The 54,876-nt window shown below is 33.6% G+C and overlaps 5 protein-coding genes, 1 long non-coding RNA gene and 1 other non-coding gene across 8 annotated transcripts in view; 3 read left to right on the top strand and 4 right to left on the bottom strand.

Moving 5' to 3' along the window:
* Nucleotides 1-3,533, bottom strand: part of LOC111373452 (mitogen-activated protein kinase kinase kinase 5-like) — a 5,255-nt gene extending 1,722 nt beyond the window's left edge. Inside the window, exons 1-7 of one of the 2 annotated variants that reach the window (XM_022995982.1) lie at nucleotides 2,920-3,533; nucleotides 1,506-1,672; nucleotides 1,090-1,402; nucleotides 922-1,009; nucleotides 590-652; nucleotides 337-500; nucleotides 33-108 (exon numbers count right to left, since the gene is read on the bottom strand). In XM_022995982.1, the coding sequence (XP_022851750.1) occupies nucleotides 33-108; nucleotides 337-500; nucleotides 590-652; nucleotides 922-1,009; nucleotides 1,090-1,402; nucleotides 1,506-1,672; nucleotides 2,920-3,377 (1,329 nt within the window). In that variant the 5' untranslated portion in view covers nucleotides 3,378-3,533. The remainder of the gene's footprint in view (nucleotides 1-32; nucleotides 109-336; nucleotides 501-589; nucleotides 653-921; nucleotides 1,010-1,089; nucleotides 1,403-1,505; nucleotides 1,673-2,919) is intronic. The other variant, XM_022995983.1, reaches the window with a different exon arrangement.
* A 588-nt stretch (nucleotides 3,534-4,121) lies between these two features.
* Nucleotides 4,122-4,643, bottom strand: LOC111373446 (uncharacterized mitochondrial protein AtMg00810-like). Its single transcript, XM_022995976.1, has one exon. It carries the CDS (start codon nucleotides 4,641-4,643, stop codon nucleotides 4,122-4,124), a length of 522 nt encoding a protein of 173 aa, XP_022851744.1.
* Nucleotides 4,644-18,373: 13,730 nt separating this feature from the next.
* Nucleotides 18,374-18,445, bottom strand: TRNAW-CCA. Its single transcript has one exon. It is a non-coding gene; the product is annotated as a tRNA-Trp (tRNA).
* Nucleotides 18,446-23,827: 5,382 nt separating this feature from the next.
* LOC111373451 lies at nucleotides 23,828-26,950 on the bottom strand. Its single transcript, XR_002698947.1, has 2 exons — nucleotides 26,689-26,950; nucleotides 23,828-24,297 (listed from the first exon to the last, which is right to left on the bottom strand). It is a non-coding gene; the product is annotated as an uncharacterized LOC111373451 (long non-coding RNA).
* A 10,549-nt stretch (nucleotides 26,951-37,499) lies between these two features.
* LOC111373450 (L-ascorbate oxidase homolog) lies at nucleotides 37,500-41,405 on the top strand. The gene is made up of 9 exons (XM_022995981.1): nucleotides 37,500-37,621; nucleotides 37,748-37,935; nucleotides 38,131-38,240; nucleotides 38,416-38,686; nucleotides 39,248-39,344; nucleotides 39,531-39,876; nucleotides 40,120-40,485; nucleotides 40,572-40,650; nucleotides 41,042-41,405. Exons 2-9 carry the CDS (start codon nucleotides 37,789-37,791, stop codon nucleotides 41,243-41,245), a joined length of 1,620 nt encoding a protein of 539 aa, XP_022851749.1. The 5' UTR covers nucleotides 37,500-37,621; nucleotides 37,748-37,788; the 3' UTR covers nucleotides 41,246-41,405.
* Nucleotides 41,406-46,906: 5,501 nt separating this feature from the next.
* On the top strand, nucleotides 46,907-48,833 carry LOC111373449 (COX assembly mitochondrial protein 2 homolog). The gene is made up of 4 exons (XM_022995980.1): nucleotides 46,907-47,084; nucleotides 47,521-47,602; nucleotides 48,151-48,255; nucleotides 48,370-48,833. Exons 2-4 carry the CDS (start codon nucleotides 47,558-47,560, stop codon nucleotides 48,484-48,486), a joined length of 267 nt encoding a protein of 88 aa, XP_022851748.1. The 5' UTR covers nucleotides 46,907-47,084; nucleotides 47,521-47,557; the 3' UTR covers nucleotides 48,487-48,833.
* Nucleotides 48,834-51,725: 2,892 nt separating this feature from the next.
* LOC111373457 lies at nucleotides 51,726-54,871 on the top strand (the record flags this gene model as incomplete). Its single annotated transcript, XM_022995994.1, has 2 exons — nucleotides 51,726-52,050; nucleotides 52,669-54,871. A coding segment is annotated over exon 2 (2,166 nt), but the record flags the coding sequence as incomplete, so codon positions are not given.
* Between the last annotated feature and the right edge of the window lie 5 nt (nucleotides 54,872-54,876).

The following is a 54,876-nucleotide window of genomic DNA, read 5'->3' as shown; positions in this document are numbered from 1 at the left end:
ATACAGATATATTTTGGAAGATGAAAACTCACATGTTTAGCCATCCCAAAATCTGCAAGCTTGACAACTCCGCATGCATCGACAAGCAAATTAGCACATTTGATATCCCTAAATAATTGATGTCATCAATCTTGGTCAGCTCAGAAATAATATATTATTAACTCTAGAATTATAAGAGAACTTAAACTCAGAATCTTAATTCTAAAGTTGACAAGTTTATATCCATCGACAGTCCACCTAAAAAAAAAAAAAAAAAAAAGGAAGAAGAAAAAGCTTCTTGGTTATCTTCTAGCTCGCCACGTACTACTATCAGCATATCAAGTCTTTCAACATTACCTGTGTACGGTTTTCATTTTGTGCAAATAAGCCAAACCACAGAGAATATGCCGAGTAAAATTGCGTACAACAGCTTCTGTAATTGGTCCACCATGGTCACGGATATATCTATTGATCGAACCAGGATGGACATATTCAAGATATATGTGAAATCTGTTACCAGCCTGGATAAACGTAAACCAAGACTCTTGTGAGAGCGTATAATGCAGAGATGCCAAGCAGTTACCAGAGTACCATTAAAGAAATTACTCACTATTTCACTGCCATAGTACCGCACAATATTTGGGTGCTTTAGTTGGCATAGTAATTTAATTTCCTGCAAATAGAAATAAGATATGAATGCAAATCCTTCTATTGAAAATTAACTGAAACAAATTTGAGGAGAACTAGAGTTCTGTCCATTTTCCAGGTTAGAGAACTGCATAATATCATAAAAATATGTTAATTAACCATAATCACAGCGACAATGATGCAAGGAACTTGGCAGAAAGTTCAACGTGCATTTCATAAATTTAATTTCAGAATACTGGAGTCTAGAAAAATATTAAAAAAATAAAAAGGGAAACAGGTGAACTGGATGAAAACCTGCTCCAACTGCCTTAAACTCTCTACAGATTTTGGGTCATCTTGTAAAACATCAACTTCTTTCATGGCACATAAAGCCCCTGTCTCTCTGTTGACAATAACAAGTAAATAGTCTCTACTACCAGATGAAATCTTGGGAAAAAGTAATTATATATCGAATTTGTGTACCTGTTGGAAGCTACATAAACACATCCAAATGTCCCATGCCCAAGAATCTTCCCTTTTTGCCATAGACTGTTAATGGGGATGAATTCATTTTTAGCTGCAACTGTTGAAATTGCAGGCTGGGAAGGCATGTTGGATCCTGGAGGAGGAGGTAAAGGATGTAAGGCGGCCTGAGCATTGGAGCCATTGTTGGGAAACGATGATTCACGTCTAAGAGGACTTGTTGCAGGACGGTGAGAACGTACAATTGGACTGTTGGCGGGAGAATTATCAACAGTAGATGAAGTCTTCTCGAGTAGCATTTGATAAGAGAAGCCTAGGCCAAATTTTGCATCAGATAGAGGCTCCTCTATTGCAGACCAAACTCAGAAAACACTTGAAGTAAGACAGGTAATGGATTACCAAAAAAACACTATTACCTCTTTCAGAGCTGAGTTTTTCAGGGCTTGAATAAGGACTAGATGGAGCACTAATGGAGCGATTAGTATTGTAGTTGTCAGAGAATCTTCCTGTTCTATTTTCCTTTCTAGATGACCGAGTTTCAGAGTGTTCTGCATTCCTTCCATCATTTTGGCTTGTTAATCTGCTGCAATCGGAGAATAAATGAACTCACAATAGACAGTTAATACTATGCCATGCTTAAGAAGAATCACTGAAGGCAAGAACAATTGCAGAGTTGAAGACAAGATTTAAATAAATAAATGTATCCTCTCTACAGTTTAAGATTTCAGACGAGTTGGTTGACACTTCCAAGTACTGCTGCCTCTAAACACAATAGAAGTCAAAAATCAGATATATGAACTACAAAAATAGAACGCGCCTTGAATATTTAAAACTAAAGAAAAGCAAAAGAGGATTGCAATCCAATTAAATTTGAAATAACTCCAGTCAAAACCAAAAAACAAAAATTGTTGACAGAAAATGGAACAAGATGGGCTAATATTCCTCAATTCTCTTCATTGATAAGATCTTGGGAAACCCCTTCCAAATGGATCAGATTGCCTAATTACCAGATGGATAACATTTCAGTCACCAATTCTTGAACCACTTTGTAACAAGTATAATGTACAAAAAAAGTGAGGGAAATCTGATGCTTGTGAAGTAGAAAGAGTGCAAATCTATGGAAGACTATATAAGATTGTTAATTAGAGAGGGCCTTAGATGTGCTACATCTAGAATGGTTGGGACTTGGTCAGGAGATATCGAGGATAGAAGGAGCTCAGGCTTCATCAATATGTCACTTTTCAGAGATGGATAAGAAGGGCTTACATTATCTGCACACTCATCATCATGAAGCTCTAAAGACATTCTTTTCTACATTACTTTTAGAAGGATGAAGATTAAGCATAGAAAACAGGAGGGTCAATACACTTTTGATGGATAAATGGTGCAGCTAGAAGTTGGTAATCAACATGATCGTGTCATTGAGAACAGAGCCATGCACGATGATGATCATAGTGACTTTTTTGTTGGTCAAGGCCCTTCAGCTCACAATTTTTTATTTGGGCATCTAGCCTTAAATCAGTTTCAATCAATGACATTGATGCTGCACTTGAAGATGAAATTTCTGACAAAAGCTCTAATTAGGGAAGTGGTTGAGTCAAATTAATTCTCTCAGATAAGGACTATTTTCCCACTAAATCTTAGGTTAGGTTGAGACCCTTAAAATTTTTCCCTCTAGGCATTCTAAATGCAACATTATTAAATCAATTAACAGATACATGGACAGTGACTTAACTGAAACTAATGTTTAAGTTCAGCTACCGGCTACTATCTATATAAAAAATGTTCGTGATGCTTGGTAAAATGAACATGGAAAATTATTTTGGGTACCTGTTAAATCCGTTGAGTCTGTCAATGGGATCAGCTGCGCTCAACCCATCAGCTTGCTTCCTTTCTACTCCTTTCTCTTTTTCTCTCGCCCTCTCTTCACCGCTACGGTGTTTTATTTTATGGTTCAAACGCTGGATCACGTTCCCCGGCTGTAAATTGGGTAATGGCAGCGGCTGAGGGAACGGCGCACCTGAAACTGTCGAGAAGGCTGAGGATGACAGCCTGGTGGGAGAATTCTCGAAGTGGGAGGGAGAATACAAGAGCTCAGCGTCATAATTATCCGACAGATGCTGCAACTTCCCGGCGGCTTTGGTGGGGTGGCGGCTCCAGACGAAGGGAAAAAGAAGCGATTTCAAAGTGTACTTGGATGATCCTGCAGCTCCACTGCCTCCTCCGTTGTCGATGAGGCTATTATCATCACAAGGAGATTTGGATGAGGATGACTGCCACCAACGCATAATTACACTACTTTTGTAATAATTGTGACATGAATGACTGCCTGGAGGCCAGAAAATTACAACTTTTTTTTATGGTTATTCAAGAAGGAGAAGAAACTTCGGGAGCAGGAAGGATGGGTTTGGGGGTATTGACTTCTTTCTTATCTATTGAGCTCAGAGTGTCCTTTTTAAAGTACGAGGAATTTTTAAGAATTTCAAATGTCTATGTGAAACCAGGTCGTCTTCTCAGCTTTAGTCAGAAATAGTCTCTTTCTAAAACATACTCTAATGAGTGAAATTAATCAATGGTCACTGAATTTTCTTATAGGTCATTATTTGCTCATTAAAATTTAAAAAGTTACTCTTTATTCACTGAACTTTGCTGTACTACTTGTAAATGTTTGAAAACCACCACACTTTTGAGTGGTGGATTGATTTCATATACATATATGCATATTACATATTTGTATGTGGTATTATTACAATGGAATGGAATGGAAAGAAGCAAGCAAATAAAAATGGAAGCTACAATTATGGGTCTTATTGGAATACAAATGCAAATCCTTGAATTAGGACCGAGGATTCTTAGCATGATCATTGAAACCCCGTCAAGTTGAGCGTCGGATTGGAGCGTACGTGAAGCTTGGGAAGAGCTCAAATAGTGGTTTTGACAGCTTGCAAATGAGAAGGCACATACTGAGTGCAAAACTTGCCAGCAAGAACAAGTTCACGAAAAAAGTGGTTGCCAAGCTCGACATGCTTGGCTTATTTGTGAGAAACCAGACTAGAGCTCAAGAAGATAGCACTCTTGTTGTTACATGGGAAGAGTGGTTGCTGTGGAATTGAAACTTTGAGGTCATTAAATAGATGCATGAAACAAAGGAGTACAGGGACAGTGAGAGCCAAAGCACGATATTCAGATTCACAACTACAATGAGAAATAGTAAGATACTTCTTGGCACTCCAAGAAATCAAATTGCCACCGAGATTAATAGAGTAACTAGAGGTAGAGCAATTGAAGTATTTGGGCAACTTGCCCAAAAGAGCAGCAGATGGATGAAAAGTAAGGCCAAATTGCAACGTGCCTTTAACATAGCGAAGAATGCGTTTGACAACAAGAAAGTGTTCTTCAGTTGGGGAGTGAAGAAACTGACTAACAGAGTTAATAGCATGAGTAATATCTAGATGGGTGATGATCAGATACTGGAGAGCACCAACAGGAGATCTGTAAAGTGTAGGATCCGATAACAAAGGACCATCAGCAAGCACGTGCTGAGAGACAACCATGGGAGTGCGAACATGTTTGTTGTCAAGTAGCTAGGCACGCCAAGTGTTTGCTCTTTGGTGTCTGAGAGTTGGGTGGGTCAAATCGTGGAGGTTGCTTAAGAGTTTTGTCGACATAGCCGAGCAGTTCTTGACTCTCAAGAAGAGTTAACAATTGGCTTTTCCATAGAAGGTAGTTTGATGATGAGAGCTTTACAATGGGATGGAAAGAATCAAGCAAATAAAAATGGAAGCTACAATTATGGGTCTAATTGGAATACAAATGGAAAGCCTTGAATTAAGGCTAAGGATCCGTAGCATGATCCTTAATACTCTTTGCTCATCGAAATTTAAAATGTTACTTGTTGCTCATCCAAATTTGAACAAATTAGCCATTAATTACCCATATCATTTCCATCAGTATTACCTATGGCAAATTTCAATGAGCAAAAGTAATTGTGTTAAAATTTAAGTGAGAAACAAGCAACCTTTTAAAATTTGGTGAGCAGTAATAATTTATAGCAAAGTTCAGCGAGCATCGAATTACTTTTTAAAAATCTACGAGCACGTAGTAGCCTATAGCAAAATGTAGTGACCATTGATTAAATCATCTCATACTCTAACCAAATAATTATGACAGAATTCATATTTTTCAAACTTATTTTTAATCATTTCAATAAAGTAATTTTATAAGTAAATCCATAACCTTTTTTATTTATTTATTTATTTTTTAACAACATATTTTCTAAAAAAATATTTTTAATAAAATTCATTCTCATATTATCTACATCAAACGTGCCCTTAGTTTTCTCCTTTTTTTCTTCTTTAACAGAATGGGAAATTTGAATTACAAAAAATCACTAAAGAAATAAAGTTTCTTAAGGTTACTTATCAAAATTTTCACTAGTTAGTCTAAAGGAATTTCCTCTATAATTCTTTTGTGTTCTATGAAGATTAAAATGAAAATATATATTGTTTTTAAAATGTAATTATAAAGTCCATTTCCTTAACAATGAAACAAAATATGGCAACTATATATTTACTAAAGATGCTTACTTTGACCCCAACTCAACTCTTTTGTCTCTTCTGTGTTCGTTCATTAGCAAAACCCTAAATTTTTTTTTTTTTTTTTTAAAGCCCATTTTCATTCAAAATTGCTCCAATTATTGCAGCGTGTGAACAAAGTTGACACTGAAAAATGGAGGAAGATAAAATTTTATGTCTTCTAACTCAAAAGTATAATAGATGAATTGCTGTTTAATGAAAGAAATTCTTAAAAAAAAAAAAAAAGATTACACTCAACTTTCATGGCTCTCACTAAGTTGATCTTTCTCCAAATAACACATTACATGGAAAATTTCAAATTTCCAACTTTTACATGCTAGAGCATTCAAATCTTCAACCTTTGAAACGAAGCACTTTTGTCATCAACTTTATACTTCGAAGCATTTTGGGTTCCAAAGAGATGGTTGTGTTAGTTAAATAATTTTTTGTTAAAATGATCAAATACCCTCATTTTTAATTAATAAAAATAAGATAAAGATATAAGGGTAAATTAGGTCCTTCAACCTTTTATATAGTATAGTTATGGTCTCCAACCTTTAAAAGTGAAATTTAGAATCCTTAATCTAATTGAATATGTGAAACTCGACAAAAGTAATCAATTTAGACGATAAAATATTACGTAACTTTTAGTTGAATTAGAGATAAATATTAAATAGTTTTACGATTTTGTCCTCCAACTGTGAGTTGTAAAAGTTGTGTGCGACTTTCAAGTCTACATTGTTGATTTTGATCACATGAGGACCTAGATTCAACATTTAAATATGTTAAGGACACAAAATTTCACTTTTGAAGGTTGAAGACCTATTCTCACGACATGTGAAAGATTTGGGAGTGCAACTCTAATTTATCAAAGATAAAAAGAAACATTTGCCTTGAAAAAACATAACGGTAATTGCAGCACAATTTTTGTTACAGTGCACCACAATTTAATTGCATGACGGGCTTATGTCCCCAATTTTTGCAACCTATCCTTCAATTTATTAATAGTTTAGTACATCTTATTTCTGATAACGATTTCTGTTCATATATTTTGTTAGTGTGCTTTGAATGAATAGCAACTATTTTGTCAAAATTTTTAATTTGTTTTTATTTTACACATCTAAAAATACGATAAATAAATATATCTTTTATGCGTTACTACCTAATGAACTTTTGGACAGAAGTTGTCATCAGAGACAAGATGCACTAATAAATATACGCATGAGAGAAAAATACAACAAAATAAAGTTGGGTATATGAATTCTCAAAAACAAATGTTGGGAACCTTCATATGCCACCGTTAACGACCTCCAATCTGGTTAGACGCCTTTCTGCTAAGAATAATGTTATTTAACACACGTGGTGCTGGAACACCAATTTAGGTGGTCGCTCTTAATATGTCTACTTAATAAAATCATGTGAATTCGTATTTCAATTAATCTATTAATTAATGTCATCTAACTATCACCTAAATTGATACCTAGTCCCTCTTTGACAACAAATTATAAAGAGTTTTTTTTTCTTTTTCTATATATATATATTTTGGGAAATGAGTTCTAAAGAAGTGATTTTTTGGAAAAAAAAAATGTGTAGTTAGAATAGAAACAGGGTGCTTAATACCCAGAGGTGGCACTGGAACAAAGCCACCGAGGCATTGCCTAGGGCCTTCAAAACTGGGGCCCCAAAAAAAAAAAAATTCCTACCTATTTACCCTATTTACTTTTATATTTAAAATCTTTCCATAATACCTTTCATTCAAATTCTTCATTTAAATATAAGTATATTATTTACTTAATTATTAATGTTGCTGTGCTTGTAAAATGTTATGTATAACAGCCTTCTAATAAATAGTCATCTAGAGAACTTCAAAATTCTCATAACCAAATTCATTGATACTCGAACCTAAATATTATTACTCTATTTCTAAACCTTGCATGTAATATTCCTCTACCTTCAAAATTGGTGTAATCTAATTGGTCTATGATCCCACGTGAACCGCGAATACTTATAATGGAAAGTCAAGGCTCAATCCACACAAATTTAAAATAATATTTATTTAAATCGAATTTTATTTCAGATGTGCTTGGTGCCAGGTGCCCCTCCAATAGGACTGCGCCATGTGTACATAATGGACATCAAGAATTTTCCATTTTATAATCAATTTTATTTCGTATGACTTTATGCTAACGGTGGGTACCTTGGATCTCCAGTTCATTAAATTATAGAAAGTCAATGCTTGAGAGAAACGTATAACATTAAAGTCTAAGCTACTATTTTGGTTAAATAACAGCCGCCCCCCTAATTTTTACCTCCTTTTGCATTTCTACCCAACTTTTATTTCTTCACATTCTTATACCCAAATTTTAACGAATTAGCTATCATTATTCCGACATGTCAAGAAAATATATGTTGAAGATAAAATTACAAATTTAGGTCAAGATTGAGGATGACACCAATCCTTCTTGCTTGTTTTTATATTCTTTATTTGCTTCTCGATGAATAATATTGACACGATAGGATTAAATGATTGTTATATCAGCAAAACGTTTGTGTCAACTATAAAAATGATATTTCATGCTTTCATATAATCAATACGATTACAGATTCTATCGATAGAATTGAATAATACATTTAAACAGATAACAATGAAATTTCTTGAGCTATTCAAGGCTTTAAATTATGTTGATGGTTCAAAATAATTTTTTTAAATTCTATTTTGCTAAGAAATTTTATCCACTAGGTTTTAACAGAGGAGAAGAAATGATTTGAGGAGACAATTGGATCATTACAAGTTTGTTGTACTTTCACCACATTTAGTTTTAGAATCTTGATCATTCTCTTTCTTCACATGTCAATGTTGGTTGAAACAAAGTGATTGCGTCATTATTTCTAAATTGATAGGTTGTTTTATTTAGTATCGACTCTTCCAATTTCTGAAACAATGAACTTTTCAAGGATGAAAATCGTCAATATATCGATTCACAATAAAATTGAGAATGAATGTCTAACAAACTCCATAGTTCTCTATATTGAGGAGGAGATTTCTCTTAGTATTGATACAAAGTTAATCATTGACAATTTTGATCTTCGATTTAAGTAATGTTTTTAAGTATTTTTACTGCACATTTTTTGAACTTTTTGTTGTGTTTTCATTTGTCTTTTAAGTTTTTCTCGTCCTATAGTAATCTTTTAATTTTAATTTAGTTTTATTTTTTGCAAATAACTAAAACCAAACTCATAGAATGACAAAATCAAACTAATTCCTATTTAGCCCTTATTTGGTAGGGATTAAAATCAAATTTTTTCGTTAAATTTTGATAAAAGTTAATGAAATATATTGTTGAAATGTTATGGGTCATATGAAACATGTGGTTAAAATTAACCCGTTTGGTCCTCATTAATTTCTATTCCATTACATTTCATTTTTTTCTCTCATATTTTCAATCACAGAGTTTTCTATAAAATAATATTACATGTAAATAAAAAAATTTCTTTCTTTTTCAATCACTCATTAAAAAAAAAAAAGTACTAGTCGACCCGTTTTCATTTCCAGAAAATAGGATCAAACGAGAGTTTAATTGTTTAATTTGATTTAGATTAAAATTTAAATTTTAATTCTACTAAATAGGGCTTGAAGGTCAACTATGTACTGACCGAGAATAATGTTGCCTGGAGAAGGAAAAAAAGAGTGCAGTGTTTGGTTGATTTGGCAGCTGCTGATTTTTTAAATGAGAAACCGTTGTTTTAAAAAAAAAAATGAATAAATAAATAATCCTATCATTAACTCTAATTAGCACAACCGACCAACCAAATAGTTGTAAGGGATTTGCAATACGTACATCGGCGTTGACTCCCCTCACAATAGGGGGTGCCCACGTCCAATAAAAAAATGCGTGGATCTCTCTTTCTTATGAGGAGCGTGTACATCGTTGGTGTACAAATAATATAATTCTTGTTGTAATAATACATTTGTACTTGAGGTTGTACCGACCTATGACCTAAGGCGTGTCCCTAGGATACAATACCAGATTTTTCTAACATTCGTACTATAAAATTCTTAACTTATTGTAATGAAACGGACAATTCAACTAATTTAGAATTCATTTGATGGAGGCTTCTTTCAAGATCAATTATATAATTAGATAATTAACTAAGGTCATTAATTTTATTAGCCTAATTCGATAAGCTACAGAAGTAGAAAAAGAATATATATAAGAAAAAGTAACAAAGGGTTGACTTTGAAATTTGAATTATATAAGTAGTTATATTGTCACTGTAGTTTTCTTTAATTATTTCAATTTTTGTTGCAAAAACAATAATAAATTTTGGCATTTTGCACATTATCGCACTTGTGTTTCTCTCTTTTTTCTCCACACTCTTATACCAATCTTTCGTTAAAATACAAATGAAAGGTATTGACGACAATTTGTAGATAAAATTATTGCATTCTAACGTCAGCAATTTGTAAACAAATGAAAGGTATTGACGACAATTTGTAGATAAAATTATTGCATTCTAATGTCAGCAATTTTTCAATAAATTATTAGAAACATACGCCAAATTGTATCAAAATCTAATAAATTTGCTCAAGAAAGTAGCACCAGACGGGGGCATAATACCTATTCTCAATTTGTAGGTCCAATGTCAAGTCAAAGTTACACAGTGATATCAAATGTTATGCGGTGTTCGAATGTTGACACAAAATCAACCATATTAAATTGTTTGTTAAAATTTGTTCCAAAATCATCTTGGTAAAAATCGAATTAAAATCAAATTAACACAATAAAAAAAAATTTGGCAAACTTTGACAAAGTGTAAATCTCAATTATTCGAGACCAAATGTGCCATCCCATTTGTTAGTTTCATTTTAGAATATATTTTGTGTATCGAATTATATTGTAGAAGAAATTAAATATAAATTATAATAGGGATTAATAGATAGAGGGTATTATGGACAATTTTTTAGTCAAAAGAATGTCATTTCCTACATCTTTTTCTTATTCAGACTAGAGTATTATGTTATATGATTAAAATTAAATAAGAATATCCACCTTAATTCAACATAATAATATCTGTCCACTGCTATCTATCATAATTTTATACTAAATTCCTTAAATAACCTTTCCCATGTACCAAATATAGCCTTAGTGTTTGAAAAGATTAAACATTCTAAGTAAATTGTAAAATAAATATAGTTTATTGATAAAATTTCAAAATAAGTAAGTTACTTATTTTAGAAGTAATTTTTATAACTACCTTAAAAATTAAAATAAAACAGAAAACAAGTAATCCAAAGACGTAGGTAAATATATTACCCACAATTTTACTTTTTATACTACCAGGACATTTTCTTTCTTTTTTTCATTTTTTTTAAAGTTAAAAGTTAATATTCAGATTGCGTTGGCTTTTCAAAATGGTTTATCAGTTAAGTAACTGATTAATCAATGGGCTTGGCTTTCAAGTTTGTGTACATCAGTCAAGGATAACTAATAGGATTAAGACAAAATTATATCCTCAACAACTTGCAACTTTAATGCAAATTGCAACAACTTCGGTAGGTTCCCTTAATCAAGACACGGTGTTTGAAGTATGAACAACTCATTCTTCAATAGGCATGCTCGCGGACCTACCAAGGGACGAATGGGGTCGGCCGTCCTCACTGAATTTTCAAAAATCTTCTATTTGATCTTGTTAAATTTAAATTTTTAGAATTTTTTTTTTGATTTTTTTCACAATTTATTTTAGCTAATTTTCCGTCTCGCCCCCATTTAAGAATAATTATGGGTCCATCCCCGCATGCAGTCCAAGCCCTTATCTTCTCACTCTAAAGGTTCAATTAAATCAAAAGTACTCCTACTAATTACCTTATGTTTAAAAAATAAAATAAAAATAAAAAACCTTATGTTTGGCAGGGTGAATTCGATTGTAATGGAGGAAGAAGACGAAAAAAAAGTAAGTTTGATGTTTTATTGTGCAGAGAAAAATTGGGGTGGAGCATCTCATCTGGCACAACCCATCATCATTCATTGAGACATTCTTATTCAAGATATCTTCTAAGCTTTGATTTTTTATTGGGCAGAGAAAATTGTTATATAACTTACAAAATTATTTTTAGTTTAAGGAAATTATTAAAATTAAATAATTATATTAATAATAGCTCAAGAGTGAGAAATAATAACCAGAAATCTTCGCATATAAAATTTGTGTTCAACGTATTTTTTAAGGTCGTATTGAACTTGTCACAACGATTCATTTCAAATACCCCCTCTCCCAAATGTATCAGGCACGGAATTAAATTGTAGAAATTAATAGAATCAACACAAGATATGTTCGCCCCTTGAAAGAGACAAGGAGTTAAACTTAAACAGACTTCTCCTTTCGAGGCTCTACAGACGTAGAAGGCCTCTTTGCACTAATCACCGCCAACAATGAATCAACAACAGAATTTACAACGATAATCCCACTCAGGAACCTTAGTATTCTCTCAAACTTCTCAAGAATAGGCGTAAACACTTTAGGAAACCCTAACTATTAGATATTTTTCATCATTTTGCATGTGTTTAATTTTTTGTTTTGCGAATGATTTGCCGCCCGGATTAGTGTTTGCCGTTGCGCAACGGAGTTCGACCTATTCAATAGAATTTTATTTTCTAAAGTTTTTGAATAGGTGCATCTGTTCATTTTTAACAGTCACTTCCAATAGATGTACGCAAGGATTTCAAGGGATATACCTATTCAAACAGTTGCCTCAATTTCTATAAATTCTGGGCGAATTCTCATTTGCAAACACATTAAACAATTTATTCTTCCTTCTTTCTTTTGGCGTCAATCAGTTATTTTCGAGTGTCTTCTTTGTTTAATCAAATAGTCATAATTTGAATCAAACGCCTTCATTGTATCCTGAGAGAGATTTTCTATCATACCCCAGTTGTGACTTTGTTGAATAGGAGAGAAACATCTCTTAAAAGATAACGTTTTTTCGTGCCTTGGAGTTCATTAACGTATTCAGATTTCCCTACAGTTTTATCAACACTAACTACATAGAATAGAATGGTGTAGAAGAAGAGAGTTGTGTGTGTTAACTGAATCGTAGAAGGATAAACCGGCACCCTTTTATACTGCACTTCTAATGGTCGTGTTCAACCGAGCTGATCCAATGACTCACTAAGGTGGACTTGATTAATGGGCTTCAACTAGTGTAAAAGAAGCTCCTCTTAGGTTTGTGTCCTGCGAGAAGCAAAAGAACAAAGTCAGTATCAAGCAAAAAGCAAAACCTTAAGCCAAATTGCTTAAAACTATCCTCTTAACTTGTATGATGCTAAGCAAACTTAAACAAGACTTAAATCTCCATTGTAGCTTCAGTTATAACTACTTAGCTACATATTATTCTTCAGTAATAGATAAAGTTATAATATGTTTTATTTGTGACTTGCAACGAAAGCATGAATCACAAAAAGTAAAAGAATACGATGTTGTAGATTCTCTATTATCCCTATCACTAGCATATATAATTCGCATCTACATCTCCTTTCAATTCAATTCTCTCACTGTAATGTATAAAATTAAACCAATGTTTGCCATTAAAAATGATGATGATCGTCGAACTATGTGGCAATACGGTGGAATAGGTACAAAAAAAGTAGAGATATAATATCCATTTTATTAGACTTATCATTTATTGCTAACTAAACATGATGATGCTATTACTCAAACTGCAAAGATCACAAAATCTAATGCCTTCAAAAGATAGAACTATATGTTATACCATCCATCGTTCCGGCCGTTACACTCTAAATTATACATATAATTCTTCCAATTTAAATACCTAATTACTCATTTGGAAATTAAGCCAAAGAATATATCTTTTCTAACCTACTTTCTAAATATAGCATACATATATTTATGCTATAATAAGGCACAAAACCATTTCAACGCTTCCCAAGTTTGTACTCCTAGATTTAGGGTTGTAAGCAAAAATCGCAAAATCGGAAAATCAAATCGAAATCGTATTTTAGAAACCGTCGGTTTGGTGCCACGTGGACTCGATCAACGAAATGGTTTTGACCCAAACCAAATCGGTCAAAATAGTTTGGTTTAGGTTTGAGAATTTTAATTGCGGTTTAAAACCAAATTGGACCGGCGAAAAAATATATAAAAATAAAAAAATGAAAAAATGAAATTTTTTGAAAATTCATCAAAATATGTAAAATTTAATAGTTTTGTCATTTGTGAATATTTTTGTCAATTCCTAATTTTATAATACAGATATTATTATTATTATTATTATTATTATTATTATTATTATTATTATTATCATCATCATCATCATCATCATCATCATCATCATCATCCAATAATCCTAATATATATTTAATAATTTCAAGACTAACATAATCTATTAAAAGCCTTTTTCCTTATCAAAATTTAGATGAACTCCAGTCGACACCCAACACAGTTTTGAGCCACCGGCACCACACACTTCTTTTTCAGATTTTTCACGCCCTTCAAAGTTGAATTGAAGTCCATTATACCAAATCGGAGACAAAGAGATCCTAAACTTTCGGTGATAATATTTGCTACAAATAAAGTTTCAGATCAATAACTTTTTAGAGTAAACTAAGGTAAGAATCTGAAATTAAATGTATTTCGTAACATCATACAAACGTAAACTTGTGTAATTGTTATATTTAGATATTATAAATAATTGCTTTATTATTGTGATTTGTTATTTTCTTTGTTTAATCAGTATCTTTTTTTTCAGATATGATGATCACGAGATCTTGTTGGACATTATTATATTTCTTGGACCTTATATCTAGTTTAGTAAATTTGTATTGTAACGTTATTGTATCGTCGTTAGCCTAAAAATGGTGAACAAAAATGAAAAAAAAAAAAAACTATGTTTTAGTTTATTGTGATTTCACTTTGATTTAGTTAATATTTAAATTTATAGTAGATATATTTAGCCCCTATTTGAGTCATATTTTTTGTATCATCATAATGAGAAAATTGACTATTGGAGAGGAGGTTGGGTCCCACACATGAAATAGCAGGTTAACAAAGACGGCTGGACTTGTGGAATAACGGTCCAAAATTTCATTTTTTTGTCCCAAAAATTTGGTTCAAACAAGGGCTTAGTTTGTTTTAGATTTATTACTAGTGAGATATAAATATATATTAAATTCAATGAATTAATGACATACAAGTAGACGGGTAAAAAATTATATGGCGAAATCGACGATTTAAAACCGGATCAAATCGTTAGGTTTAGGTTTGAGTTTTTTTCAAACTATTCAAAATGGTTTGGTTTAGGTTTGAGTTTTTCTCAAACCGTTTTAAACAGTTTTGTTTGAAAATCTATCAAAAATCGGTAAAATCGGACCGCTTACACCCCTACCAAGATTAGACATACATTCAGGGACAGAGCCAAGGGCACAATTTTTTATTTATTTTTTATTGACTTGTATAGAGAAAAAATAAATAAATAATTGATACTCTAGAAATTTTAATTGGGCTTGGGCAGGCCTAGCTAAAGCCCCGACCGACCCCTACACCTACATACATCCACTCTGAATATGCAATATCAGAACTTGTACACATTATTGTGTAAATCATTGAGCCTATGACATTTGAACGGGGAACTCCATATATCTAACATCATCTTTACTTTAGGACACTACTCTTAGTACAAAATGTTTTGCGAAATGGTTAACTTTAGCATCTAGCATTGAAAACATCTTAAGTTTTATAAGATGATGTTTCTAAGACCAACAAAGAGTTAGTACCATCTCTTACTATATCCATCCCTAAGATTCTTTTGGCATTATCAGATTTAATGTCACTGGTGGTATTAATACATGAGCTTACAAGTAACATGTCATCAACATACAATAATAGATATATAAAAATTTGTTTAGGGAATTTTGGTTTTGAAGTATAAACAGTGGTCAAACTTACGTATTTTGAAACCTAAAGATAACATAAAAGAATCAAATCTTTTATTACATTGCCTAGGTAATTGCTTTAGACATTACATGGATTTTTAAGCAAACATGATCGAACTTTCTTTTTTCCTTTTCCTTTTCCCTTTTTTTTTTTGTCAGACTCGTGTAAACTCTCTTCAGATTCACACCGTAAAATGTTGTTAAATAAGTTGTTCCAATTTCACAGTTAAAGTGAGCTACTAAAGTAAACATCACTCTAATGGTGGTATCTGCATTTAATAAATCTGATCTTAAACAAAATTAATATGGTGATTTAATTCAAATTCATTTATCTGAAAATTCTTACTGCCTAAATAACAATTGGTAAGATATGAAGTTGTTTGTTTATTAAAGAAACACTGACTTTTAGTCAAATTTCATTGAAACTATCATTTATGATAATATAACTAATTTATTTTTAACTTAACTTTTTTATTTCCTTGAAATAGTAATTATAATACCGCACTAGTTATAAATGTATCATCTTTTAATTGTATTAAGAGTCTTCAACTTTATTTATTTTACACTCATATCATCAATTTCTTTTATCGTATTTTCATTATCCCTGTTCCATTAGTTAGTGTATATTTTTTCTAATGATGATTTTCGCCCAAAAGTTTTATTATCATGCCGTAAAACAAGTGACAAATATTTAGTCTCATTTTTGTATACAATTATTATTATTATTATTATTATTATTATTATTATTATTATTATTATTATTATTGAAAAATAAGATGATGCAAATAAGTCTTTTTGCATCCTTTTAAACATAATTTTTAAACGAAAATTTTCATTAAAAACAAAATGTGCTAATTAATGAAATATTGTTAGTACAGTTGCGATATTAAAAGGTCGAGAATATAAATATAACAATTAATAAATGTTAGAAAATCTAATATAATTAAAATGTGATGCACTTATAAAAAAATTTTTAATGTCCATAGAGTCAACTTTTTTAAAATCGTCACCAAAATTTTAGTGTAGTTCAGTAGACACAAACATAAATTAGAAAGCAATTCTACAAGATTATCACAGAAATATTTCGATCTTTATTTCTCACAGCATGATTTTAGCGTCCTCATCATCCTGGCCATTATTTGAGACACTATTGAGTGTTGAGTTTTGCCTCATGTACAGACCCTGTGTTCACAGGGCGGTACAAGGCACTCTCAAGCCCTTGCATTGGGTTGGGGGTGGGTGATTATTTAAAAAAAAAAAAAATTCTTCCACCCCCATGGTTTGTGAGTATGGGCTTGTACAGCAAGCAAAACTCTTGAGTGTTAGTTACGTAGGTTAAAGTCATCTATTGCAACTTACATATAAAAGAGTCGAGATCACTAAATTCTTGACATTTAGGCACATCAATTCTTGTTAGTTAATAAAAAGAGGTCATTTCAAATACGATGTTTCTTGTAGTATAATGCATTGACATCTTCTTATTTCTTAACAGAAATTAATAAAACGATATGTTAAAAATTTAACAATATGACAACATATATTGTCTATGTTATCGTGTGATAGTTCACCTTCAAGCGTCTCCATAATGGCAAGTAGAATATCAATAGTGTGCAACTAACCATTTAGTGCACCACAAAGTGCTCACTAAGCTTAAATCGTTGCAAGCCCACACAGCATAAATTCCTACAAAACATCTCTTGGTTTAGATAGGTGAACTTTTGTTTGAGAGGTTGTTACATTCATTTACACAAGCGAGAACTTAGTCATGTACTACGTCATCAATAGCTTACTTCAACGTACTGTATTTACTTAAACATGCACGACAAAATTAGATAATTATAATAATCATACCAAGATCGTCTTTGTGTTTAGGAAGAATATGTGATGACAATTATAGTTTTGATGATTACAAATATGTCCTACCACTATCTTAGTGTTCAGGAGTTGTCCAGATATCTAACATTCAATGATAATTCACACAATAAGAATGAACTTGAAATTTCATCACAGGAGGATAGTCGAATTTTAGTAGAATAATGTTTAGAATTTTGTTCTTTTCTTGTGCAAGCAAGTAATAAAGATAAAGTTGTCTTGAAACCCTAATCCTAGACTATGAGAATTTTGCTATTTGTACACTGATTTTTGATATTTTAGTTGACACTTACATTGTTGTCAAGTATCAATTGGATGAAAAACTATTTGAAATTTAAATTGTCCAATAGAATAATGAGACGTGATAAAGTGTAAACTCAAGTGTACACCATAGTGTACATGTAGCAAGGTTCTTAAACTTAACCCAATACAAAAAGTCTAGTAATAGTTATTAAGTCCACGCAGTAACGGGTCTTTGACATCATACTTACAAATTTCCACTTGAATTATATCTGATTCCAAATTTTCAATTCTCAGATCCAAAACACTATTTTTAATTTATTATAAATATATCTAGATTAATTAATTTACATGATCCTCCATGACTAACATTTAGCAATATGTCTAGATAACGGATATTATGAAAAATATTATGTGGTATGCAAAATCATTTTGTTAGGTTATTTTACAAATTGAATTCCTTCATCAAGTTTGGTTATGAGATATGTTTAATGTCAATCTCTATGTAACCAATCATATTATTCATTGATAAATCTTCAGATGATTTTTGACAAAATTTCCAACTTGGATTTTACACCTGGGAAAACTTGCACAAGTTCAGCATCCAACTCAAAAAGTGAAAGGGGGTGTAAATAGCATAAGAAAAACGGGAATTGAACCCGACGTGAATCGAACACGCAACCTTCTGATCTGGAGTCAGACGCGCTACCATTGCGCCACGGATCCACTTGTATGCTTGTTTAGTTCAATTTATATATATACAATAAAAGAGTCCCACGTTCGACCTCTATGAAGAATACTATCAGAGAAGGAAACAATTAGTCAAGTTTGATATGCAGGACAACTTGTCAAATATCTTTTTTTATTTCCTTTTCTCAATTTGCTATCGTCCACAGTCATGTTGAACTTGTTCCATTTATGAACAGTTCTGTTTGAGCAACTTACAAAGCTTGGTATTGTGACTTTGAAATCAAGTGCATAGGATTAACTTGGTCATTTTCACTTGCTAGTTTTCTCATGTTCTTGAATTTTTCTCCACATATCTTCCAAATTAACGAAATTGGGTTAAGCAAGTAGTCCAAGTTTCTAAAAGTGCTGGTGTAAAAACGAATCCATGTTAAAGGCATGAATTGGCAGCAGACGTCAGTGGCGAATCCAAGGCTGAAGGTCAGCTAGGGCAGGTATCAACCGTTAACCATTGATCGTTAACTCAACGATCGTAATAGCGATGTCGTTTATTAAAACTAATAAATTCCTAAGCCTAAATTCCCGTTGACTCAATGATCGTAATAGCATTTCTTTCACTTTTCCTCTATTCCGTTGTGTACAAACTACAAACATACACACACACAAACAAGATAAATGCAGTGAATCACAACCATTGACTAAACCATCTTCTCCATTAATTTTTTCACTTATCCCTAATTTCCTAAATCTAAATTCCCAAATCATTAATCATAAATTATAACTCATACAAAAACTAATTATAACTCACAGAACAAAAAAAAAAAAAAAAAAAAAAAAAAAAAAAAAAAAAAGGACAAACAGAGAAATATAGCCGAGTAGCCGACAGGGAAAAAGGCGCTCACTAGTTACCAAGAAGTCGGTCGACCACTAGTCTAATGTCCACCACAGAAGAATAGTCCACACCACTTGCTCCTCGCCGATCATTGTCACTCATCATAGACCACAATGTGCGTATTGCTTCTGCTCATCTCCGCCAACGCCAGTCCACCTATACCTTCACTTCATTTCAATTGTGGATTGGTCATTTGGTTTTGGAGGAAATATATCCATGGTCTAGAGATTCCAGTCCAGTCGTCCAAGGATTGGGGCCATTCATTAGGCCTTATTATTTTTTTAAAAAAGGTCCATCCCTCTTTGACCCAAAAATGGAAAAACAAAAAATAAAAAAATAAAAAAGTTAGACCCAATCCAAACCAGCAGGCAGTGTAACAGTCATCTTCTTCACTCCTTCCAATCCTCTCCTTTCTTCCATAGCAATTGGCGCCCGGCGACTGAAAGTTCGGCGGAGTCCAGCACGCGCAGCTGCGCCCCCTCGTCGGGTGCTAGCTCCGCCACTGGCAGACGTAAACATATGTTTGTGCTCTAATTCATAATTTAGGGATCCAAGAACAACCCATTAGAGTCAAGAAATAAATTTTCCACTTGTACAGAGGAATTGCTGCCATAGTGCCTCGTCTTTTTTTTTTTTTTTTTTGCCATTAGCCTTCGGATTGTTGCCAAGTATCATCTGTATCAATTCTGATAGCCATTTTCTGTACATATCGCAGGTATGAGTAAGAAAATAAAGACAAGTAGTCTCACAGCATTAAAAAGGGTTATTTCACATTGAGGCACGTAATCAGTTGGTATCATCGACTATGGATTTGATTTTCATAATCCCTAGCAAATTAGCGACAGAAAGCCTTTAGGTTATGTATTCGTGTCATTAGGGTTGGACACAATTTTCGAACCGAACACGACCCAAATTAAATCAAATCGAGTGATTCTTCTTAAATTAAATACCTAAACCTGTATCTGAATCGAGAACCGACATGTTTTATTCGGTTCTCGGTTCTAGATCAAGAATCAAATAATTAAATAAGAATTATATCTTACTAATTTTTGAATTTATTTATTTTAAATAAACCAAATTATTATTATTATTATTATTATTATTATTATTATTATTATTATTATTATTATTATTTACATAAATTTGCTAATTAGTTAATTTAGCTAAAACCCAAAAATATGCTCTCTTTTTTTCCTAATTTTCAGTCTAAGTCCAACTTTAATCAAATTGGCTTAAGTTTTACCCAAATATGTTATTCTACTGTAATGTTGTTTTTACGATTTTGGAGAAATCAAATTGAAACTCAACAACACCTCTCTTAATTATTGTGAGCTCACTATCTTCTTCTTCCTGTAATTTTAACAATCAAATTTATGAAAACTCTGCAAAGAGACACGTAAAATACATATAAGATTGGACTACGTTATTTTGTAAAAGCTAACATTGAGCATGTCATTAGTTGAATTAATATAGCTTTGTAAATATTTCAAAAATTAATTATTGTATGGAATCCGAGAATCGAATGAAATCGAACCGAACCGAAAGGAATTGAACCCAAACAATTCTATAATTAAATTTAAACCTGACGTTTCCACTTACTAAATACCCAAAAATTTTGAATCCGATTCAATTCTTAACCGAACCATGTCCAACCTTATGTATCACGATGTTGGTGAAATGAGTCAATTTCAAAATAAAATTAAAAATATAGAATGAATTGTTGTGGCTGAAATGAGAAAGATTTGGACACAAATTTGGATTCCTTTAGGTTTGAGGGACGGGCTTAGCCCCCGTTTGGTATAAATTAAAATTTGGATTTTTAATTTAGGTCAAATCAACAATTAATTTTAACAATATATTTTATGGAATTCATAACTTTTTAATCACATATTTCATCCTTTTGTTTGTTTTTTTTTTTTAATTTTATAAAAAGACATTTAATTTTAATCCCCACCAAATAAGAGTTTAATCTATATCCAATGGGAGAAATATCTTGTTTGGAAGAAGTATATTGTGAAACATTTAAACAATGTTTTCCACACAAAGGGAATGGAAAAGAAAGAAAATAACAAAAAACAAGAACAACGGATCTAAAGATAAGGGCTTAAACACGAATTACGTTGTCCTCAAACAATATTTAACCCATCTCGGATTGAATTTGATGCTTAAAAGAATATTGACAAATGGTTTGAAAGATTAATCAAGTCTTGCAATAGAAAAAACACTTGAGCACTTAGCCCCTGTTTGGGCCACATTTTTTAGGAAATTAGTAGACAAATTCTGCCCGTTGAGATGCTAGGTAGGACCCACAATAGAGAGAAACGGTGAAAAAGTGCAGCTGGAATTTGGAATCAACTGTCAAAATTCTCATTCTTTTCCCTTGAAAATGGGAAACAAACATGGGCTTAGTGTTTTCTACTAAAACTTTAAGAACACTTTGAAAGAAATTTGGATATGAAGGAAAGAATATAAATTCTATCTTTGTAATGAAGATTTGATCTCAAGTTGTTGAATTACATCTTTGATGTGATAATCTATCATGTATTTGTAAATTTCAATCAACACCCACGAAATTATGCCAAAAAATCATGAAAAGTTGCAAATTTTTCACCAAATGTCATCAAGAATTCAAACAATGGCTATTTTTCAGTTTAATCATTTGCGGGGAATATAAGCCCAGCATATCTTTATGCAACCGCAGACCAGAAAGGTCTATGCTACCACTTAGGCAAAAGTTTTGGCCATCAAATCATTTTTCCATTCCAAAGTCTATTTTATTGATTTTGAACAATAATTTCAACATGATATGCGTCCAATCTTGAACCTCTAATATACAGATTTCATGAAGCCAAAGATGCCCCTCAATTTGATCAGAGAGCTACAACTGCCGGAAAATGACTAGCCTATCATCTTTTAACCTAGACCAAAATTTAGGTACTCCCCGAAGTTTTCAAGATATTTCTTCCTTTTCTTTTTTATTTTGCTTCCTTTTTAATTATGTAATATTCAATTCTTACGGAGTACATTTGTAATGTTGTAATTAAGTAATATTTATATACAAAATATGTTATTATTGCCTTTTAAAATGTTCAAGCAATGGATTCTCATCTTCTCAAGCCAAATTCATCTTCATTTTCCAACATTGATCAAGCATTTGAAGAAGAGACAATATAATTGATCGAATGATGAGTACTTAATCTAAGTTAAAGTCAAATAATCAATATTAATCACATCTTTTATGCATCCCACAATTTTTTAACAACATATTTCAAAAGTTTTTATCAAAATTTACTGAAAATCTAATTTTAATCTCCATCAAACATCGTGTAATCTAATGGTGGAGTTCCCATTGAATTTGATAACAATTGATTCACTTTTCACAGACCGAGGGTCTTTATATTCTCATGGCGGAGTTCCAATTAATAGCAGCTAATTCATTTTTCTCTTAATATGTACGAACTATATATGAAGATCATGAACAAAGATATCACCTACCGGTTTTGACAAGTGATGTCCTGTGATATTCCATAAGTGACGCCCATCTAATTTCACATATGGAGCTTCTGTAGCATATAATTTGCGACATCATCGACTGATTATCCATCATTTAAGGTCAATTGATATGCAATTTTCTATATTTTACTTTCGCCTATTATGAAAATATCGAATTGCCGATTGAAAACTTTTCATCAATGGTGATTTTTATTCACAGGTTTCATAGTATCTACCTCAAATTTCAATCATCGTGCCACGATATTTTGTAATGTAGATTCCATTACAGTAGAGATCAATAAAATTGAACAAATCATGATTTATTGACATAATTCATTTTGCTTTAGGTCTATATTTTAGCTACAGGCTAGTTATTAGTTTGTAATCTCAATTTCACATTAGAAGAAATTAAATTTCGGATTTATAAATAGTCAAAATAGTATCTTAGAATTTTAATATCTTGAAAATTAAGTATACAGTTACATCAATTATGTGATTATTTCTCGACTAGTTAATGTAACCTATCCGACTCTTATCTAATTTGTGTTACCCTAAGTTTATACAACCGTGCTACCTGCACAGACTCTTTTGCACAGGGTCTGTACAGGTGCACACATATGGGAGTGGACCCCACGTGTGGGGTCCACATGTGAGGTCCACCCTCATGTGAGAGCTCCTATACAGACCCTGTGCAGGAGCGTAATTCAAGTTTATATTGTTTGTGTTGTATACACACATTGTACTGCAAGAATTAATCACATAAAAACACATGCAAATGATATGCGTAACTATCAAACCACATTATATTTATATACCAAAATGAAATCAAACTTGCAGTTTATTCAAAGAAATAAACAGAAAATAATTCGAACTGACTAAATTCTTGATTTCTCCTTAAGATAGTTTTGCTTCTCCCTTAGCTCGAGATAATGAATAATTGAGTCACATAGAATGGATTTTTGTTTCGGATGACTTAGAATCGTGGTCATAAAAGAACCGACAGACAAAAATACTGTCTTTTTCTTCAAATCACAATATGAGCGTAAACGGGGAATTTTTATACGAAATGAAAGTGTTTATTATCAAATAAAGATGAATTATGCTACTTTAACATTGGGTTTGACCGGCTTGCTAACAAAGTGACGTGGATAAAGCATTATTCTAATTAAAAAAACCAATGAACAGCAAATGAAATTTTGGTAACAGTGGCCCACTCCAATTTAACCGTTTTCCCCATTCATCTCAGGTCATTTGGGCGTCATTTCCCTCCTTTTGTTTTCTCCATTTTCCACTTTTTCACTCACACTCCGCATCTACACTTCAACCTCCGGCCACCTCTGAAGACTTCGACCGTTTGGCTAGCTCTGACATCTCCAAGCACCTCCGAAGTCTCCGTTCATTTGGCTAGCTCCGATATCGCTTTTGTCACACCATCGATATTTCGAACCATTTGTCCATCTTTGCTTCCATCGACAGCTACGACCTCCAACCACCGTCGCTTGTTTGGCTGAAGATGACAGGGAAATGTAAAATTTGAAATTATTTTTTTAAGGTGGATCTAAAATTTATTTTTATTTAAGTATAAGCATGATACTGGGTAGTATGATTTAGGCAGGACTTTGTTAATTTTTGGAAGAATTTGCAAAAGAATGAAGCCTATTAATGTCATGATTTATCTAGTAGTACAGAATAAATGCATAAGCAAACTGAAAATTTCATTATTGCATGGAACCTGCTATTCTAGAAAATGAACTCATAAGAAGCCAAATTTGTAAATGTTATAAATGACCATAACTAATATGTTGCATCAATTGTAAAGTAGTTCACTGGAAGAGGACTATAAATAACAATTCAATCGGCTTTTTGTCGTAGGGAAAGAAATTTCAAATGACGTCGAAGCCGTTATGTTGGCGGAGTTCGATGACGAGAATGTTATTGACAATACAAAATTACTGGGTGATGGTGCAACATGACGAGATAGTGTGATTGTGCCTGAAGTGGGCATGATGTTTAAGGATGAAAATGAAATATTAGAGTTTTATAAAAGATATGCATACAACTTGGACGTTCCAATGAGAAAAGAAAATTCAAAAAATGATGATGATGGAGTTCTACGATATGCTACATTTGTTCGTAACTGTGAAGGGAAAAACATTAATAATACAAGCAATTCTCTGAAACCACAAGCTACCATGCAGAGTGGATGTAAAGCCAGATTAATCATATATTCTGGTATTTGTGGAATATGGAGAATTAACACAGTACACCTCGATCAAAATCATAAAAAAAGTCCTTCAAAATCTAGATTGTATCGATACAACACAAAATTAAGTGCTTAGGTGAAAAATCGGCTTGAAGTAAATGACATTGAAGGAATACCGCTGCACAAAATTATAACCCTGCAGTTGTCGAAGCAGGTGGATATGAGAATATGACCTGCCTGGAAAAGAATTGTCGAAATTGTGTTGAACAAGTTTGTAGGTTAAGAATTGGAAAAGATGACGTTGCAGCAAAACAGCCATTTGTTATACATGTTTGTTATGAGATGTTTTATAATTCAGTTATTGTTGCAAGCACAAAGCCAAAATGCATGTTTTAAATTCAATCTTATTTCGTTCGACACTACACATTCCTTGGTTGACAAGTCCAAGCCATCCACATCGCATAAACATAGAGACAGTACCATATAGACAATGAAAATTGAGTTTTGATACAACAACTACAATTACAAAAGAAAATTACTTAACTAGTATATCCCAATGAAACTACTAATTCAAAAAATACATAAGTGAAATGAGGTCATTAAACTAACCACCACAACTCATTCATGTTCCTTTCCTCTATCATCTCCATCCACATTTACTCTTTGTGTATTGTCAAATAAAAAGAAATCTCCATATCCTGTTGATCAAATAATCGACATCCAGATTCAAACGTGGCAGTTAGTTCTTTAGCTCCTTCATTTGTAACATGATTCTTCGAAGTAGCGCTAACTGCACTTGATTTACCGCTTGTCTCACCATCTTCGACCCACCCCAAATATCCACAATTTGCTCTACAGAAATTTAATGATCTACCTTTGTTCTTACTTTCTTTCTCCACCTCAAAACAATTGACGAGTGCATGTTTACATCATGGGCAATGGCATTTCTCTAGATAGAACTCAAAAAATGTCCATTTTCTCTACAACTTTGACATACTTCTTGATTCGTTCCCCCCAACTTATGGCATTTCTCTAGATAGAACTCAAAAAATGTCCATTTTCTCTACAACTTTGACATACTTCTTGATTCGTTCCCGTCATTATAAGTTGGGAATAAACCACAATATATCGTAAACTAAGATTAAATTTAAGGAAAATTTCATAATTCTGTAATAAGATCAAGTGCATTACAATTTTTTTCTTCCTCCTTAATAAGTGAAATTAGGAACCTTATAAATCCACTCAACCACATTCAGTGGATATTCGCACTCCCATTTCAATTTTCAGAATCCCACAGCCATTCATCGAAAAGCACATCGGATGGCTTCAACCCGATGATTAAACCAGTGATCCAAATGTTTGTAACTATGTTATGTTCTCCTATCTTTTTTATAGACAAAGTCATGTGAAGAAGGCTTTTATATTAGTATGCTATAAAAAAACAACAAAAAAATCTTGTAGTTCATGTTTCCTATTCTAACCCTTTAAGCAAAAACAAACTATGCAGCAATAGCTTCAGGCAAGAATAATAAACAATATAGCTTCAATAAATAAAATATCACAGATTAATTTTGGAAAATGATTAAACATCATATTCAATCTGTTAAAATCCCTACAGATTTGAACTTACTTTCGCTTGCTATAAATCAAATCAACACCTGATGAAAACCTAACAACAAACTTACTTTCACTTACTATAAATTTAGTTGGAGAAGATGGGACCCATCGTCGAACATCTCACGAACACCTCCAACGATTTCTATCGTGCAGCTGGATAAATGCGATAGACAAAGATGGGTTGGGTGCTTCTGGTATAGCAAGCGAAGTAGCATAGAAATGTCTTCTTTTGGTGCTGTGTTGGAGGTTTTGAGAAAATTGGTGCTGGCATTGGAGGGTTTGGGAGATTTGGGGGAAACAAAAGTTGTGGGATTATGGAGGTTGGGTATGGGGTTATAGGGGTTGAAACATTGGGCCTAGTTTTGGGTTCTTTTGAACATTGAGCCTTTTTTATTTTCTTAATTCTTTCTCTTTCTTTAATTTTTGCTTTTTCCACATCAGCAAGTTACCCTTTGTGTCATCCATTTTGGTTACCATAGCGTGATTGAATAAAAATAGAGGGAGTAGAAAGATTTTTTCATTAATTTTATGCAATCATATATATATAGTGTTTGGGTGTCCAATCCAAGGGCAACAACCATTTATAAAGGTTGTAAATTCAAGAAAAATAGTATAACTGTTCTCTAACAAATATAGGAGCCCAAGATCTATTCTTTCTTATGCTTACAAATTAAGGGAATGTACTTGAATAGAGTAATAGTATAATTAATAGGATCAATATTTCAATTTGAGTGCATTGAATTCACGATGTGTCTTTAAAACGAATTTGATTCCTTCTGTGGTGTTTAAAGGCGTTTAGCAATCGTCTCGTAGGATAGAACGTATTGGGTTTTGATATTCAATAAATTTCAAGTGATGATGTTAAACCGATGTTCTATAAGTTATATCGATACCTTAGTGATGGCTCGACTTGGAAACAACTTGGGGCGACTAGAAACAAGTTAATTAAGTTAAATTGCTCATGGCTTAACACTCGCGAATGGCCAAAGTTGTGATTTTTGGGTTGTTGGTGATATATCTATGGCCCATTAATGAGACTTGGCCCAGCTTGTTTCCATTAGCCCAATTTAAAGGAAAATTAAATTAATGCTATATATCCATTATTCATGCTTGTTCTTTGGCCTTCGGTGTGCAATTTAAAAAGAAAAAACCTTGTGTGTTTTGTGCCTTTTGGAAGAAAAAAGGTGGCTGTCTTTATTCCTACGTTCTTCCATTGTTTTCTTCTTACCTCTATGGTTGTAAATCATCACCACCATTATCCTTTGAGGGTGTAGATCTTGTGGCAACCAAGTGTAGAAGTTGTGGGTCGGAGCCTCCTCAGTTAGTGTTCATTTGGTTGATTAAACTAAGTCCAGATTGAGATTTCTCGAATATTTTTGCGATAAATGGTATTAGAGCTTGGGTTGTTGAGAGAGTATGATTTTTTGGGTGAAAAACTAGCTGGAAGTGGCCTGAAATAAAGCTGGAAACACAAGAAGAAAATAAGGACAAAAAATATGGATTTCCTTCAAATTGGCCGAATCTGATTTGAGGTATTATGGTGAAACTAGAATATAGTTGATGAAACCAATACCATAGCCATGATCCGCAAACCAAGCTAGTGCTGAAGGTGTAGGGCGTGGTAGCTGACGACGACTCATGCCGTAAAAGGGGAAGCCACAGCCATGCTCAAAATTGATAGCAGCGCATAAGGGCGCGTGGGATCTTTTTCGGCCATAGCATCTTCAGACAGAATGTTCTAGAAGGTATACAGACCTTACTGTGGTGTCCATTTTTCAGTTTCGGGTGTTATGATGAAATCTGGACAATTTTGCCCTTTGACGTTCCGGTGTCAAGTGTCGTTTTATGTTGGTTGAGTTGAGTTGCTAAAAGCTTTAGAACGAATGGTGATGACCCTAAATTCGTGAATTCATATCTCTTTTTTATTTACGTACCCGTAGATATAGTTTGATCAGTATCGTGTTCTTTCCCTTTAATAGGTCACCGTGTGGAGTGACATTAGGATTGGTGTTACCGTGAAGGAGTACACATTGCTTGTTGCTAAATCTATAAATTATTTGTTAATCATTTGTCTTGAATTTTTTGTGAATTTGTTACCAATCTTTTCTACACTATTAAAATTGTATGTGACCTTATGAAAGTTTGTTTGATTATTCTGTGTGAATTGTGTCTGTACTTCACTTGTGGTCATGATTTGGTATTGATGGTATATGTAAGTCTAAGGCAAGTGCGACAAGTAAGATATGTTTTAACTTTGATAAATTTTGAACATGATGAAATAGATTGTCTTAAGAATGGTAATAAAAGAAAAGATAAAGAAAGAGGGAAGGTGAATGTTGCCTTAGGGTCGAGCGATGACTATGGTGAGGTTTATTGAGAGTAAACCTGATTACTCCATGTGCATCTGTGTGTAATCCTGTTTTCATGTATGTGATCAATTAATTATATTGCAATGTTGATATGTTACATTTTCAATATATTTTGATGTGTGTAATTGCATGAATTGAGAATAATCTTATTACTTTATGTAATGTGTTTGCATATAAAGTGGGTTGAGATCTATAGCGTACTGGTTTGTGAGATTATGTGGAGCATCCATATGTGGGTTAATTTCTTCCTCTTTGTGAGTCTCTCTTGTAAGTGTAGTGATGTAACCAACTCTTTCTTCTATTCTCTTTGTAAGTGCCACCTTCATCCTTTCTTTGTGAAATTTTTTATCATTGGTGTTAGAGTAACCTTGTGGCGTATTGATCAATTTAAATTAAGCCATTATCTTTGTGGTAATCAAAGGTGTTGATTTTTCCATAGTGGGGTTTGAGATACACTAGCAGTAAGTGTGAGGATGTTTTTTGGTAATGTGGAGTATAGATACCTAGGAGTACATTGATGGTTTGTACCAGAGATATGGAGTGTGACATTTGGATAACGAGTGGAGATATGATATAATGTTGGAATCATTTATCTTTGAAGACCCTATACAGGTAGAGTGAGAGAGAGAGACACTTATATCACTTTTAGTAAGTGGAGACCCGTAATCTGTTAAGTTGAGAGTATTGAGGTGATAATATAGGATTATCCTCTGGAATTAGGATCTATTGTGATTTGTTAGTTAGAGATGAGTTGAGTGATCAGTCTAGTAAGCATAGTGGGTGATGAGAGGAGGTGTGTTCTCGAAATGTGTGCAACACGGAATAGGATATGATAAGTGTGATGAGATCTTTTTATGGAGTCATTTATGCATTTGTTACATGTGTTGACCGTTTATTGATTAACTTGGTGTTAATATGTTGTTTTGTGTGAACATGTTTTTCGAAAATATCTATGTATTATCCTATGTTATATCTTCATTGCCTTTTCATTTGTTCTTAATTCTTTACTGTGATTATCTACTTCTACTTGGATATTTTTTACCTTAGCCCTGGCGAGTATATGAATCAAGTATGGTTGGTATGTGTATGGAGTCCAAAACACGAGGTAAGATCTATAATCCCAATTTTTATTGGTTACCTTGGTTATGCAAGTATTAACTTTGTATTTTGATTGGTTGCAAGTTGATTGGGTATTAAGGTGGAGATTTGTCAGGTTTTTTATATCTAATAAATCTCAGATGATGATACTAAATCGATTTTGAATAAGTTATATCGATACTTTAGTGATGGCTGGACCTGAAAATAACTTGGGTCACTAGATACAACTTCATTAAGTTAATGTTGCTCGTAGGCCCAACACTTGTTGATGGCCCAAGTTGTGATTTTTGGATTGATGGTGATATGTCTTTGGCCCATTTAATAAGACTTTGCCCAGCTTGTTTTCTTTAGCCCAATTTGAAGGTAACCTAAATTGATACTATATATACATTATTCATGCTTGTTTTCTAGCCGTGGGGTGTGTGAATTGAAAAGGAGAAAACTTGTGTGTTTTGTGCCTTTTGGAAAAAAAAAGTGGTTGCCTTTGTCCGTACATTCTTCCATTGTTTTCTTCTTGCTTTTGCGACTGTAAATCACCACCACCACCATTCGTTTTGGGTGTAAATCCCGTGGCAACCAAGTGTAGAAGTTGTGGGTCGGAGTCTCCTCAGTTAGTATTTGTTTGGTTGATTAAATTGAGTCTGAATCTAGATTTCTCGAAGATTTTCGGGACAGAACAAATTTGGTCTTCTAAGGAAGCAGCACTGCAATCAACAGGAGTTTTGACGGACTCAATAAAATATTTTCATACTCAAAAACAATATCAAAATTTAGAGAGTGAAATGAGATTCAAAGCAGAGAATATCTGTAATGAAAATTGTGTAAATGTTCTGATAACATGGCAGACTATTTATAGACTTAATCTTGGTCATTCAAACAAGCATTTTTAGAAAAAGTGATGATTTTTAAGATTGTCCTAAAAAATGGACAAACAACTCTGTTAAGGTTGTTAACAAACGTCAATCATGAACGTACCTTGATGATCACACAAGAAAAAATTGTAGAAACAAGCAATAGTAAGAATTTAAAATGTTGTTAAAATAATCACCACGTACACAAAAATTTGAATATTTATACCCACACACTACCCCGACCAATGCTTATGCTGATCGGAAGGTAGCACAAGTGCTTGTGAGCTTAGGATCCAACCGAATAGGATCTAGGTCTCCACATTTGAGAGACTATTGTTACCCCTTGTAACCTAAATTCAATTATCAAACTTTCATAGTATAAACCACATAGAAGCTTCTAAGGTTTTCAATGTGAGATAAATGTTCAACAATTTCCACTCAAATCAAATTGTCACTTATTTAATGTTTCAAATAGGAAACTTTGAAATCAAATATTTCATTCAAATGACTTTCAATAAATAAATAAATCTTGTTAAAGGCCATCACGGAGTAGAACAAAATGCTTGAACCCATTAATTTTAGAGTACAAGTTCTGCTAAAATTTGAGCTTAAAGTTGACCCACTTTACTTTATTTTATAAAATATTTACAACAAGCCCATTTTTATTTAAAAATTCAACATGACTAAGCAATCTACTTGCACTTTCAATCTAAGTGGAAAACGTAGTAAGATATGCATGTCTAATTTATTTTTTTCTTTTTCTTTTTCTTTTTTTCATAAACAATCAACATGCACTAGAATATGTAGTTCCTACGTCTCAGCATCTCATTCTGTCCAGAAGTATTTTACAGAGTTTGAGGTTTATATTCAATCAGTAGACTTTGGACAAATTTTGAGGTTTAAAATTTGACCAATGATATATAATTAAAAACAGGAAGATGATATTTGGTGAGATAATATATATGTCACGTCCTAAGTTTGTATTCTGCTTTATTTTCTTCCACTTTGATTAAATGCTCCACCCTTGAAGAGGTGACAGTTAAAAAAAATTTTAAACAAAAAAAATAATCAAACTTTAAAATTATATAATGATGAAAGTAACAAACTTTAATTGTCAATAAATTTCACTAAACCATATGAAATTGTTATTCATCTTCCCCTCGACTAATTGCTAAATGTATTTGAAGATCTAAAGCAATTAAATCTTTAATCAACTATAATATAGTTAAATGCATGCAATAATATTAAATCAGCTAATGCTACTTTTATTAACTGCATATATTTCATTTAATTGTAAAATAATTACAGTATTTGGTCAAATTAAATTCAAGACATTATTTATGTACATTCGATTTTCATTTTTACCCTTACATTTTTTGCTTTTAACATAAATGTCCTTACTTATAAATGGTATTAATAATTAAAAATTAGATTATAATTCCAAAAAAATATATAATAATAGTATTATGTCTTAATATTAATGTAGATAAGAATAATGATATATTATATGTGTCATTAATTTAATAGTAGATTAATTATATCAAGGATCAGATTGTTCTTGGAACCAATAAGCCATTGGTAGGTAGAGGTTTTAAATTCATACTGTTCCACATTTTTTGTGAGGTTTTTTATTTTACTTTTATTTATTTATTTATTTATTTATTTATTGGGGTTCTAATCTTCATTTGTTTTGGTCTTGTAATTTTAATCTTTATTTAAATTTATTATTATTATTATTCATGAAAATAATAAATATGTTATGAATTAATTGAAGGATAAGGATAATAATGAAACAAACAAGAACGCAATGAGAATACCAAAATTTATATGAAAACCCAAGATGAGAAATAAATCACATGCAGGGGATGAGAATTTCAAAATAATCGATAGAAATTATGTTTACAACAATTTCCCAATATTTTCAATTAAGATCCGAAACTCTCAAAATGTTGTATGAAGTTATGAGAATAATACAAGTCGTGACTTATATATATAAGCCCTAAAATCCAAGTTGTAGATAAATATGAGTCTAGAAAACGTGTCAAAATGAGAAATGAGCCTAGGCCAGGTAACCCTATCGCTTGAGCGATAGGCTAGCAATGTCATTCACATCTCGAATTGCAGGCTAGCGCCAGGTTTTGTGAGAAAATTCAAAGGCATCACTTGAGCAGCCAACTAGCCACAAGCTAGCGAAAATGCGATGACATTTTTCTCAATTTATAATTTTGATCTATTCAAGATCATTTCAACCAAAATTTCAGTACCCACTAGAATTTAAGTCAAACCACAACAAATTTTCACCTTGAACCAAATATCAATACAAGGAATTTTAAAACATATCTCCAAAGTATACACTACTTCTCCTCTTCGAAACAAGTCCTAATAAGTTAAATCAATGTCAAACGTCAATTAAGTTCAAGCAATGCTCAAACTTAACAATGTGTTTGTTAACATATCACCAAGATTATCCTTGATATCAACCTTGTTCACTAAAATATTACCACGGGCAATCACTTCACACACAAAATAGTACCTCACATCAATGTGCTTAGTCCTCTCATGAAACATCTTATCCTTAGTCAGAAAATAGCACTCTAACTATCACAATAAATTGTAGAAGTTCGTACAGCTTCATTAATTTAACCAATCAATCCTCTCAACCACATAGCCTTCTTACATGCCTCTGTAATGGCCATGTACTTTGCCTCTTTCGTAGACAACGCTACTGTATTCTACAAATTAGCTTTCTAACTAATAGCACAACCTCTAGAACCTTGTTACATATACACTATGGTATAAACTTTAGTTTATACATTGCCACGTGGCATAATTCTATTGAATGGTTTAAATTTCAAATAGCTTTCCCATCCAATTGACACTTGACAATAATGCAAGTGTCAATCAAAGTGTCAAAAATCAATGTACAAATAGCAAATATCCAGCCTCCAAGGGTAAACACATACATGTAAGTAATCTCTTTTTATCAAGATTATTTGTATAATCTGAATCCACATACCCAATGGCTCTATCTATATTTTTATCAAAATGCAAGCAAGCATTAATAGAGCCCATCAAGTATCTGAATATCTACTACACTGCTTTCCAATGTTCCTTACCAGGATTTGCCATGTACCTACTAACTGCATGTGTCAAATCTAGTCTTGTACAAATCATAGCATACATAAGTGAATCAACTGTATTGGAATAAGGAACCCGAGACATTTAATCAATGTCTTCATCTAACAGAGAACACAAGTTAGATGATAATTTAAAGTGGCAGTTAAGGGAATACTAACAACCTTCGCATTTAGCTTATTAAACTTGTGAAATACCTTCTCAATGTACACTTTCTGATTCAAATACAATCTGTCAGGTTTCTTATCCGTCAAGATCTTCATACCAAAAATCTTCTTTGCTGCACCCAAGTCTTTCATCTCAAACTCTTCACAAAGTTGAGCTTTTACATTTCTGACCTCTACTTTATCCTTGGCTGCTATGAGCATATCATCAACATATAATAACAAATATGTAATCGATCTAGATTATCAACCCCCTTTTTTAAAGTACACACAACTTTCATAACTGTTTCTAATGAAATTATGAGTAGTCATAAATGAATTGAACCTTTTATACCATTGCCCAGCGGCTGTTTCAATCCATACAATGACTCATTTAATAGGCACACATAGTCTTCCTTTCCCGAAACTATGAAACCTTCTAGCTATTACATGTAAATGCTATCCTCAAGTTTTCCAATATAAGAATGCTGTCTTGATATTCATCTTCTCAAGCTACAAATAATTCTTAGCTATAACCCCAAGCAAAGCTCGAATTGATCCATGTTTTGTAACTGGTGAAAACACATCTGTGAAATCAACACCTAGAATCTGATTGTATCACTTTGCTACCAATCTGGCCTTATACCTTGCATCTTCAGTCCTAATTTCCTTCATTTTTTTTGAATACCCACTTGCAACAAACAACATTTTTATCTTTAGGTAAATTATCAAGTCACAAATACTATTCTTATGCAATGACTCCATCTCGTCCTATATGACAATCAACCATCTGCTAGAATCACTGCAACTAATGAATACCATCAACTACACTCAATGCATAAGTTATGAAGTCTGCCTTTCCATAATTCTATGAATGTTTATTCTATTTGCGAGGTCTACTCTTAGCAATCGAATACTGTGGTGGTGGTGGTGTAAGCAAAGTAGGCAAAGTGTTACTGTCTGTCAGCTCTAAACTATACTGACATAAAGTAGACTGTTTCGAAGCTTTTAATTGTTCCTCTGAACCAATTTTCAACTCCGTTCGAGTTGAATGATTCTGTCCCTCAATTTTACCTAAATCCCCACGAGGTAAATCATGAAGCCTAGCTAGTTCATCGAAAAATCTTAGTATAATCAATAGCAAACATGTTTAGTACAAGATCTCAATACTCTATTAAAACTAAAGCTCTCAAAATATTGTACGACTATTTTGAGAATAATACAAGACATGTTATATATATATATATACACACACACACACACACACACACACACACACACACACACACACACACACACACACACACGAATCCAAGTTGTATATGAGTAGGAGTCTAGAAAACACGTCAAAATGCTAAATGGACTAAGGTCAAATAAACCTGTTGCGCTAGCGACAAGCTAGTGGTAGGCGAGTGACAGCTCCTTCGCTCGAGCGAATAGCAAAAATGCGATGATTTTTCTTCCTGGTTCATAATTTTGCCATCAAGATCGCAAAAAATTACATTTGTTAGAATAATGTCATGATGATCACAACATATTTTTAAATTAGCATCATCCAATGAGTTTATTCATAGGACAATTGCATATCATTCCTAGTCAAATGTCTACAATTAATGAATAAATAATTCATACAGTAAAATAATTAAGCACAACATATTGAAATAATTAAGCTACGAAGGAGCCTAAACCATAAAAATCATTTCCCTTGTTCTACTCAACTGTCTTGATATGATCCACAATTAGGATAATAATGTTAAATAAGAGCCACCATTTTTCTACTTCTACATCTTTTTTTCATAAATATTGTGCCATTTAACTAACATAATAGTACAAATTTTAAATTTTAAAATTATTATATATAACAAAAAATTTATGTGGTGTCCCTACAATATCGAGGCCTTGTGCTGTCGCACCACCTATGCACCCTCAGGATCGAGTCTAATGATAAGTAATCTAGATAGATAACATTATTCGAATTAGTTCAAGTTCAATTATTATTGCCCATCCTTAAGTTGTGAACTCTCATTTTAAATGCTTCGACACTTGAAATCATTAATATTACTCAACCAACCCAACAATTCAAATAAATCTAAGATCCAAATTAATTCCAAGTAGCTAAAAAATGGAATATCAAAAGCTGATGCATGTTGGAAAGAAAAAAGTTGAATTCAATCAATGACCACACTCCAACGGCGAGATTTATGGGTTTTAATTGTCAACCACAATCATTTTTTCACTTTTTCTTTTGTCTTTTACTTCGCCCATAATTAAAGTTGTTGATAATGGCCTTTATAGTGATACTTACGAAACGTGTATTGACATTGTGTGTGTAATGGTTTATTGTATGTCATAATAATAATAATAATAATATCCAAAAGATAAGTTAGTTGATAACCCTAGAAAAGCGGTGGTGCGTCGCCCTTCGACTCGTGTTAACACAAGCTGAGCTCTGAGCAAGCTCATGAGTCGGCTCTTTTTTTTTTTTTTTAAATTAATAAAATAAGTTGAGCCATGAGCTCAAGGCGAGTCGACTCATAGGCCTCAAAAGTTAGTCTGCTAAACTCAGCTCATGGCTCATCTCAATACGAGTCCAAGTGATCCATGAACAAGTCAAGTTCACAAGTTGCTTGATTCGTTTGCACCCCTGCCCTAGAATAGGGTGACATTGGTGCTTAACTCTAGTTTACATGAATAATGTTATTCAATTTATTAGTGCTTAACTCTAGTTTACATGAAAGTGAAACAAAATGCATTATAATTTTAATGGATAACATGATAATAATTGGTGCTAGCATGAATGAAGTTTTATAGCATTACTCCTATTGTAATCGGCTATAACCAAATTCAAGAGAAAGAAGCACAACGTCAAAGTTGTTGTCTCATTAAAATACGATCCATTTTTAATATCAAAGATAGAGCGTTACACTTTTTTTAACCATCAAACAAAACAAGACCAAATATTTGGGAAGAAATAAGTTGGACATCCTCTGATCTAATCCCATAAGATAATTCTCCTTAAGAAAAACGTTGGTACTTCCATCGAGAATAGAACAAGAGCAAGTTTTCCCTCGTCAAGAACCAAATAGTATTCTACTCTATAATTTTCATTTATTATTATATTGTTATAGTCTTTACTCGTGAAATGTAAAATGTAAAGTGTGAAGATTCATAAAGCTATTTATGATTACATGATCCGCGTGAAATGCGCCGAATGATTAAGTTGGCCAAAGATAGGCCCTCTCCAGGGAACCAGGATTCCTTTTTTTACCAAACCACCGTTCACTGTCACTATATATATATATATCCAAAGACTAAACCAAGGAGGCGAACAGACAAAGGGAGTTAGAAAGATTCATAGTCACCTTAATTCTTTCATTCTTTTCATTTTTGTTAGTACTGCAGTGGCTCAAACCTGGTACACGTCCCAAGTTTATATTGTGTTTTTAGTTCACTAGCTTGTATATTCTCAACTCTTTAGATCTGTCAATGTTTTTGCACTTGTTGGCTTAGGATGTCTAATGTATGAAGTGGGTCTGTGCAGATACTGAGGTTCTGGTGTGCTCATTCTGTATAACTAGTACAATGGGGAAGATATTTTTTCTCCCTTCGGTGCTTTGCGTCATCTTGGCATTTTGGAGTGTTTTTCCTGTGAAGGCTGAGGTTGCTTACAGATTCTATACATGGACTGTAACTTATGGAACAGCTTCTCCACTTGGTGTTCCTCAACAGGTTAGTTTAGTAATTTCAATTCTTGCAGCGCGTGTTTTTTTTTTCCCATAGATTGTATAGCATTGGACAACAACAAAAAAGGGGTAAAAAAGTTAAAATCTTGTCCGTTGTACTGTTTTCTAATGTGTCTATTAACGTGTACCAAACATGCCGAATGCCCGTGGATTTCTGAGAGTTTGATGTTTGAATTTGAAGGTCATTCTGATCAATGGTCAATTTCCTGGTCCGAGACTTGATGTTGTGACAAATGATAATATAATCCTCAACCTCATCAATAAGTTGGACCAGCCTTTCCTCTTGACATGGTGAGCACTGAGCTTCATTCTCTTCAATGTGTGATTTGCCTAATTTTCCTTTAAATTCCTTTTACATTGTAGAAATTGTTGATCAATGAACGTTGTTTCTGAATTCGAGTAATTGGTTTCATGTATATATCACTCATTAGTCGAACCTTACACGAGTTTGATGCTGTGCTAATAGGAACGGAATCAAGCAGCGGAAGAACTCTTGGCAAGACGGGGTTTATGGGACAAATTGCCCGATTCCTCCAAACTCAAACTACACATACAAATTCCAAACTAAGGATCAAATTGGGACCTACACATATTTCCCATCAACTCTTATGCACAGAGCTGCTGGAGGTTTTGGAGCACTCAATGTCTATCAAAGATCAGTCATTGCAGTTCCATATGCGAAACCTGCTGGAGATTTTAGTTTGCTAATTGGTGATTGGTACAAGGCTAACCATAAGGTGAGTGTTATATCTATATGCATTTACTGTCATGTACTCATTTTTGTATACAGAAAAGAAGATAGCATTCCATAGAATGTGTTCGGATTAATAATAGTGATTGAATTCTTGTTTTTGAAACTCATCTATGTTTTCCATAGTTGGTTCATTCTCGAGAAAAGGGAAAGAGCTGCATTAAGTAGACGATTAACGTAAAACATTGTTAAAATTAAGAATTAAACTATATGTACCGAATCTTGATGACCGAACCGATGCCCTACTCTCACATGCACGCGGGCCCCGTGCACATTTAAAAATTCCGAACCGTGGACCCCGCCCTCCTACTGTGAATGTAAGTAAAAGATTATGTAAGAAAGTGGATGTAAGTGTAGCATGGTCCAAAACTTAAAGACATGAATCTTAGTTACAGATGTGAAAACCTAATTTTACATGACATCCTCAAGTAGATCTAGCAGTAAACCAAACGGAGTGATGAAAAGGATTTATATGGTCGTCTCTAATTCATATTATAACAAAGCTTAGTTTGGACTAATAATATTGATTGAATTCAATGTGTTATAGGCTTTGCAGCAAACACTGGATTCAGGGAAACCCCTGCCTTACCCTGATGGCGTCCTCATAAATGGCCAGACTCAGTCTTCCTTCACTGGTGATCAAGGTTATTCTCAGGAACTTAGCATTTAAACCTGAAGGTCATGTTTGACGCGCATTAGACAGCATCTAACAGTAGAATAGTCAAAATTTTACCTTATTTTTCTTTCTTGATACCATTCAGTGCAATTCAAATTCAACTTACTGAACATGAATCTTACAACTACATATTCTTATCTTGATCTATATGTAGGTAAAACATACATGTTCAGGGTTTCAAACATGGGCTTGTCAACCTCCTTTAATTTCAGAATTCAGGGACATAAAATGAAACTAGTCGAAGTCGAAGGATCTAATGTCATGCAAAATATCTACGATTCTCTCGATGTTCATGTTGGACAATCTCTGTCTGTCCTGGTCACCCTAGATCAGCCTCCGAAAGACTACTATATTGTTGCATCGACAAGGTTTATAAGGAAAGTTCTTACTACCACAGCCGTGTTGCACTACACAAATTCTAGAAGTCCAGTTTCTGGACCGGTGCCTGCTGGTCCGACTTACCAATTGCACTGGTCTATGCGGCAAGCTAGAACCTACAGGTATATCCAAGAAAAATCTAATTCGAACTCACAGGCGTGTACAGATGCCCATTTATTGTAGCATCTAAGGCCTTCATAGTCGATACAGTCTAATCCTGTTGTGTACATACATTTACAATACTATGAACATTGTATTCGTCCAGTTACATACACATGATCATGAAATTCCATCTTCACAAAAAACGGATTTAGCCACAATGATTATGATCCATCAATAGTCTAATCTCCAAATTTGTGTTACAGATGGAACTTGACATCAAATGCAGCCAGACCTAACCCTCAAGGTTCTTTCCACTATGGAAAAATAACACCATCAAGAACTATTATTCTTGCTAACTCAGCTTCAATTATCAATGGCAAGCAGCGATATGCCGTGAACAGAATCTCTTACATAAATTCTGACACGCCTCTGAAGCTTGCCGATTATTTCAACATTCCCGGTGTTTTCAGCCTGAGTTCCATCCAGAGCTTCCCCTCTGATGGTCCTCCATACTTTGCTACATCTGTAATGCCAGCTTCTCTCCACGAATTTATCGAAGTCATTTTGCAGAATAATGAGAACACCATGCAGTCATGGCATCTTGATGGCTATGATTTCTGGGTCGTAGGGTAAGTCATAATATCATTATATGCTATTCACTGTAGCAGTAAGCTATACCAAGGTTTTAATCCTTCCAGCTGCTTATGAATTACAGATTTGGGTCGGGACGGTGGATTAAAGACAGCAGAAGGAAATACAATCTTCGCGATGCTCTTACCAGACACACAACACAGGTTCCTATCTTCACTATCTTATATTGTAATCTCTTACATGTTATCGATTAAAACTAATCCCTATAATTTCAAGAGCAATAACAATAAAAAAGACTAACAGAACAAGCAAAGCATATATATTTATGGTATTTCACCTTCAACGTGAGAACTACATTTCCACTCGCTGCAGCAAGTTTTCACTATAAAAAAGAAACATACTTGCTTTATATAGTACGAATATTAACACTATCTTATATGAATGCCTATTATATCCCGATAACACAAAAAGTACGCGTAGGTTGATCCAAGCAGATAATACAGAATGATTAGTCTCCATGAAGTCGAAAATTTCCTTAGAGAAAAAAATTATCAGCCATCCCATCTTTACTTATGTGCATGGATCTTCTTGCAGGTTTATCCTAATTCATGGACTGCTATATTAGTGTCCTTGGATAACCAAGGTATGTGGAACATGAGATCTGCAATGTGGGAGAGACAATACCTTGGACAGCAATTCTATCTGAGAGTGTTTAATCCAATGCCTAGTCTTGCAAATGAATATGACAAACCTCCTAACGCTTTACTCTGCGGCAAAGCTGTTGGACGACATTCTTAATCTTATTATTTGTTGGTTTAATGTTCTTCAGTCATTAGAGGTTGACTGTAAGAGGGGATAGAAAAACTCTGGGCTCCTTAATTTGTATCTCAATATACAGTTAACCAATTTCACTTTGGATATTTGCCTAGTTAACTTAGTATAAATTCAACAAACTAAACCATGTTCTAATGAATTTGAGGTTGACTGCGTGAATATTTGGCTGAATTCCAACCTTGTAAATCTGAAAAGATTCAGAAAAATGAAATTACACTAAACAGAATTCCATGACAGTAATTGGGATCGCAATTACGATGCCAAGTTTATTGCAAGTAGGAGTAATTGCACAGCAAAGAAAAAATCCCCGGCTGCGCATCATCTTCCATGCTAGAATAAGCCCACATGGTGGCCCCTTCTCCACAAATTCAGGCAATATCGTGCCAACTGATACTATTTCAGGCTAAGATACTTTATTGGAGAGGTCTACCACAGCAACTAACCTGTGTGATTCTGGAATCCTGAAACAGATTGAATAACAGTTGAGACAGAAAAAGAAAGGACACATGGGCCATGTAACGAGGCTCATTTAGTTCGCCACCAAACAAGATATTATTCAAATTAACGTTAACGTTCTTGTGAAGTTTACCTGGCAAAACCACAAAGATAATTCAAGTTAAAACAATATTATATGAAATCAAATGCAAAAAACATGAGGCAAGTAAATAATCAATCCATAAACTCCAATTGAATTCCGTTTGTGAGGTTTTTTTTATGGGCTCAGTTGATAGCCTACTCCACAAAGGCAACACCACAATATGGACTAGAAACCAGGGGACAGATGTGGGGGAAAATTACGTGTTTAAAGATTGAATCTCAAAAATAATGTTCAAAGTTTATTTATGCAAAAAACAGGTAACAATTTTATATTTTAATATATATAATAATATTAATAAATTTCAATTATACACTCTCACCCTATTCCATCCACCCAATTAAAGGCCTAATAATTTTTTCTCCCCTATTTTCCCTCTTCTTCCCATCCTCTCTTTCTATCTCTCTATCCTCTCTGTCACACATGGCCGCCGTAGCCAAAGACCACACCGGAGCTTGTCATTGGGAGCAGCAAGCTGCGCACAATTCCAGTGTTGACACCTCTGCGCTTGGATCCGTGGTTTCGCCAGTACACACAAATCGTGACGATTCGTGGTTTCGTCGGTGCTGTTGCATCTGCCTGGCTTCTGCATGGATATGTTGACAGTGACGACATGCTCCGATATGCCTGGTTCAAGCAATACCAATTCACAATTCTGAGTTGAAGCCGATGGTCAGCCCATGTATGGGATTTCAATGTTTGATAAGGTGGTGGTGGTGTAGGTATTCTAATCTGTGGGTGGTTATCTGATGTTCAGGCGACGGTTGTGCGGTGGTGTGGTGTAGACAGCGGTTGTGTGGTGGTGATAATTTTGTTGTTGCTGGAGGTAGTTATAATTGTGTTGTGCGGGGGGTGAATCTGTGTGTGGTGGTGTGGTATAGGAGATGTTTGTATAGTAGTGTGGTGTAGGCGACAGTTGTGTGGTGGTGATCATTTTGTTGTTGTTGGCAGTGGTGGTATCGGAGACGAATCTGTGTGTGGTGGTGTGGTGCAGGCGACAGTTGCGTAGTGGTGATCGCTTTTGTTGTTGTTGGCAGGGGCGGATCTATGTGTGGTGGTTATCTGATGTGCACACGACAATTGTGTAGTAGTGTGGTGGTGATCGTTTTTGTTGTTGGTGATGCTTGTGGTGGTGTTTTGGCGGGGACGGATCTATGGGTGGTGGTGTGGGCGACGGTTGTATAGTAGTGGTCCTTTTTGTTATTGTTGTTGGCAGGGTGAGATAAACTTTGACCTTAAAATTTGATAATTTGTGATCAACAAATTTAAAAATATGTGATCGATAGATAAATTATGACCTATAAATTTCTTAAGCTATGAACAATGAAATAAACTATGACCTATAAAATATTTAATTTGTGATCTCGAAATAATTTTTGATCAATTAATTTTAAATTATATGATCAATAAATAAGTTGTGACATATAATTATGTAAATGTAATCATTAATTCTGTAATTGTGACCTTATTTCATTTAATTTATTAAATATTTTTTATTAATAAATAAATATTTGATTTTTGCTTGCATTTTTAAACTTAAGACCTAAAAATTGAATTGGTTATACTTAAAACTTGATTTATGATTTTTTTTTCCCTCTTTATTTATTTTATTTTATTTATTTATTTTCCAAGTATTGGCCTATTAGGCTTTCCAATTCACACGTCCAAGAGAAAAAGTTCAAACAAAAGTTCCACTCTGTATCCTTGAAGGCATAACCTGCGATTTACCTCCCTCACGATGCTTCAGGACAGAGGTGTGGAGGACCCTTAAGGTTAGGGTTTAACTTTTTTTTTGAAAAAGTTCAAACAAAAAATGTCAGACCTAATCCAGTCCAATTCCCCAAATCCTTGTCGAAGCATTGCAGCAGCTCTCATCCTTTCACTCACCAATTCAACAATTCCTCCAAATCCAGCCTCTCACTCTCGTCTCTAGCATTCCATCAACAGAAAGAAGAAAAACGTAATAAAAAATTGCACTGTATCTGTTTAAAATTGCTATCTGCCTCTCATTCTCGTCTCTCGAAAGGGTATGTTGAAGTTTTTTTTTGAAATACTTCCTAATTCTTACTGCTATAGTTATGTTAGTTTGATGTTTAACCTTTGAATTCATTTTGGCGGGTATGTTCAAATTCATTATACTCTTATTTAGGCAAAACGTGAATCTTATCTTAAATTAAAATTTCTCTGTCATATGCAATAGAACAAGCATAATTCGGTAACCCTAGTAATTTTAGGATTACTCAGCCTCATCACATGAAATATTTTAGTTCACAATAGCCTTTTCTGTCAATTACACGTGTCCATCAATATTCACTACTACTTCACAACCTTAACTTAGCAGGTTAGCCAGTGCCAGTTCTATGATTTTCGGAGCCTAAATCAAACATCATAAATTAGGCCCCAATATTTTTTGTATTTATGTAAAATCTATAAGTGTATTATGGAGTCAATAGTTAACTTGTTAATTTAAAATTTAACAATAAAACATCAAATAAAATGTATTATACAAATGATTTATATTATAATTAAATAATAAAGACGACAATGTTTCAAACCACCAATTAAATATTATTCATCTTACGATTTTAGAGGCAGAAACATTATTGAAATTTGAATGATCTACCTATTCAATCATTTATTTCTCCATTGATAATATAGTCAATCAATTCAGTATTTCTTGCGATACAGTTGATTCGAGATAAAATATAGTTAACAGAATTTTGTAAGTAATATAAGCATTTGAGATGTCTTCAAATATTGTTGCACTTCATTTACTCTCGTTGTTTTGCTTAGTATATAGTACATCAAAACATGTAACTCAGAGCATAAATCATCTCCATTAATATCCGAACGTCCATTGTGTTCTCGATACTTCTCAAGGAAAAAACTGCACGCCTTAAGCTTTTCAAGTTTAATAAAAATCCAAATGGCTCTTCATATTTTTAAAGTTGTTCAAATATAATTTTGGAGAAGACAGAGCTTGATTAATTATAAAAAGAAAGTATTCAACTTTAAAAGATTCTTTAATTGATTGATTTACCCAATCACCACTACTTTTGTCAAATTTCTTCTTTATTCAAATTGTACGTTTTTATCAAAATACATCTTCAATACCCACTTTGCTTGTCCTTTTTGTCGGTTTATCCATGACAGTGGCAAGTTCAATTTCTCTATAATTTTCGAGAAATGAAACAATTCCTAGTGAGAGGTTGATAGCACCATCATTATTCGTGTTTTCGATTTGAAGAATTTTCTCAAAAATATTGATTGCAACAACCTGAACCAAATTATCTAAGCAAGAATTCAAAATTTTGAAGTTTATATGTCGCTAAGAACTCGACTTTACTCTTCAATTAAGGATCTTCGTTAATTTTTGCCAAGTCTAGTGAAACGTCTATTATTTTAAACAAATAAATTGAATACTACCTATGCGATGAATAAGTTGAGTAGAATTAAGAAATTACTGCAACATGAGTTTGTGAAATTATATGCCGCTTGTCCCATTTTGTTGTATTTGAAATGGATCTAATTTAGAAATGAAATTCCCACAATGAAATTTTTTTTATTGAGCCTTATTTATAAACGGAATCGAATGGACCTAATTTATTAAAGTTTTAATTAAAAAAAAAAGGTAGTGAACCCAATTTACCAAAAAGAAAAAAAAAATGATGAAATAGGCTAGAATCTAGGGGCCCCTCTAATATTGGCCCTAAGGCGCGAGTCCCACTCACCTCTATACGAAACCGTCCATGAGGTTAGCATTTTGAATTTATTTGCTTGTACAAAAGCAGTGTTGCCAAAATTTCATCAATGATAGCATCTGGTTGGTCTTCTTTTTCAATTTTTTTGGACCATCGTCGAATAAAAAACTGTGAAATGTATTATGTGAAAATTCTGACAGCATTTTTCGGCATTTTTCTGTACACATAACAAGACTATAGCATTTTTTTTTTTTATGTAGAGTAACATAAGAGTCGAGAAAGGTCAGCAGAGAGAATCACCCATTTGGAAATTACCAAGTATAAATTGTGGCTGCAGATGTTGGCTTACCTAATAACGGCACTACTAAGTTAAAAAATAAAAATAAATAAATAATAATAGCTCGTAGAATTGTAACAACTTCATGTGTGTATTGTTCATGTAAATGTGACCGATTTTCAAATATGATCTTTGTGACATCTGGAAATAATATCATAGATATAATAAAATCTAAAATTCTGAAATTAATTAAATTTCTAAACATCTTATTAAGAATTTTTTTTTTATTGATCACTTCATTTGTTAAAAGTGGAAATTAAACATTCGATTTTTGGTCACTAAACTTATCCAAAAAATTTTGTGGTTTTCATTGCAAAATTTATATTTTATTTTAATTTAATTTTAACAACTAAACATAAAATAAATTTGAATTTTTCAAATGATGAAAATAATTTAAAATTCTACAAAAATACATTAAAATTAAATTTCATTATTAAGTAATTGAGTAATCATTTGTCGTGGAATTGATAATTTGGACTCATTTGTCCACTTTATTATTTTTACGTGACTTGTGTCCTAGTACATTTTTTTAATGAATAATAGGTTGACGTCATTTTTATGAGTTTAGTATCCAAAATCCGATCACCTCAAACGTCAAAGAGCAATCAAAGATTTTTTCAAAATTTATTGAACAATCGAAGACGTTTTCAAAGTTTAGTGAGCAATTAAAGATGCTTTAAATTTTTAGTGGCCAAAATTCGACCGCTTCACAGTTCATTGAGCAATTGAATACATTTCTCAAAATTTGTTGAGTAATCTAAGACTAGCAATTTGTTAACTATGTGACGAGATGCCACATGTACATTCTGTTAGTCACGTCACTACTTTCGTTAAAGGTTTGTAATGGATATTATGCAAGTGAGTAATTTCTAACTTTTAGATAAGTTTAATGGTCAAAATTCGACATATTAAATTATAGTGAGTGATCGAAAACATTGACATAAATTGATTATTTGACCAAAAGGGGTAATTAACTCGAAAAATGAATTAGAATTGCCTGTTTAGTCTTATTCGCAGAGCAAAGGGGATCAGCTGCTAAGTTCTTCTTCCTCGGATTACGCTAAATATTGGGGCAGAGGCAAAAAGGGGGACATTTTCATCACCCTTGGCGCCAATTTAACTAGTATAGCAGTGATTTCTGCTCAATTTCTTCATCAACAAAGTTGGAAGGTAGTATCTGATATTTCTAAGTGTAAAAACGGGCTTTATACGTTGAAATCGCGGTCGATCTGATTGTGCGAATGATTTAATTTTAACTCAACTTCCCATGGTTTATATATTTTTCCAAAATTGTTGTTTCTTGATGGTAACCTACCTCTAACAACAGTGATTTTTTCGACAACATTTCTCTTGAATTTTTATGCGGTTTTTTATGGTTTTCGCCGCCCCTGTCTGGGATTTTAATGTCATATAGTTTATATATATATCTACATTCCCCTCGAATCAAAAGTTATGAAGGTAATTAAAGGAGATATGCTGGTCCAAAATCTGAATGTTACTTGAAATTAAAAAATTCTAGGTATTTCATTGTTGGGGAGTGAATTTAAGGGACAGAGAACGGACAATGAAGATATACTGATTTTCTTTTCTGTTTAATTTTCTGCAGTATACTTGCAAGGTTTGAATACATAGGAAATAAGAAGATGCATCCTCCTCTAACAATCCATAGGCACCCCATGTGTGCAGACGTAAGTTTCTCCATCTTGTTGCTTCTCTTGTATTTACCTTGAGTGAGTTTATTTTATGCATGTGAGTTGCTTATAATTGATTACATCTTCCCTATGAATTATTGGCTACTTTTCTGCAACTTTGGCCTAATATCATATGAATTTAAGTTGATATAGAATGTGTAAGCACGTTAGATTTTCTTCAATTTTCATCATCAATAGAACAACCTATGTTTTCTCGAGATTTTACATAGTGTGTTTTTGCATTCATGGCGTCAAACAATGTCCATTTCTGTTGCTGTCGCCTTATTTATGATGCAAGTACAATACATTATTCACTATACTGAACCTATTTGAGGAGATTCATCTTGTGGGTGCTGGTTTTAGAATCTTTAAACTGAGATAACCACATTAAAGTACCATTCATTTTTTATGATAAAGGCTGGTTGGATAGTGCTTCCCCAGTGTAGGATAGGAAGAATTCTATCGAACTTCATCGCCTTTTCTGTTTGTTTAGCACAGTGATAAGCCTGCAAGCCTTGTAATTTATATGTAACTGCTTGGTGCAGATTATTGAACTGTTCCAAAAGTGCCATACGGAGCATCCTATTGGTAAATTTTTTGGTGACTGCACTGATCTGAAAATAAAGCTTGACAATTGTTTCCGCCAGGAAGTAAGTTTCTTAGTGAATACATATGTGTACTTTAATTTTAATTTAATTCTCTGATAAATATTATGAAAAAAATCGTCCCAATACACCATGACGCAAAAGAAAACCCTTTTGCAGAAAGCTGTGAAGCGAAAGGCAAATTTTGAGCAGAGCAAAAAGTTGAAAGAGAGGTTACAAGCATACAGGAAGGAAAATGCTGAGAATAGAGCTGAGAACAATTTTGTGCAATCATAATGTAGAAGCTAAATATGGATATGCAAGTGCAAAATTCTTGCATAGAAAGGGTACAGAAAAAGACACATCAAACTGGTTGCAGCTTGAAGTGGAGATATTCTTGAACGCCAAATGTAATATATTTTTTATGGAGCTCTCTAATATTGGAGAAATTGGATTATCATTTAAATTCCTTCCGCCATTGAAGGCTAGAAAAATATCATTTCCTCGGGATATTTTGTGGAAGATGATGTCTTTATGTCATAACTGTCTATACGTGATCGTGATGATTATAAATTTCTACTAATCGATGGGTTTATGCATTTTTTTGCGGGTTGAAGTATAACAGAATCGATTGATAGTGTGTATTTAGGAAAGGATATTATTGTCATTCTTTCATTTTGTCCTAGTAGAAGGCATGCATTCATTAAAGTTTGTTGTAACAGATTCAAATGTTACTTTGCATTGCAGTACATTATTGACTAATAGACAGTGCCAACTTGCATAATTGCTTATACAACAAGTGAATACAACAAAATCTTTGGAATGAATAAACAAGAAGAATAACAAGAATTGAAATAGTTGCATTGACAATAATATCAATGTTAATAATGAGACAGATACCCCAAAATCATGAATGGATTCCTATGTGCTTCTCCTGGAATCGTCGACTATGGATCCTTTAAGCAAACTCTGTTTCATTTTAACATTCTTTTACAAGTATAATCAAGTATAACATTGAAAACATTGCTGACAACCGCAGTGTGGGGGTTCGATTCCTGAAATATGGAATTTGACTCCTTGTAGGAGTAATGTACAAGCAGCTCTTGTTCCCTGATCTGTTGGGGCACATCTCACGATTTACCTCCCTCACAAAACTCTAGAGGGAGACGATGGGGGCCCTCAAGGTTGGGGTTCAACCTTTAAGTATAAGATTAATCTATTTGTACATTGTGGCTTACACTTTGGTTCACACGGCCCCACCCGACCTCTCACATGGTTGAGGTCGGGTCTCACGTCCAAATGCGTGAAGTCGACCTCCTCATGTGAGAGGAGTGGTGGGGCCGTGTCAACTAAAGTGTAAATCACCATGTACAAATAGCAAGGTACTTAAGTATAACATAGAAAAAGCTCGAATCAACTTCATCTGACAGCTTTAGTAGATGGGAACAGGACCTTAATACGTGGTGAGGAATGGAAAGACGGTTTTGCCCTTTTGAAAGTAAACATTTTGGCCCCTTTAAGTGGAATTAACGACGATAATAATGGGGATTGACCGCAAGGGAGTCTTTTGGACCTCATAGGTCATATGGGCCAATGGGAGTGTGTGCCAATAAGCCTGGTCAATATATAAGAAATTATGTAAACTGGGGGTGAAAATGGCATTTACTACATTTGACATGATTTTTTTAAAGATAAAACTCAAATATAAAACTATACAAGGACAAACAAAATCTTGGGACATCTCACACCATCGTGGAAATTTATACATTGATTGACCAAAACTTTATAAATCGGTTATGTACAAGTGGAAGAATCCAGCTCCAAACTTGGCCTAGAACCCTAAAATATTTAATTTTAACGTACTCCATTTCTTTTCATTCTATATAATTAATAATATTAATAATCTTAGTCCTCATCTAGTCCCAAGCCAAATGACAAAAGCCTAACAACTACCCTAATCCTTTAAAAATTATTGATGTTAGGATTACCAAATTTAATTAATAAGCAAGATAATGAAATTAATAAATTAATTAATTTGAATGTGTATTGTTTTTATTTTAATCTAATGGAGATGCTTTATTCCTTATATAATTGAAGTTTGACGTATATATTTATCTAAATATTAGCTATGTTCTTCATTTACGACTACTGGAACGAGGTTGTGCACCTGATGTTCTAGGTTCCACCACACTGACTTGTTTTGTCTATATCTTCTCCGGAGTTCTATCCTTCTTTATTAGTCACTTAATCAATGAACTTAGATCGTCGGACAATGTGACTAAGATAGTTATAAATACTTGTGGCTTTGGAAGCAATTTTCACTCATTTACGGGATTCGTATCAAAGCTCAAATGAATTGATTATAATTTTGTCTAAAAATAACAATAGATTGATGATAAATTTCAAATTAGAATAGATCGTGACATACTAACGGTACTACAAATAATCTTGGTTCAAACTGCTCTAATACATCATTTCCACTCTTAGAATATTCCAATGTATTTTATTATAGGACACATTTTACTTTTGTCCAATATACATATAGATGTGGCCATAAATTTAATAAATTTTCACTAAATCTACATTTGTTATGTTGCATTAAGAATAATTGGATTGAATAGTTAACCAATCTTATCACATGTTTTTCTTTATCGTGTTAATTATTATTATTATTATTATTATTATTATTATTATTATTATTATTATTAGTACTACTACTACTACTACTACTATCATTATCATCATCATCAATCTTAAATGTTCACAACGCACCATATAACACCTCATAATTCTCTCTCTATAATGCTTAGTACTTGATAGAAGCATGCATGGACATTAACCTAGTCATATTCGTGGTATATCTATTAGAACACATTGTACCATGTAATTGTAATCGTTAAACTATCCCTTGTTTATGCCCTATTTTTGGGAGAAAATATAGATTTTTTGGAAAATGTGATTAAAAAAGAAAGAAAAATTTTAATTTTAAGAGTAAAATTCTTTTATGAGAGAATTTGTAGTTGAAAATGAGTTTTGAAAAAATAAAGGTCAAAGATAGGCTATATATTCCAATAACATAATCTAGTCGTTTGCTAATACTCCCTCAAACATAATTTTTTATTTTGCTTATAGAGCTGATCTCTTATCCACGGTGGATTGGAGATTATTTTACTCATTGTAAATAAGGGATCAATTCCGATTTTACTAAATTGACAATAGAATTTGTATACAAGTCAAGAGTAAAAGCAAATGGTTGGACTATTGGATAGGAAACTAGTAAGCTCGTTAGTTGACTTTGAGCCATTAGTACAAGAACAAGGGTGTTTGGTAATGGTAGGTCCAATTATTTTAATTAAACAATTTTTATTAGTAACATTACAAATCACTTATTGAGTGTGAAAGTCAATTGTCATTTCTTCACTATTTGTTTATTATGATATACAAATACAGGATTTGATGTAATTTCCGCACTATTTGCTTATATTATATACAAATATTGGATTTTATGTAGATTTTTCGAGAATAAAATTTTGTGAAAAAAAAAAGATTTAAGGTTAAAAAAGCTTGAAAACAGCAGCACAATAGCTAATGCCACAGTAAACTGGGGTGTGCTGTGGGGTAACGGTAATCGATGAGGGTAACGTTTGTGGATTCGCAACTGAAGTAAATATGCATTCGCTGTGGTGGTTTTTTCTTTAATTGGCTTGAGGAAAAGCCAGAGAGAGAGAGAGAGAGAAATAAAGCGCATAGCTCCTATCAGTATCAGGTGTTTGAAGAAAGGCGTTGGGGGTCTTCTTCCATTGATATATGCCATGTCGAGACCCTCTGAAGCATTTCTTCGAACAGTTTGTTGTCATATTGGTGTGTCCAAGGATTTCTCTTCCTCGTTCAATTCTTTGTGATCTGGTTATAATTCTATTCTTGTGGATTTCTTGATTTTTCTTTTTTGGGGTTTGACAAAAAAATCATGTTAAAGATTGAATCTTGTTGAATATCCTGTCTATTCTTGTTTGGTCTTAATTTGCAATTTTTCTTAACAGTTTGAAGTGAAATACTAAATTGACTAGATTTCACACTCCCAAAAATCTGTGGGTATAAGTTACCCTTTTACTCCTCTGTTGTCCTCATCTAAACCTAATCTTCAAGAAAGGTCAAATCTGGGGTTTTCTTGACATGGTCTAATTTTAGTTCATTTATATTAGGGTTCTTTCAGCTAAATCTCAAAACAGTGTTTGACTGTTAGCTTAAAGTAAATGACTGGCCCTTTCCCTCCTTAAGACATGGAGTTTTGATTTTTGAAAGCAAAGGTTTATTCGGGTGGAAACTTTATTTTTTTTTTCTATTTTTTTCTTTTGCTTTTTGGAAATTAAGGTTTGAATGGAATTCCCTTTTCTGTGGTTTCTTGTTAGATGGGCTAAACCAAAAAATCAACCCCTTTGATTGATTAAGCTTTCTGAACATTTCTCACAATCATATCAGATTGATTTTACACAGTAGAAGGGAAAAAAGGGCTTTGATGCATATCTCACTTTGGAAGCCATTATCTCACTGCGCTTCTCTAATCTTGGACAAAAAGAGCAGAAAAAAAGATGATTCTGACCATTCAACAGAAGAAATCAAGAGAAACCCTTCAATTCTGCGGAAATTGCGAGAGCATAAGCTCAAAGAGGCTCTCGAGGAAGCATCTGAAAATGGGTCTCTTGTTAAATCCCAAAACATGGCTTCTGATTCCATGGTCAATCAAGATGAGGGTTTGGCCCGATCGAGATCACTTGATCGGCTAAATGCACAGGCAGAGTTTCTTAGAGCCACTGCCCTTGCGGCTGAGCGTACATTCAGTTCTGGGGACTCCATTCCTGAGCTTGGCGAGGCGTTCTCAAAGTTCCTCACGATGTACCCGAAGTATCAGTCGTCAGAGAGGATTGATCAGCTGAGGGGAGAGGAGTACTCGCATCTCTCTGGTGCCAATTCAAAGGTATGTCTCGACTATTGTGGATTTGGATTGTTTTCATTGCTACAAACTGTTCATTACTGGGAATCGTCCACATTTAGCTTGTCTGAGATTACTGCAAATTTGGGAAATCACGCTCTATATGGGGGAGCTGAGAAAGGTACCATTGAACATGATATAAAGATGAGAATAATGGACTATTTGAATATCCCTGAGAATGAGTATGGCCTTGTATTTACCGTGAGTCGTGGCTCGGCCTTTAAACTTTTAGCTGAATCATATCCATTTCAAACAAACAAAAGGTTGTTGACCATGTTTGATCATGAAAGTCAGTCTGTGAATTGGATGGCTCAGAGTGCTAGAGAGAAAGGTGCCAAAGTTAATAGTGCGTGGTTTAAATGGCCTTCTCTCAAGCTCTGTTCAACTGATCTTAGGAAGCAAATTTTGAACAAACGGAAGAGGAAGAAAGATTCCGCTGTCGGCCTTTTCGTTTTTCCTGTGCAGTCTAGAGTTTCTGGTGCGAAGTACTCGTATCAATGGATGGCCCTGGCTCAACAGAAAAAATGGCATGTTTTGCTTGATGCTGGGTCATTGGGCCCAAAGGACATGGATTCCCTTGGATTATCTTTATTTCGACCAGATTTCATCATCACTTCGTTCTACAGAGTGTTTGGCTATGACCCAACTGGATTTGGATGTCTTTTAATCAAGAAATCTGTGATGTCAAGCCTTCAGAATCAGTCTGGACGTACCGGGTCGGGTATAGTGAAAATTACACCCATGTTTCCTCTGTACTTGAGTGATTCAATGGATAATTTTCCTGGATTTGTTGAGGATGAAGAAGTCAGTGGGATTGAAGTTAACTCGGAAACTCGTCCTGGATCTCAGTTGCCTGCCTTTTCTGGTGTGTTTACATCTGCACAGGTGAGGGATGTAATTGGAAGTGAAATGGAACATGATAACAATTCTGATAGGGATGGGGCGAGCACTGTATTTGAGGACACTGAGAGTATTTCTGTTGGGGAGGTGATGAAAAGCCCTGTATTTAGTGAAGATGAATCGTCGGATAACTCACTGTGGATTGATTTAGGTCAGAGTCCACTGGGTTCAGATAAAGCTGGTCATGCAAGCAAACTCAATGTGGCCTCTCCATCGCCACCAATTTGGTTTGCTGGCAGAAAAACTCGTCAGCAAATTTCTCCGGAAGCATTAAAGACATCAAGTAGACCGATGTTTGAAAAGGAATTGAATCCAGGACATGATGAAGACCACCATGCATTATCATTTGATGCAGCTGTTCGATCAGCGTCTCAAGAATTGGACAATTTCAAGGAGATTCCCGAAGAAGAACATATTACTGAAAGAAATGAGGTTTTGAGAGAATGTAGAACTCCAGTGTATCATCATCTTCAGGAAATTGAAGAAGAACCCGATACTAACAATCCACTTAATTCTGCTGTGAAAGGATACGGTCCCAACAACTTTTCTTCTGCTTCTAGTCATAGAAACAGGCAGAATGGCTCAGCTTCTGAGATATTCCGTGAAACGAAGGAAAGTGCAATAAGAAGAGAGACGGAAGGTGAGTTTAGGTTGCTAGAAAGGAGAGAAAAAGGTAGAATTCCTGGTGGTAGATTTTTTGGCATAGAAGAGACAGAGCAGCTTGGAAGCAGGGAAAGAAGGGTATCCTTCAGCACAGAAGACCATCACAGAGCTCGCCTAAGCCAAACTCTGGAGCC

Source organism: Olea europaea, unplaced genomic scaffold, assembly GCF_002742605.1.
Source record: "Olea europaea var. sylvestris unplaced genomic scaffold, O_europaea_v1 scaffold1134, whole genome shotgun sequence".
Taxonomy (NCBI): Eukaryota; Viridiplantae; Streptophyta; class Magnoliopsida; order Lamiales; family Oleaceae; genus Olea; species Olea europaea.
This window is presented reverse-complemented; position numbering and strand designations above follow the sequence as displayed.

Coding starts and splice junctions, on each gene's coding strand:
- LOC111373446 (XM_022995976.1), bottom strand. CDS start 4,643: ATGGTTGTCTCTCAGCACGTGCTTGCTGATGGTCCTTTGTTATCGGAT.
- LOC111373450 (XM_022995981.1), top strand. CDS start 37,789: ATGGGGAAGATATTTTTTCTCCCTTCGGTGCTTTGCGTCATCTTGGCA. Junction 39,877..40,119: donor CGGCAAGCTAGAACCTACAG/GTATATCCAAGA, acceptor TTTGTGTTACAG/ATGGAACTTGACATCAAATG. Junction 40,651..41,041: donor TTACCAGACACACAACACAG/GTTCCTATCTTC, acceptor ATCTTCTTGCAG/GTTTATCCTAATTCATGGAC.
- LOC111373449 (XM_022995980.1), top strand. CDS start 47,558: ATGCATCCTCCTCTAACAATCCATAGGCACCCCATGTGTGCAGAC. Junction 47,603..48,150: donor GGCACCCCATGTGTGCAGAC/GTAAGTTTCTCC, acceptor TGCTTGGTGCAG/ATTATTGAACTGTTCCAAAA. Junction 48,256..48,369: donor ACAATTGTTTCCGCCAGGAA/GTAAGTTTCTTA, acceptor ACCCTTTTGCAG/AAAGCTGTGAAGCGAAAGGC.